The sequence below is a fragment of the Amblyomma mixtum genome, chromosome 2, assembly GCF_055824585.1.
Source record: "Amblyomma mixtum isolate Tamu chromosome 2, ASM5582458v1, whole genome shotgun sequence".
In the NCBI taxonomy this organism is placed as follows: Eukaryota; Metazoa; Arthropoda; class Arachnida; order Ixodida; family Ixodidae; genus Amblyomma; species Amblyomma mixtum.
This window is the reverse complement of record NC_143013.1, coordinates 45,394,223-45,466,016: the sequence shown is the minus strand read 5'-3', so window position 1 is coordinate 45,466,016 and position 71,794 is coordinate 45,394,223. Positions and strand designations below refer to the sequence as shown.

Here is a 71,794-nt window from a genome sequence, read left to right as displayed (position 1 = left end):
CGGCGCGCCGTTGTGAACGACGTCGTAACAACCGATCGCAGCTCGTCGCCTGCGTCCAACCTGCTGGATGTCTACGACAAGCCGCGTGCAGAAAACGCAACGACGGGAAGCGGGAGCCAATACGAGTGCGGAGAGCGGCAGCGTCATGATGCCGTACAGCGCGCTGCTCAGGGCGCTCGGGGCCGAGCCACGCCGGACCGGCCTGCCAGCCTTGATGCCGGCCACCGGCGACTGAAAAACGCGCTAGTATTGTTTGTTCTCGTCCATAGCAAGCCCTTGGATAGATGCATGTCAAAAATGCATAATTTCTGACGATCGTTGGCCAATACCGAGTTGCTGGTAAAAGTGATGACTGCGATACAAGCAAATTTCATCCAACAGCCGATTTGGTGCTGCTGCTACTTGGTGCGGTTCGCCTACCGTCTGCTAGCTCCGTTGCTGAAGGCATCGTGGAAATCGAACATATCTTTTATTAGGGCCATTTCTTTAACCTACACCAGCTACACCAGTGTAGCAAACGTCCAATACCTCCAATGAAGCTTTGCTACACTGGTGTAGCTGGTGTAGGTTAAAGAAATGACCCTAGTATGGGACGAGTTCGCAGTAAAGCGATGTGAATAGTAGGCCTTTTATTATAGCGCAGGCAACTTCCGAAGCGCCGTCAGCTGCGGTTTCAATGCGAAACCAGATAGGCCTAGCGACGACTAGGGCAGCCTGGGACCAGCGCGCAGTTCGTCGCGCGGCGTTGCCGCAGGCGGTGTCGTTGCCGAAAGATCCACTTTTGCACAGACATATTTTCGTTGCTCGAATCTAGGAAGCATCCTCGCTGGTATCATGGCTGTTTTGCATTTTCTTGTGCGAACGTGATGTACGCCGAGCATGCCGGCCGGCCGGCCAGCCTGGATCCCGTCTGCCGGCGACATAAAAACGAGCTAAAGTGTGTTCTTGACGTAAATAATAAACCCTGGGATAAGAAATGTGAAAAATGTGTCATTTTTGAGGATCGCTGACCAATACTGAGCTGCTGGTAAAGGTAACGACTGTGATACGAGCAAATTTCTTGCCACAACCGTCTCGCAGCTGCCGCTGACCCGACGTGGGGTCCGGCTCGCCTGGCGCCCGCTCGCTTCGCTGCAGAAGGAGTCGCGGAAAGTGACCATACTATTATTTTATTGTGAGATGATGCTGTTGACTGCAAAGCGATGTGTAGAGTAAGCCTTGTATTATAGCTCAGGCGACTTCCGAAGCGCCGGCCGCTGCAGCTTCGATGCCAAAGAGGCAATAGGCCTAGCGACGACCACGGCAGCCAGGCAGCAGCAGAGCTCGTCGCCCTGAGCGCCCGCGAGCGGTGCCGTTGCCGAAAGCTCGCAACATAAGCAGGCGTGCTTTGTGGCTGCTCGAGAAGTATTTCTGATAACAAGGCGATCTTGCCTTGTGATATTTGTACACCATCCCAAGCAGCGCTCAGGCATTGCTGCACGGCGGCGAAGTGCGACACCGGTTGTGAGCGGAGCTTGGGTAGGCCGGCGCAGCGATGCTCACCGCTCCGTGTCTCCCTGCTTGTAGTGGGGCGGCAGTTCGCAAGCGACGATCGGTGCAGCGCGTCGGCCAAGCTTTTAAGGACACGCCGTTCAGAAATCGAGCGCTGAATCCTGACGACGACGACGGCTCGCTCACTTCCATCTTTCGGCAGACAGTGCCGAAGGGCAACATCTTGCCGAACCCTGGCTTTGCAACCAACGACACAGCACGGCCGGTCCAATTTGATTGCGCATGCGACGGAGGTCGCGACAGAAATCAGTAGTGCGGTGACTCCAAATCGCACCTCGATTCTCGATTCGGTTCGACGGCGGCGCCGGCGGAGTGACACAAGCGGCACGAGCAGACGAAAACATTGTAAACCGGAAGTGCAGTACTAATTTCTGACACCGAACACACAATAACTGCGTAAACATGCATATAAACGACAACTCTGCTTGCTGAAATGCGAAATGTTTCCGAAAAGAGTAAGAGTGTGAAGTATCTAGAGCTTCTAGTTTGTTAAATGCGTGATTTCACGTTGGCACCGCGAACCAATCATAGCCCAGCACTTGTGACGTAAAGAGTACAAACTGACGTAATGAGTACGGATTCGGGCGGAAGTTCACCGCCGCTGGTCGCCGCGAGGCTCGGGAGAGGTAGTTTTTGAAAATGTATTGTAAATTATCTACTCGCCTTTGATGTATTGTACGCGGCATGAACGTTCAGTGGCCTACGCTCTACATAATGCAAGTATTTGTTTGCCAACCTCAGACACCCCTTTCAGGGACCCTTTAAAAGGGAAACGCATCGCGCCGAACGGGTGGTGACGTTCCGTGGAGCGCTACAACACGCTGTCGCGTTCCACTCCCGCGCTTCTAAATTTAAATAGGTCGACGCCAAGGGGCAGCACAATTAAGAATTACTTCGAAGTAAATTTAAGCAAGAAACTAGCTTCAGTCATTAATAAAAAAAGAGAAATTTTCATAAAATGTATGCATAATTTTTTATCATTTACTGCTTTTTTTTTTTTTGCGCGCGAGTCCAGGCTCAGAGTTGATGAAAGCAACCTTTTTGACAGGGAGGGTTTCGCTTGTGCCGAAGCAGCCGCAAAAGTGGCAGTGGCATGGCCAATGTTCATTATCTCCAGCGTCCAGTACGATACAAACAACCCATAAAACCTTGATAGCTCACTCACAGCAGCGGGTGCTCGAAACAGAGCATTAAGTGATCGCAATAACCGAGTTGGTTATGAGGATGTGAAACATGAAGAGCTGAGGTGCAGTGGACGAAAAAATTTCGGAAAGGCCCTTTCGGTATGCGTCATTTTAACGGGAGCATGACTGTTCGTTCAGCAGCGGCCAGCTTGCTCACTTGGTTCTCTAGACGTGAAAAAAAAAAAAAAATATTTAAAGCCTCGGCACTAACTTCACCTCGTGCCATCGATGTACATACAACGGCCTTTCTCATACCAAGCGCTGTAGCAATAGACGCACGTCCTCAAACAATATGCTTCATGTAGTTGAGCTTTATGGCTCCACCGTAAATATCAACAGAGATTCCAAATGCGTAAGGAACATATGTAACAGGCGTTTCACACGTCTCCTCCGCGTGACGAAGCTGCTTCACCACGTCAACGCCTCAGAGCATATATCACGCGCCGGATCTTTTTTTTTTTTTTTTTAGTTTAACGACTGTATCCTTTCTTGAACAGCTTGAAAAACTGAACAAGCGTGCAAATAATCCGTTTTGTTCGCCGCGTGTCGCTTCCTGGAAAGAGGAGTGACTCCATATCAAGAGTGCCATTCCTGAGCTCCGGTAAGCCGTTACGCGGAGATGGAGAAACGAGTTTACTGCGAACCCAGCAGCTTGCCGCCGGGAAATGTGGGGGAGCGGCGCACATCCCGTGGTTGACACATCCAGCCGGCCGCTCATGAATTCGCACAGCGAGCGGTGGATATATCGCCGCCTGCGCACGCATACGAATATCGCGGTCAACGAAACCTGCGGACATAAGGCGCGTGAAAACTAAAACCAGCACCAGCCACCGAAAATAACGTAGATATCTCACATGCCATCGCTTTTTCTCCTATCTTTGATCTTCTTTGTCGCAGTGTATTTTTGTTCCTTCGTTACCATTGCGTTTTGTTTTGGCCGTATGTCCGGCATTCATGCTACTAATAAGTACCTTGTATCCTATGTATAATTCCGCCTTTAAGTTTTGCTTTGTACATTAGTTTCTTTTTACTTAATCTTTTGTATCTCATGTTGTATTTAATTAGGTTCTTTTGCACATTTGTCGTTCTTTGCCCCCCTTACTCAATGCCCTTCTGGGCCCTCTAAGGTATTGTGAATAAATAAATAAATAAATAAAGTACCAGAAGTGCCGCACTACAAAGACTTTCGAAGATGCCCAAGAATGAAAAAAGAGCAAAAAGCTCCATGGGCCAAAGCGCCGAACAAACTTACGACTAGGCCAACTAGGCTTCGGTCTTCATTGCACAGAGTGGTTAATATCACGGTGGTCAAAATGCCATAGAGTTAATTTACCGACTCCAGAATGATTTGGTGGCTCCAGGAGACTTGACCACTTGACGATGATGACGTACGTTAAGCTTTCCAGTAGCGCGCAATTTAAAATAATGTTATTGCTAACGGGTGAAAAGCACAGCATAAATCCATTTATAAAGCAGAGTACACGTGGCTTTCTTTCCACTGATATTATCTGGAAAGTCGTGCGGTGTTTGCTGTATACGATCACATGCGCTGATTACTGTACTTTGTTCAGCAGTAACGGGGAGCTCCTACCACCAGCACGTTTCTCCCAACGCGGGAGGTGATAAAAGTTTACTAAATGTTCTTGCCTCCTGAAAAGACATTTTTTTATTAAGTGGTAGAACTGAAGCGAGTTCAGTTCAAACAAAAATTAGAAAAGTCTTCCCAAGAGTGCGTCAATAATCGATATCCCACTTCCGCCCCCAAAGCGGCGAGAGCATCCGCCTCGCATTCGGAAGGTGCTGGTCTCAATCTCCAGAGCCGCCGGCAACCCACCGGCTTTTCTAATAGGTAGAGGCGTCCCCTGGTTTGGCACTCAGCCTTCAAAGGGGTCACGTCTTGGAAGGGGGCCTATATTGGCTCTGAACACCGTTGCCAAAGAGGATATACTGGGCGTCCCTTCCCGACCACGGACAGCATCGTTGTGGAGCGTCCGCAGAGGCCATGGGAGGCGCCTGTCATTGGTGTCGCCGGGTGCCTACCGGCAAAATAGGTACGAGCGAACCCTGCCTTGCGCCCGTCCCGTCGTGTTGGGCTGAAACACTCGGAACCTCCTCAAGCCAATACCACAGGAGACCCGCAAGTCTCGATCGGAGCATCCGGCCTGGTCTGTCGGAGTGCCCGAAGTGCCACCGGTGGAAACCCACCAGCATAAATAAACACAGATGTCCTCCGGCCAGGTGCTTGGCCACTTAAAGGGACTATGCAACGAATTAAAATTCGTTTGTAAATGTTTTCAGAGCTTAGAAATGATGCTAAGAAGCATTCACACCAAGTATGAGTCTTCGGAGCTGAGCTGGCAATTTATTATGAATTTTTAGAAACCATGTTTCTTAAAATTCACGGGCCGATTGGTGTATTCGTAGTGGCCGATTTTGAAACTAAAATCGTGAAAATGGACGTCATTAGTCCCATGACGTCGGCAAGCCACCACACGCTGTCATTCGATGGAGCCACGGCAGCCACGACGTCACGGGCACACTTCCGGTGGCCGTGAAAATCGTCTGCTCGTGTCGCCGCGCGGCCCCCTCGGGCAGGCGCGATCCAGGGCATTGCCTTCACGCATATGGTTTCAGTTTACCTCTGTCGCCTCTTTCTGTCGCGAGTTCGGGAGCTACTCGCAGTGCCTTTGTCGCAGCGACAAGCAAAGATATCCGACGCGCGCCGCAATTCAGGAAGGCGGAGAGACTGGAGTGACGCCGCCAACGCTGCTGCTAGGAACTATACTGCTATGGTAATACTGCTGCTGGGGTGCTGGGTGCAACAACCGGAAGTCTCAAGCTGAACGTCAGCGAATGCGTATTCATGGGCGGGGCCCAGTCCCAGAGCTGTTTTCGTTATCTGGTGCCCCGCGTGTACGAGTTGAGTGGGGAGAAGAGGAGCGTAATTTTTAATCGTCTATAACTTCGTTGTTATTGAAGCTAGCTCAAAAATTCTTGCGCTGGGGTGACCAGTGATGGAATGCCTACCTCCCGTCTGCTTTACGTAATCTCAATTAATTTATTGCATAGTCCCTTTAAGGGGCGCCATCTGCTAGAGGTGTCTATGGTGCTCCCTTCTACGGGGATTATCGGGTCTCCCTGTCCAATCACGGTTGGCCTTGTGGCTAAGCATTCAAGTCTGTGTCGCACTTCAGTGTCGCCGGGTGCCTACCGACAAAACGAGGACGCTCCCGCCTGCTCGGCCATCATTATTAGACCTCAGCTCATCATAATATGACCCAGCTCTTCTGGAAAATTCCTCTGTTGGTAGGGGCGGCCATGTTTAAAAAGAAATTAGGCTGCAATTCGACTTGGCCGAACCGAGTTAACTGTAGTGAAAGGTGCGGTGCGAATTCGCTCTCGGTTATATACAACTCTCGACGCTGACGTTACACTCCATAACGCCACAGTCACGTGACTTCTTCCACACCACGTACCCACTGTAAAGTGAAAGGTCAAGGGTAGTGGACCACACATGGCAACGCATATAAGCACATAGTAACACCAGTCATATTATATAGGCTCGAACCAGTAAGCGCATAGCAACACCAGCCATATAGCTCAACCAAGGTCCGTCAAGGTCGGCGGATAGGCACGCGAAGTGTGAATGCGGCGGTTAGTGTACCTTTCGCTACAAAAACGAAGCGATGGCCTTGCGGTAGAGCACCCGCCTCGCATTCGGGAGGTGCTGGGTTATATCCCCAGTGCCACCGGGTATACACCCACAAGATTTCTCCCGCCCCGGTGCTCGGCTTTTCTGCGGTGAAGTGCATGGGAAAAGGGTGTTCGATCAAACTGTTCCGTTGACTGGTCAGTGATTTGTTCCGCCGCCAAACAACTTAAATCCGCCTCGTGCGATAAAGCCCACTTGTGGCTCTTTTCAGGCTTAAGCCTTACTGCCCCATTAAGCGTCTGTGTGTGTGCAAGAGAGAGGGGGGCGGGGGGGTAACACTTGATGGTACCCATAAAAGATGGCCTCCACATGCAACCTAGCAGGTAGCGGTTAAATTATTGGTCCGGAAGAGCAGCCTGGATCGCACAAATTCCACCGGTGACAGCACCTGCCATCCCAAGGCAGTGGATTTATGAATGTTAAAACATGGGCATCAACTTATTCGGTATCGATCGCGACATACTCTTAAAGGGACACTGAGGAGAGCTCTATTAATATTTTTTTTATAGCAAAATCCGATAGTTCGGCGTTTCATGGCTTTGTTGCCACTTGGCCGGCAGCGAAAGATGCATTTATTTCTAAGAAATTTGGATTCGAAGTTGAAATAGTTTTTAACGCCGCTCTGATTCAAACTTGGGATTCTGCTATGACGACACAGAACTAAGTGACGTGAAACATGACATTCACATGACGTAACGCAGACTCCGTGATTTCTGGCGGCCAGTAGTGCGGCCCAGCAGCAGCCGAAAAGAAAGCTACCGCCGGCCGCACGTTGAAGGCATCTATCGGCTATTGCGGCCGTCGCTTCGTTTACATTTGCACCGGCGTTTTGCCAGCGTTACAATGGATCCCGTTCTCGAAGTCGTCAACGAAGTTCTCGCAAATAGACACCTTTAGCATACCGCCTACCTTGTTACCGTTAGCGGAATACCGGGAGCCCCCATACCGCTGAGAGCAAGCGCTGATTGGTCCCGGCGCTGCCGGAGCGCGCGTAGCTATCGGGTACGTGGCGCCATCTGGCGACGTCAAGGAGATTTGCGCATGCATTTGCTGCGCCTCAGTGATTCGTAGCTTCTCGTGTCCTAGTGTTGCTAGAACTATTGGTTCTAGCAACACTGTTTTCTCCTATGACGCCATGAAGCTTGTACTTGCGAGTTTGGCCTGTGGCGGCGATACCTGTATTTTGGTTCTTGCTCTTTTCTATGTTACAGGAGCTTTGTTGTCGGTATGAATGACGTTTTTGTAATCAGGAGCTGGTATTCTTTCGATGCAAGTCAACTTCAATTTCTCCTCAGTGTCCCTTTAACAGGATACGGCGGCGTGCCTTCACGAAGTTAGCGCGCAGATCAAAAGGGGTGCGGCGGCGGATACGTAGAGCCATGCAGACGTAGAATCGCCAGCTGCGTAGCGTCGGGTCTGTGGTTGGGTTATGTTTTTGAAGGCTCCTGTCCCAAGCCATCCAACCCAGTGAAGTCGAGCACCAGGCCGGGGGGATGGATTGTGCCCATTTGAGGAAACCGGCAGGCGCCCGGTAAAACGACCACACCCGACCAGGCCGTGCTGTACGGCCGGGTTGCGCACACCTGCGGGACGCTGGCCGGCAACGCGCATACGTGCCCCAAGCGCATGAGCCTCGGGGGATCCGGTTTTGTTTTGCAAAGGTTGTGGAGCGCGCGAACGTCGTGCCTTTTCCGGCCTGCCGCGGCAACCTCCGCGGACACGTCGGATATTGTGCGGCGCCGCTGACGAAACCGCCACTCCAATGCCACTGCCGCACACGCGACGGCGAACGTCGAGCTCTGCTAGGCCTGGGCAGAAAACAGCCGCAGCCTTGCTGTTGTCGCCGTACGTTCGTAAATGACACTTTAAATTTACCTCGGGTAAGCGGGGATATAAATTGTGCCAAAAAGAAACGTACACAGTCATATACGTCGATTAAAAAAAAAAAAACGGTGTTACGCAAACTGCTCAATCAAACGAACAAATTTGCGATTCTGGCACAGTTGTACTTTTTATGAGCACTGTAATTAATCATGACCAGTGAAAAGACTTGCTTCTCTGCCATAGATTGGCAGGACAAAAAAAATAGCCCCAGACTTTTTTTTCCCTTTCCGAGAGTAGTAGTGGCAGTGATGACTTGTGAACGCACAAGGCCCAGTTGACCTTCTGACAATGGATGGCCGATTCCCAAGACTGCAGACTCCTCCATGGCTCAAGCTCCCCTGAGTGACCAACTTGGTGGACACGAGAGTTTTTGCTTACAACATTGTCTACACTGGAGGTAGTCCCTCATAGAGTTATTTTTATCTAAGTAACATGCACTGAATGTAAAAGGAAATTACTAATTTGTACTGTTCACAATAAAAGGCAGGTGAAAGTGCAAGCATGTGGCACACATAAAATATTGAACATAGGTCGAGATCCACTATTCCAATGCAAAGAAATACTTTTTCCAAATGAAATAATAGTGCAGAAAGACACACTCACGAAAAGGCCAAGAAAGACAAATACAAGCGCTATGAGCAACGAGAATAAACACTCGTTAGCATTTCTGTACTTGCCCACAGGAGGAAACCATATGTTTTATGTTTTGACACACAGTACCACGCTTAGTGAATGAGAAGCAATTGGGTAACCCATCCACATAGTGCTAGACTTTAGCAAAGACACATGAGAGGTGGTGCCCTTTAATTTTTCCCGTCATGTTGCATGTATGGTGAGAGTGCATGGCTAGGAAGATGGTGTAAAATGATCTGGGAATGTAAGCCTTCGTTTATGAAAACATGTCCAGTGGACCATCATGTGGTCCACATTATTCACTGCCACAAATACAATGCGTGTTGTACATACGAGAATAAAGGTCCTCAGTTCAAACGAGCCGAGGCGCTATTCTAGTCAGACAAAATTCAAGAATGAAGCAGCAAATGCCCCTCGAAAGAGGCAGCCCCAGTGCCGTAAACCTTTTGTCTTAACATCGCGTTCAACTACATTGCATTTGCTAGGGTGCAAGCATCCATTCAGGTGCAAGGCAGTTGATCATCACGCCCTGACAATAGGTCAGTGCCACTGCTTGCATAGCCTGTGGGGACGCCTTCGTCCCCTGCGTTCGCTTTCCCGCATTGCACACCCCACTGTTGTTAGCTCCCCCCGAAAAGCACTCCTCTCGTTTCGGTTACTTTTAACTAACAGGGGAGGGCGCTCGCGTCGCAGCGACACCAGCGCCACGGATGGCGTATTGCTGCGCACGCGCGAGGGATAGCTGGCTCTCTTCTCCTTGGGGCCGGGATCGCAAGCGGACGTTTCCGCGCGCAGCTCCGCTCTTCGTCGACGGGCGCCTCTTGGTCGGAACTTGCTCCCGCCGAGCCCGTCCCGCTCGGCCTCGGAGTTTATCCCTTTGCCCTACCGTGGGCGAACGTTTGCTCGTAACCTTGCTGGTGAGTCGGACATCCTCGATTCCTCAGTGTATTTTGTTGCTAGCTGGCGTTATTGTTGTTACAGCAATAAATGCCTTGTTTGTGTCAGCCAGTGTGTCATTCCTTTGTTCCCGCAGAGCAAGGCCCGCCGTGGTCGGCGTGCGCTCGGTAGCGCTCGCGACTACGGGGTGGGGTCCGCGCGGTTTTGAACTGTGTCAGCCGCGCTTAAACGGGGAGAACGTATTTATCTCCCCGATGTAAACCCCACAAGCCATGGAACACTTGCTACTTTGTTCTTGTATCTGACTATAAACCTTTGCGTCAGGGGAGGGTGTTGTCAAAATTCTTCCTCTTTGGGCTGTTGGAGACCGGTTCCACTGCCACCTCCACGATGCTAGCACGATGTGTATTTTGACAGTCCAGTGAGCAATACAACAGCGCTAGGGAACACTTAGTGCAAAGGTCTAAGTTAGCCCTTGAACATGATGGCATACACTTTTTTTAGTTGGTTATAGTTGGTCAGTACAGAAGCATCTGCAAGTAGGGTAAGACCATAAACCCATATATTTTCAGTAGCTTGATATGCTGTTGGGCTGAAAAGTACACAAGGTAATAAAAAATATACAATGCAATCACTATTTGCACATGCTAATATCACAGTTGTACAAGTCGCCTATAACCAACATCATATTAATTACCCTAGCTGTGTAGCCAGGTGTGTGCTTAGATACTTCACATTAAATCATCTTAAACATCAGGAAACCTTAACTCAATACAAATTCATATCTAAACAAAAATGCAGATCAAGTCAAGGTTGCCTCTTACACCATGAAAAGTCGCTATGTGGCCCAGTTCAATGAGTATGTACAAAGCACCGCATGCTAGAAATAAATAACAAGATTACAAAGTTTATCACGTACGTGACGTGAAGTCCCTCAACAACCAGTGCCACTTGTTGTGATAAATGGGCAAACAATAATTATCGTTGACTAGAAAGCTTGCATTAAAGCGTGTTTACCCAAGCCACATCAGCAAAGTCGATGACTCAAAACCATTCAAGTTCGCTAAAGCCAATATACTAAATTTTTGGATAATAAAATTTGCAGACATCTCATGCCAGGCATTCAGAATTCCCTGTCCGTTACACAAACATAATGTTGGTCACACTTCAAACCTGTTTAAAGATTATTTTGGGACACTACATTATGAAAAAAAAAAAGTGGTGTTCAGCATTTTCAATGGCATCATGATATTAAAGCATGAGGCTTCAGTTATGCTGTGATAGGTAGCAGCATAACTATATTACATTTTATGAAGGTTAGTGAAATAACAATCCACTTATCTGAATACTTAAAAGTTTTGAGTTTGGCAGCACAGCAGTTCGCAAAACTTCATGTCTAAGTAATGCGATTAAATTCTCAATGCGACACTATATGAATGATGTTAAAAGTGATGAAGCTGGGCACTCAACACCGTTTGCTCTGCCTATGCGGCATGGGTATGGGAAAGGCACTACCCGTACAGTGCCCTTGCCTTTGGTCCACAGCAAGGAGGGACTCTGCAAGAAGCAGAGAGCAGATGCCATGCAGATGCAAAGCCATGATATCAGGTAGCAGCAAGTCATTCCAAGCAATGCCCAGTGCACCACATGAATCTTTTGCTAAACACAACAACTGCAAGAAAAATTTGTGCACGCAACCTAAAACAACCCAACCAGTATCGCCACTGCTGCTGGTTGACTAACAACCGGTATAGCTTGATGTGGCTCACCACAAAGGCCTTCTTCCTTTGTGTGACTTATGGTGCCAGTTCACGTGAGCTGGCAACTACATTAAAAAATCACAATGAGCAGAGCAACCGAAAAACCATAATACGGTATCCAAATTCATAATAAAATAGCACAAAAGACGACGGACCATCGTCTTTTGCACTGTTTTATTATGAATCCATACCAACTAGCCCAACTCAATGTTTTGCTGAACGGTATACAAAGGTTCACCAAGGTGGACTATTAAAGCTATACAGCTTCCATGCTGCAAGAATGACAAAAGATAGGGGATTTCAATTATACGCCCTTATGCTTCCTTCCCGTAACCAAGCACCCATGCAGGTCCATTAATGGTGCAAGTGTACCATTTTCTCTAAGGAATTAAAATGGTACAAATATATATGAAAGTATAAAAAACTAAACCCACCATTACAACCTATACATTTCTAAAAACACCAGATTGTATGTGAAGGCTGCTTTAAAGTCCCTTGCCAAAAAGCAAACAATAAAAAATGGCCTACTCAACAAGACACTAAAAGGCAAAAGAAAGACCTTAAGTTGCAAACAATGTCACTTTGTATATTCCTGGCATTTTGATGCTCAGAAACTTGTAGAACAACTCTCTGTACAAATTACCTATCAAATGTGCCTTTTGTAAGTTGGTAAACACAGACTGCAACTACCTGACATGAGAATAATTACTGACTTCTGCAGCATCCTCCTGTGACTGAATGACCACCAAACTATACTCTTTTTCAAATGGGACAGGAGCAGGAACACAACACACCTGCAAAAGAGCTGTCGTGACATGCCTTTTGAAAAAGTGATATTAAGCATGAAATGCTTTTAGCTCCCGTTGTCGGCAGTGTGGTGACGTCACGCCGAGACCGAGAGCCATCATCCGGGCTCTGAAACGAGAACATCCGGGCACCGCACGAGACTTAACGAGATTTAACGAGACTCTCTAAGCCCTCCTACGCGACCGGCATGCAAGCGCCGGTTGGTCTCCAAACGAGTCACAAAAAATAACTGCTGCCAGTGCCTTCTCAATGTTTATCAAGATATCAGTCGAGCTGTGCGTTCCTAATGCACGGAATTATAATTTCCTATTTCTAATAACGCATGCAAAAAGCACATAAATGCCACGATACACTTCATTGTCATACGTGATCTCTTAAAGCAAAGCCGCGCAGGCGCACAGGGGCCCGGGGGAGAAGCGCTGCGTTCAAAGGGCAAGGTTCAAAGGGCAAGGCATCGCGCTTAACGGGTGGTGGCGTTCCTTCCACCGAGATGGCAGAGAATTACTGCGCCATTTCCTTTCCTCAGTTCAAATGGCAAGGCATCGTTCCTCCTTTCCTGTAGGTGTGGTTCGGGTGTCCACCGAGATGACATTAGGCCCGTAAACATTTCATGCTTACTCTACTCTCGGTTACGGGAGAGACAGAGATTTTTTTTCGCAAGAATACCACCCCCGTGTTCCATTGCTTTCCCTTTTTGTCTTCCTCTCATACATGTAAGTTAAAAAGATAATGCCTGAAGCAGCTGCTGCACAGCCGCAACAACCACACACAAACTTAACATCTGTGTTAGTAGAGACATACTACATGCAGAACCAACAAACCACACAGCTAACAAAGGAAGCTCCCCTTCTGAATAAATTTCCTTTTTCTGTCCCTGCACTAGGTGCACAGCCAGATACCACTTGACAACTGGTCTGCACAAAACCTTTGGTAATGCGAACATGCACACAGTTGGATTTCCCATCTTCAGCAGCTACTGTCCCTCTCCAGGAATGCCCTCATGGCACATACAACTGTCTTTAAATGTCACACCTAGAAACCAGAAGCAGCTGCCAGCAGGTCCATAGCTGACAGTTCGGCTTTGCCGCCCATGTCAGCCACGTCCGCTCTTCCAGGCACAGTGGACTGGTGCTGCTGCTGCTGTAGGGGCAGGGTCTCCCCCGACCCCTGTAGGACCCGCTTCTCACTTCCCGCTCTTGCACTGGATGAAGAGGCTGCTGAAGTGGGCGGAAGGGGGGCCTCGCTCTGCAAACATGGAAACGGCATGCTCAGCAGTGCTCGATACAGTGACAGCACAGCTGACAGCAGCCCCTGTGTTATTAACAGCACAGAGAGAGTATGTGCAGAGAAAAGAAAGAAAGGACACAAAACTAAGCAAGAAGCATGCAGTGGTTACGCAGTTGGTTGCTGACATCAGAATGGCCCCTGGAGACAGATGAGACAGAAGCAAGGCAAGAAGGTGGTTGACAGGAAACATTTCTTGAAAAGGCACACACACAGGACAGTGACCAAACAAACAATGACTGCCACTTGTGATCCCCATGACACTATGCAGCACCACAAAGACTTTAAACAACAGAAAGCTAGAGCCTCGAAAAAGCTCAGTTGTGACAGGCAACTGCAACAACTTCAGTTTTAAAAGTGGTGGGTATGGCACTGAGTAGAGCAGAACATTGGGCCAGTTGGTTTAGCGACATATATTCAGGAAACTTATCAGCACAGCAGTGCAAGGCCCATTCAGTTCACCCCCAGAGCCAGCTAACACATTTAACAATGCCATACCGTTTTGACAGAGTTCTGAGCACCTCCAACATTCTCTTCACTCTCATTCTTGGAATGAAGCTTGATATGCTGCATGATAAAAAAGAAGAAGAAGAAAAGGTGTTTTCACTTTTACCAAACACAAGCTAGAGCAATCAAGAATAAAACATTAAACAGCGAGAAAGATTAGGGCAAAGAAGAGGCAACAACAGAAACGACAGGCAAAGCGCTTGTCCTGTCGTTTCAGCTGTTGCCTCATCGTCGCTCTCATTTTTTACGCTGTTTAATGTTTCATACACTAGCCCAGACCAAGATATTAATCAAGAACGCTCCATTTTAAAGAACCTAGTGACCAAGCTCGTTTGTTCCACAGAATACATGATTAAAGAGACAGTGAAGAGAAATATCAACATAAAAAAAGAAGCTACATTAGGCCAACGGATTACCCTTGGGGACACTGCTGGCTTTTTTTTTTCCCGAAGAGATTATTATGCTCTAAGAAAATCCTAAAGCAAATGAAATCCCCAATTTCATCTCCTGTTTGCACCCCCATGAAACACAGATAACATTACATCATTTTTATAATGTGTCTCTTTCCAGGGTCTTTGTTGGATCAGAGAAAACAACCAAATGCAAAACTGCTTGACCAACTAATCAAAAAACCTGCCACCATAATACTTACCAACAGATGGCCACCCTTCATGCTAGGAAGCAGACTTCCCAAGTCATCACCGCCTCACCATTTTGAAAAAGTGAATGATCCTGAGGCTTGCACTTTTTAAGTTGGTGTGTACAACGGCTTCACGCGGGCTGAACAGGTAGCAATTAAAGTGGGTGACACTTCACGTTCTTATATCCCAGCAGCACTAGCTACGCTGCTTTCTTGTTTCGGCAGCACCACCTGTGCCGACAGTGTAGCATGTGAAAGCAATGCACCAGTCATGGCTGGTGAAGAATTCAAATGAACAGACAAACTTGTCAGAATTCTTGAGGGGTATTTCTACAGTCTCACTTTTACACAGTTGTCCAGCCTACCCAAACTTTTTGGCTTCAGTAAGAGTCACATTTTCAACACTGAGGCACCAACTTCTCAGTGCAGTTGGAACAAACCGATCCTTCTCTTTAGGCCTACAAGCGGTAGAATTGTCGCTCTAAATAAAAAATAAAGCAAAATTATCGCTCATACGTTTTATTATAAGTGAGATGAGACAAAGTGAAAGCTTGGTGACCCATGCATGGCCACAGAGCGAACTGAAAACAGCAGTAACGACGACAAATCCAGTCCAAAGCAAGGGATCTTGCTTCGAAGGGCGCCACCATTTTGTAAATGATATTTTAGAGTATGAAAGAGCCACACATGCTAAATTCTGAAAATAGCGTTTGACATGAGCAAACTAAGAAGCACGTCAAATTTATCCTGGCACTACATTCTGCAAGGTCAGAACATCGCCTCTGCACCCATCACAGCTTTGGTACTGCTCCAAGGAACTACTGAGATGGAGCATAAGCATATGCAGTGTAGACTAGAAAGAACCCGCTCAATTCACAGACCAAAATGAAAACCAAACACACAATCAGTTTGTAAGCTGCATACAAGATGCTCCATGCTCTTTTGTGATGCAACGCTGACTACACCATCTGTGAACTCTTATCTCTCCAGTACAATCAGCAGTTGAATGTTTGGTTTAGTTTAGTTTATGGGGGTTTAATGTCCCAAAGTGAGTAAAGCAGAAATTTGGGCAAGTTGGTACGTATTCATTTTTGAAACAGCGCAACAAAGACGGGACGTGGAAACTGAGGGGTAAAGACAAACAGGCGCTGACTAACAACTGGGTTTATTGAAAAAAACACGCAAATATATAGACAGAGTTAGGAAAGATTAATCGCCACCATAGTCAACTCATGCCACATGTGACGCCAGATACCCAATCTCCCCTTCGGAAAGGGCGACCCATGGACTTCTCGGGTCATCTTATCACTATGGCGGAACACGATGTTGGTGTTCCGCCATAGTGATAAGATGACCCCATAGTGATAAGATGACCCCATAGTGATAAGATGACCCCATAGTGATAAGATGACCCCATAGTGATAAGATGACCCCATAGTGATAAGATGACCCCATAGTGATAAGATGACCGGAGAAGTTATTGAAGCTTTTCTTATACGTGAGAAGGGCGCAACGTGCATTAGTTGCCCATCGGTCACCCTTTCTGAAGGGGAGATTGGGTATCTGGCGTCACATGTGGCATGAGTTGACTATGGTGGCGATTAATCTTTCCTAACTCTGTCTATATATTTGCGTGTTTTTTTCAATAAACCCAGTTGTTAGTCAGCGCCTGTTTGTCTTTACCGCTCAGTTTCCACGTCCCATCTTTGTTGCGCTGTTTCAAAAATGAATCCCAAAGTGACTCAGGCTATGAGGAGTGTCGTAGTGAAGGGCTCCAGAAATTTAGATCATCTGGGATTCTTTAACGTGCACTGACGTCACACAGTACACGGGCCTCTAGAATTTCGCCTCCATTGAAATTCTACCACCGCAGCCAGGATCGAACCTGCGTCTCTCGGGTCAGCAGCTGAGCACCACAACCACTGAGTCACCATTGTGGCCGCCAGTTGGATTGAATGGTGAGAAGACATGCATGCACAGCATCTGTCCCATGTGTACATTTTTTAAAGGCTCACATCTACATTTTTGCCTTCAGGATGGTCAACAGCAACAATTTTCAAATTAGACATTTCCAGGTTCGCCGAATGCGAAGAAATCACCTCTCTATGATGTCCCTATAGCAAGACTGTCATGCAAAAACAAGAGTGCCTTTGCATGGCCTCAGCTGTTAAAGTGCAAGAAATATAAGTAGAGAGTACCTCATTTTCGTTAAATGATATGAAGAAGTGAATATGTTCACCACACAATGCGCAATATTAAATGGCATTCAATTTCAAAATTTTTGCTCCCAGAGGTCTTTCAGGTTCTTAACATAACAGCTCAGATTTTGTAACATGCTGAAAGAAGGGCTAGTTAATCTTGACACATTTTAAAAGTTAGAAAAAATAAATAAAATTTTTCTTCTTACAATGTAGGTAAAAAATAGATTACACCGGCACTGATATCATCCACATTTTCATGGCTGGTGCTACACGCCTGATGCAACACCCTCACTGCGAGCCAACAAGATTATCAGAGATAAGTTTATTACATGAATGAATTAAAGAGAGAAAAAGCCACTGTGACCAAGGAAAGCATACAGAACTGCACTGTCCTGACTGAAAGCAGACATTTCCTTTTTTCATTTCTATCAGCAAAAGTGGACCAATACCAAAAAGGCAGCACACAACTGCAGAGGACAAAATCCATGATTTCCTGAACACACTCTGACTGCCTTTCATTTTCCTCCTTCAAGGCTACATGTTATGGATAGCTGGTTTGTCATCTCATTGCATGAAACAGTGCATGTGCAACACAAAGAAGAAAAGGATAATGGAAGCACCCCTGTTGCCCTCTCCACTCTTTTTCAGCACATGTGCCATTTCAAATTTGTGTATGATATGCTAATTAGGTACAGTAGCAAGGTAGGATGCCACTTTTAGAGGCGTCTACTGTTTGACTGAGTAAACGTTTCTTTGGCCTTCAGCGTGTGGCCTTGCTCTTAGTATGCGTGAGCCTCATCTGACGCCAAACTCTGAGCCACCATGCATGTCTGTTCATACATGCACAGATTCACATGCATAGACATACATATGTGCACGTGGAAACGCACACGCACAATTGTTACCCCATCAGTGTGCATGTATGTCATGAGTAATAACCAGAACCAACCTTGTAGCATGCCGACATCTCGGCAAACGTCTTGTCGCAGTATTTGCACTCAAAAGGCTTGATGCCGTAGTGCCGGTTGGTGTGCTCGTTGAGAGACTGCTGCCGGGTGAACTTCTTGCCACACAGGGTGCAGCCATAGGGGCGCTCGCCCGTGTGTGTTCGTTCATGACGCAGCATGTCGGCTGAAAGTGCAAGAGGAACGCCACAAGCCTCTTAGGTTTGAAACGACAGTGCCCACTGAACAAGGAACGGTTGAGATGCTCAACTTAAAACTTTACTCTTGGTGCCACTGATTATTGCTTAAAGGTGCACTGAAGAGGATTCTGAACTTGTCTTTTTGCCGCGGGAACTCGATCTACACGTTCCTAGCATTCTTAGAAACTGCAACTTATTGCCCTGTATGGCCGATTTCTCTAATTAAATCGAATTAACGTCCGGCTCCCGCCCTTTTTTTTTAATTCTGCCTCGTACGATGGGCGGAGTCGACCAACGCGTGAAGTTCCTTTCAGCCAGCTCCGTGGAGGCTTTGCTCTCGCTTTATTTTGTTTTTCAGGTTTCCATGAATAAATAGTTTCATTCACAGATAATATAGCCGCAAAATAAGCCCGCAGAAATAAAAATATGCGCGGACTATTTGCTACTACAGACTACTACGTATTACTCCACCGATGGCAGAGCGGCAAGCCGCCACGGGACTGGGTGAAAGGCACTCCACGCGTTGGTCGACTCCGCCCACCGTACGAGGCAGAATTAAAAAAAAAAAAAGGGCGGGAGCCGGCCGTTAATTCGATTTAATTTGGGAAATCAGCCATACAGGGAAATAAGTCGCAGTTTCTAAGAATGCTCGGAACGTGTAGATCGAGTTCCCGCGGCAAAAAGACAAGTTCAGATTCCTCTTCAGTGCACCTTTAACTCTTTAAGGCGCTTTGTAGTACACAATTGGGTACACAGCAAACACAGCTTTTTTCTGAGAGCAGGCTGCATATAGCAGTGACTTTATCGCTTCAGTCAAACCTAGCATCCTTCTTGTCACAAATAGATGATTTTTAGTTCCATATCGTGAATGCAATATATGCTATACTATCCTTATACTATCTTATCGTATACCAGAGTTCCTAAACAAACATCCTTTTATCAGACAAATCCTAGAAGAGAGTACTGCAACCATTGCTTTTAAGAACACTCTTCTTGATTATTTACTGTCACTGCAAACTTAGATTGATAGCGTTTTTTGAATGATTTAAATTCTGTTGTGCATATTTGCTTGTCTTTTAAGTTCTTAGACTTGTGCTTTATGCCGTTTTAAGAAACATGTTAAAGAAGTTTGCCTTTTTTCAGAATGCCTTTTTACTTGTATAATGTGCTCTTTTAAGTAAGATGTTAAAGTTGTCTTTGAAGCTTTCGCTGTGTGCTGTGCCAGTGCTCTTACTGCATTGTCTGAACAAATGTCAACTTCTGGGAGTTGTAGGGCGCTTTTTCAGGCATATCACTGCCTTTTCGCCATTCTCCCACACATTTGTACCCGTCTAAATAAGTTTCATATCTTAATGTTTCACAAAACAGTGAGCTGGTTAGCATCTCGTCTGCCATCGTTATGCAGAAAGATTTTGCCGCAAATGAAAGCATAGACTCTTTTTGCTAGTTTTGGTCATAATGTGCATCTTCGAAACGGTAAGTGGGTCTACTTTCCTTTGGATGCTTACTTGACAAATCTGGACATTTTGATGTTCCTGTTTTTAGCCAGTCTGACACACTGTACTGAATTTTGTACATCCTTGTAAAAACTTACCTGCCAGTCTTTCATGCTGGAAAAGTAACACATTCCATTTCTTCAGGCCTGAATATGCTATCTAGCGGAAAAATAATTGTTTTCGATCAAAACAAAAAATGGCGCCTGAAAGGGTTAAATTACCAAGTAAAGCACAATCCAAGACAAAATTATTAGTTCAATCCTGGCCCTGGGATCATGAAAAGAAGGTAAATAAGGGGGCCTGCAACCTAACAAGGGGTTAATTTTCCGGGCTTGATGGTAGCGGATCAAAGATGGTCACTCAGCATGCTGTCGCAAAACGCCTGCGCACACTCTCGACTTCTTCCTTGTCATTGTCAACTAGTCCCACAAGGCTGGTGCTGATTTTCATCGCCACATTACATGCAAAAGAGGGCTTGCCATCGCAGAAATCATTTTTATTGTTGGGGGCAAGTTTTTCTTTCTGATGAAAAATGACAGCATTTCTTCTCTCCTCTCTGAGTTGCAGCAATCAGGCTGAGCAGCAAGGGAGTGCAGCCTCAATTCTAAGGAATTCACTGCATGGATAGATGAAGGCACACAAGAAGGGACACACACCTAATGAGAATTTCTTTTTACAGAGGCAGGAGAAGTGCCAGTATTGGTATCTGCCTCTGTGTGCATGTGCTACACTGCCCGCTACATCAGTAGGCCAAGAAGCATCACTAGGTGAATTAGATTAGTGGAAAAAATATTGCATTGCATTGCGTTCTCTTTTTCCTTGAGGGGAAATCGCCAGCAGAACTGTCGCAGCAGTGCTTTTAAAGAAGGTGCCTACCCTTGGTGAGGAACCGAGAGGGGCAGAGGGTGCAGGAGTACCGTCGCAGCCCCTGGTGTCGCTGCATGTGTAGGCGTAGCTGGGAGCGCTGGCGAAAGGCCTTGCCACAGTGCTCACACAGGTGTGCCTTGTGGCCCAGGTGCACCGCCATGTGCGTCTGCAGCACCCCCGACTGAGCAAAGCGCCGCTGGCATACCTGGCACCTGGTTCAGCGGGCAGACAGTATACTACCAGCCACAAAGCCACTGTACACTGAGGTAGGTTACCTCACCTCAAAGTATTCAACAGTCAGTGAAAGAAAATCAGAGCAACCTCTTTCAGCACTCACTGGTAGGGCTTCTCGCCCGTGTGCCTTCGCATGTGGGCCACCAGCGTCTTCTTCTCCGTGAAACACTGCTCGCAGTGGCTACACTTCCAGGGCTTGACACCCGTGTGGGTCTTCACATGCCGCTTGAGGTTGCCCCTCGTTGAGAAGCTGGCACTACACTCGCCACAGGCATATGGCTTTTCCCCAGAGTGAGATCGCTGGTGGACTGCGTCACCAAACACATTTCATGTCAACTCTGAGCAACCTCACACACACTCCTGCAGTCTCCGAGCAATGATCATCCACTCCAATATCATCGGAACACCAGTGGGTAAATGTGTGCGATCCATGACTTACAATCTCTTCCAAATAACCTCTCACTGAAAAGCCACAGCTCATGCCACTGCACGCCATAGGACATCTTTCACGATTTGTGCTTCGTGCTCACTAGCAGACTGCATTTGCTGATGCCCGCACTGTAATGGCAAAGAGGCAAATTGTACCTAACATAACCAATGACTGCAACTGTCCCAGTAACCAATACTACACTGGCACACTGCTTCAGCAATCTCTGTGGGCCAAAAAGGAAGGCTAAATCTGAATGAAGCTTACTCAAAAGATGAAGTCTAGTTCTCATGAGCACATGTATGAACTGGCTTTGACAATAAAGGTAATTTCTTTGTTGAAAATGAATCTCATAGTGCATTCCGTACTTCCACACTCATAACAGCCACAGCCATGAATCGCTTTGGCCAGGTAATTGTGCTCCCTGTCCAGCCCGGCTGCCACTCTAAACACTTCCAGTTTGTAAACACGCTTCGGGTAATAAAGCTGCCACTGAGGCCGCAGTGCCCTCCTGCTGAGTAAAAAAGCGACTTCAAAGCTCACGTGTGCCAGCCCCACCTAGATGACACTCTTGCGTGAGACATACAATGGCAACATCAACTAACCCCAAAGAAGTTCTCCCATGCACCATGAAATACAATCTTGGTGCTGCCCACTGTTAGGGAAGCGAATAAAGCAAGCTAAATATACTAGGCATACCTCACTTTATCTACGTGCACTAACATACCGTATTATGCGTTTTTGTCGTAAAGACTTTCAAAATTTTTCTTACCTCAACCGCTGACTCATTTGGGGTGAAACTGCACACAGAGCTTGCGTATTATGGTAAATTTTGTATCGTAGCAAGTTTTACAACGGTACTTACTTAGTTGAGCCTTGCATGATGCAAAAGCGTAATCCTCTGCGTCGAGATCGGAGTACTGAAAACCAAAACACTGAGTTTTTGCTGAAGGGCGGCAGTAGCGCCATCTGTCTTCTGCAGTGGAAAGCGTCAAAAGGCGCCAAGGCAAGCGTTGCAAGGAGCGCAGGCCCTTTGAATACGCCATTCCGGCCTTTTCGTCTGCTTCAACTGAGGCGCTTCGAACATTTTCGGCCAACTGAGCGGAAAAAATGCCAGAATCAACTATTTTAACGAGGCTTTCCCATTAAAAGAATATTATTTGACGTCTTTTTTTCGTCCAATGATTTTATTCAATTCAGCTTATATCGTCTGCTTTCGTGGCTCTCCTAAAGCGTTGGAGGACGACGTCGCGAAGTCCTGAGCTGTGTTTTTCTTGTTTAATTTCGTTGTGGAAGACAGATGGCGCCACTGCCGCCCTTCAGCAAAAACTCGGTGTTTTGGTTTTCGGTACTCTGATTTTGACGCAGAGGATTGCACTTTTGCATCATGCACGGCTCAACTAAGTAAGTACCGTTGTAAAACTTGCTACGATACAAAAGTTACCATAATACGCAAGCTCTGTGTGCAGTTTCACCGCAAACGAGCCAGCGGTTGAGGTAAAAAAAAATTTGAAAGTCTTTACGATAAAAATGCACAATACGGTATGTTAACTGGACACCTCACAGTAAAAGCTAGCACCATAAAAAATTGGGGCAAGACACAGGAAGCGTGCAGATCTTTGCAGCCAGCAGATGTCCCCACCACTGACTGATGCTGAGCCATTCAATGAGTTAGCAACACTGTTTTTGCAAAAAACAGAGTTTTAGTTCATCTGTGAGACCTCAATTCAATTCAGTGAGATGAGACTGAATGGGAAGCACTTACCAATTAGGTTGTTTTTTGTAGAAAAACAAGCACTGCACTCTGTACATGCAAATGGCTTTTCATGAGTCCACATGTGGGCTGCAAAGAAAAGAGGAAAAGAGGAAACTACAGTCTCAACTACCACCTTTCAGCACAAGGAACAAAAATGATGGCTAGCACTTATCCTCATTCGCAGTTGCCAGGTTTACAATAAGCAGGCTGCATGCAAATGAGGACCTTCAGTCTTAACTTCAGGGTTGCTTCACAGGAGCACAAGGGCCTGTACCACTGCTTCGGCTCATGGCTTAAATTTCTCTTTTGTGCCGGTGAGCGCAGCAGACAGGCACAGCCATGTACTTTCTGTACTTCCATTCTCAGAGGCACAAATTGCATGAAAACCAGACACAACATCCACTACGGTTTTTTTTATAGACAAAGATAACAGCCTTCTTTGTGCAAGGTAGACTGTGACCCATGCAACTTACTGCCAGTGCTTCCTGCAGCCTTATGCCACTCATAGTATGGCCATAACGTGTGAAAGATTTCACTGCACATCACGTTTTTTTTAGAAGTGTTACCTGAGGGAAGCAAACAAAAAACACTTGCTTGTCAATGAAGAATTGTTTGGCAGCTCTTTCAGGCAGATTTTGCACTGCTTGTCTTTCCCTTCCCTGGCTTTCTTAGGTCGCTTCCTGGTCTGAATCACTATCACTTCAGTTGTCTCAACATTCTGGAACCCAACCACCAGGCTATCATTACTGGGAGAAGCACAAGCAACAGGGGCAAAGCAAAGGGAGGAAAGAAATTTTCACCAATTGCAAGGACAGAAAACAAAAAATACTGCTAGCTGACATCATAATCACTAGTGACGAATGTATTTTCATTTAGTAGAAGAGTCAGCTATCATGAAGAGAAGTCCCTCCGAAAGACTCAGACACAAAAATGCATAAGCATAGAAAACATAAACCATTACCACGAAACGCTATGGCATGCCACTTAAATTTCATATTGAGCCAGCATTGCGCTGAATTTTAAACATCAGGGTCAATTTGCAGCCTTCCAGGGCATACATGCTATGCACAACTAAAAGACTAGTCAGAATAGGGTATCAGCTAAAGGGAGAACACAGAACTTCTACAATTTCATCTTACATTAGCTGTTTGTAGTTAATAGCTTATCAGCTCTGCAAGCACCTCACCTGAGCACCTTGCAAGCGGCCATCTGGTGTTGAAAGATCAGTATGGCCTGGCTCACTGAAAACTGCTGCTCCTACAACCCTCTTGCTGCCTAGAGTAGCATTTCTTTTGATGTAGCCTTTCGCGGCAGCCTTCTTTGCAGAAGCACGTCTTTTCCTTTGAGGCTTTGCTTTGGGCGTATATTCCAGGCAAGACTGCCACTCTTCAGACTCATCCTTATGCTCTTGAAAGCTTGCTGTCTTTCCACCTATCTGGGAGTACAATAAGAAAGCAGCAAAACATGCAAAAAAGCTGATCACATGTAGGTTTCCCATAAAGCCATTACTAGTGGTCACACTTTTGTAAATGAGCCTCCATATATGAATTCTAGGCAGCTGAACTACTGCACTGTCCTATTTGCAGTTTCTCCTAAAGGTGCCAAGAGTGGCCAACCAATGACGAAACATGAAAACAAAAAAAAAGAAAATTGAAGGAAATGCGCTCGTGGACACTTGAGGAGGAGCACTGGGTCCATAGGGTCCATACGGTACAACGTTGTCTGCTACACTGTGGTGTGTGTAAGCGCTGGATAAGGAGGGCACGAGCATTGGGGAGCAAGTACAGTGTGCCACTGCCTATGATCACGAACACTAAGGACACCTGCTGGAGTAAAGGGTAGGTGCGTGAGCCTGTCGTAGCAACGGAGATAGAGCTGTGGAAGACCAACGCAGTGGCCATGCCAGCTCTCAGACTGTACACTACACTCAGGAAAGAGATTGTACAGGAGCGCTTCTTCGACAACTTCCTCGGCAGTGCCCTACTCTTCAAGGCTTGGGCAGGGGTGCTACGTACGAAGAAGTGGCAAGCATGAATTCCCAGCCAGGACAATGCGGACATCACGTGTGGGATGTACAGGCGGGAAGAGGAAATGATTGAACATGTTGTTCTGCATGTCGATCACTCCATCCCTGCCAATGGGGTGGCTGTGCCCTGTTGCAAGCACTGTGTTCCGAATTTGCACAACTGACAGAAGGCAGTGGGGCTGGCAGTGAGGTGAGCGAACAAGAAGCCATTTCCAAGGCCACGGCAGTCTGGTACATTCCAGGGCCGGAATGTACCTGAGAGATTCTGAGTTTCCTCTAGATATGTTCATCCCCGCTGGTTGTAAGGTTTTAAATTTGTGGATTGGGAACGCCTCTCTACATTTTCTATCCCTTGCAGGTTTAAAGCCTGACCAAAGAATGAACAGTTTAAGTTCATCTAAGTTGTGTCCACATTGGTTAAAAAGTTCGGGGCATTGTTCCGCATCCAGTGTCCACGTGCTGTGGGCTCTAAGAGCAATAGAATTAAGGATGGCCGCATCAGTTTGGTGAACATGTGTTGAAGATGTGTTAGAGGCTGCAGGTAAATTAGGAATCAAGTCTTTCATATTTTCAGTGAAGTATTATTTAATACGTATCATTCAAGACACTAGCCATCATCCAAGACACTATAAGCAAGATATATTTGTAGGACAGGCAACGCATCTGAGAAGAATATGTACTGACGATGATGACTATTTGAAACATCTTCACTCACTAAAAATCACCCTAACTGACAGGAACCATCATCAGAACTCCCTTAATAATGCTCTCCAACGAGCAACCACTCTAAAACGAGGTGAGGCACTTAACATACAGCACAAATAAAAAGCAGCCTCTTGCATTAACGAAATACTCAAATGTGCCTTCCGAACATAAACAATATTCTGTAGAAATGCCACCCTATTTTAAATGGCAACGATCATCTCAAGAAAATATTTCTCGACGCATCAAGGTTAACATACAGACGCAACACAAACCTGAGAGATATTCTAACACTAGGCTCGATAAAAACCCCTGCCGACAGTAAGCTCATGCTCTTGACCTAAATGCAACACTACTGCTAGAAACACGGCAATTGACTTCATCTTTGATATAAAGACTAGCTTTAATTGCACATCGTCTGATGTTATCTACATGCTTCAATGCTCCTCTTGACAGAAACAAATATCACAGAAACCAGGCAATCAAGGAGCGCCAGACTAAATGGTCATTGAGCTGACACAGCAAGGAAAGTACAGAAGCAGTGTCGGAACATTTTAATCAACAAGGTCACTGTTCATTCTTCAGTCAGGCTTTATCCGCAAGAGATAGAAAGTACAGAGGGAATTCTTAACCCACAAATTTAAAACCTTGCAACCAGCAGGGATCAACATGTCCAATGGAAACTTAGAATCTCTTGGGTACATACCGGCAGTAGCGTAATTCTTTAAAAAGGTCCTGCACAAGCCAGAGCATTTCCCAGTACTTCATAACGCTGCTTTATTGTTTCTTTCACACTATCCCTCCACCCCGACCTGTCCTTTCCCTCCCTTTTTCCCCCATCTCTTCATTCAATTTATCCTTCTACTTTTACCTTATGCCCTGCACCTCCTGCTATCATTTCTCAGGAACCCTTGGCTTCCACATTCCTTACCCCACACTTCTCCCTTTCGTGCTTTCTCTGAACTCGCCCCCATTTTCTCGTTTTCCTGCAATTTCCTTCTTTTTTTTTTGCCCTCAATATTTCGCTCCACCATGCTTTTTAATTTCTTTATCCGACTTTTTCTGGTCAACGAAGCCAGTCATACCAAGCCACCTGTTGTAGCTGGACACATTCAAGCTCACGTTCGCTATCTCTCCACGCTCCACTTGGCCGGATTCCTTTCTGCAGAGCTGGCCTTTTTCTTTCAGAGTTTTGCAGGTCAACCCTTTAGCAGCCATTGATGCCTGGACAAGACCCACCCTCCCCATCCTAACACCCTTCCCACTTCATGCCCTCCTCCCCCTCCCGGGCCTTCCTCCTCGGAGTGAAGACCCTCTTTAAATCCCGCCAGTGACGAACGCTTTATCCAGAAGAAGACAAGTCCTCTTGCCAAAACACTGGCAAGTGCACGCCCTGAAGTTTTCCCTCTCTTGTTCACTTTGTGATTGTCAAGAATCATCTGTCTACCCTCTCTCTACCATGAATGACAAATGAAGGTCAGCCATAGGTATGATTCAACAGAGCCTGGGAGTGGGCAGCAGGTGCACAGCTGTCATTGCTTCACCCCAGGAGGGGCAAAGAAGGGTCTGGGGGCTGCTTCAACTCTTTCGTTACCATGCCACAATGTATTGATCACCGGTGATCGATGGATTCAAAGCGCGATTACAATGCGATCGAGGCCACTGAGGAGTTGTTGTCCCATCCAGTGGGCTGTTTAGATACCTTACATTAGTTTCCTGATAGTTTGTACGTTTGTATTTTTCCTGCAAGACGCCAATTTTTGAAACGCCCTTGAAGTTCAGGTTTCGCCAAAGAGCGTTCCCAGAATGACGTCATCTGCAGGAATGGTGCAAACTCGGAAAAATCTCGCTTCACATGATTCTGCTGCATCTGCGGCAGATTTTTTCAATGTATCAAGTAGCAGTCACTTTGACGATGATATTGCATCATCGGATTTTGATCCCGATGAAAAAATTGTGCTGCCTCAGCATGAAGCACGGGCACCTGTCTGTCCGTAGGGTTCATTTTCCACTCCTTGACTTCTTGACTGCTTGTTCGTTCCTGGAACCGGTTTACATACCACAGTGACGTCATCAAAGATATTTCTGGTTCCTGCAGTGTCTCATCATCATATGAGCAAGGTTTACTACGGTCTGCCCAAAACAGAATCAACTTCCGACCCAGCATAAATCAGGGCACTGACCCAAAATTGATGCTCCGTCAGCACAAAGTTGTTAGCGAAAGCTGTGGATGTGTTCCAACTGGTCCTAAATCATCCGAAACACCTTCCGAAATAGTTTCTTGTGAAATCAAAGCACTGTAGAGCCTACTCAAGCAGTCTGCAGCCAAACCACATTATAACGAACACAGATGTTGCGAATTATTGGCTGTATCGAACTCCCCTAAATATTTTCCACAAGCACATGCATCTCGTATTTTATATATAGAACGCGGGTTGCCATAAAATGGATATATCGAACAGCCGAGCGCAAAGCTGTGCCCACTCGGATAGCTGACTACACGGATGACTAGTGGTGGCGCAGCAAGCATTCATGCCACTGTTCACACTTTATGTCACATTTGTCAACAGCACCACAGAAGAGACAGTGGCAAGAACAGCTGGTACCCAGGAGGTCAGCACCCATTTGCACCTCTTGCACCCATTGATAGTGCCTCAGAACCAGCGACATGGTTGGTTGTTGTAGCTTTCCAGCAGACCTCCTCCACTCCTGTCAATTGTTGTGGAGCAAAGGGGGTGAAAACGGCGGTAGCTTTCTGTCTGGTGTTCGTCTTTTTTAACGACATCTCTGTAATGCGAGAAAGCCACCCTAGCTGGCATTTGAGCTTGCACCGCTGCATGCTTCTGTACTTACTGTGGAAACCAACGAAATGATGTTTGCCACTTGATTTCTGTGGCCTCCGCAATCGCCACAAGCGGTTTCGAAATGTGCTAAAGCTAAGGAAAAGGTCTGTCACATTTGCCGTTCCTTCGCTGATTAAACTTTACATCGCCAGCATCAGCTTCTGCCGAAATTTTAATACAAATTTCAGCTGTAGTGAACTATTTTAAGACTTTTTAACTATTCGCTATGATGAGGTTTCACTGAATTACCTTTTTTAATTTCATGTGAGTACATCATCACTTTTGCTATAGCAGATATACTTTTTGTATTACTCCATTTTTTTGGCTCTTTCTAAGCTCGAACTGATAATTTTGAGAAATATATTTAGCAAGCTATATTTTGATATATTAGATTTCAGTTTTAAAACTTTTGGCGTGGAGTGAAAAATTTACATCAAGGACAGTCCGAAAAAGGCCTTTTTTTTTTATGTGGTGTGAGAAAAAAATTTTCATTGCAAAGGTTTTTTGGTTATAATTTAAAACTTTTAGTAGCAAGTTTATAAACAAATCTAAAACATTTTGTAAGTTCCAGAATGTTTTTAATATTTTTTCTGCACAAGATATTGTCTTGTCAATTCAATTTCTTGATAGATTTCATATCTTTTTGTGTTCGTCGATTTTTCTGTAATGTTCACATAAAGCACTGAATAAATGTCATCAGAAAGCACATTACACTGCTATCACTTTCATGTATATAGCTTTTTTTTACACCTCACATATTTTGCAGGAAAAAATCATGTCTGAAACCTATCAAGAACAGTCATTTTGCCCGTGGTAACGAAAGTGTTAAAGGTGCACTGAAGAGGAATCTGAACTCGTCTTTTTGCCGCGGGAACTCAATCTACACGTTCCGAGCATTCTTAGAAACTTCGATTTATTGCCTGTGTGGCCGATTTCCCTAATTAAATCGGATTAACATCCGGCTCCCGCCCTTTTTTTTTAATTCTCCCTCGTACGATGGGCGGAGTCGACCAACGCGGGGAGTGCCTTTCACCCAGTCCCATGGCGGCTTGCCGCTCTGCCATCGGCGGAGTAATACATAGTAGTCCGTAGAAGCAAATAGTCCGCGCGTATTTTTATTTCTGCGGGCTTATTTTGCGGTTATATTATCTGCAAATGAAACTATTTATTCACGGAAACCTAAAAAACAAAATGAAGCGAAAGCAAAGCCTCCACAGAGCTGGCTGAAGGGCACTCCACGCGTCGGTCGACTCCACCCACCGTACGAGGGAGAATTAAAAAAGAAAGGCGGGAGCCGGACGTTAATTCGATTTAATTAGGGAAATCGGCCACACAGGGCAATAAGTCGCAGTTTCTAAGAATGCTCGGAACGTGTAGATCGAGTTCCCGTGGCAAAAAGACGAGTTCAGATTCCTCTTCAGTGCACCTTTAAGCTGCTGCCTCCACACATCAAACCAATGAAAGGACAACTACACTTTGTTAAATCAGTTATGGCTCATGAGAACAGCCATTGTCTTGCACCACTGCTCTGCTGATATGGTTAATGACAAAGTCAGCTTGCCAAAACAGTTCGACCCTCAGAGCAGCTTGACACAATAAGAACTCCAGGGATACTGCCAGCTGTTAACAGAAAGAGCAATAACAGGGATCCTTTTTACTTTTTTCTGTGGTTTGCTCAGCCAGGACCTGACAAGCCTACATTACAATTCAAAAATTAATTTTTTCTTTCCTTGCAGTCACACCAAAAGCATGTGTGTAGCTTGTCAGTCATGTCACATGAAATAGGGAAAACAAATAATCAAGTAACACATCATGTGACGAAGACAAAGGTAGGTTTATGGTTTATGAGGGTTTAATGCCCCAAAGCGACTCAGGCTATGAGGGACGCCGCAGTGAAGGGCTACGGAAATTTTAACCCCCTGGGCTTCTTTAACGTGCATTGACATCGCACAGCACACGGGCCTCTAGAATTTCACCATCATTGAAATTCGATCGCCGTAGCCGGGATCGAACCCACATCTTTTGGGTCAGCAGCAGAGAGCCATAACCACTGAGCTACCGTAGCAGCTGACAAAGGTAGGGAAATGAAGTGCTCGTAATGACATAGATATTAAGGAAGCCAAGTCATCGAAACCAAGGAAAGCATAGGGATTTTTTTTTTAAATCTGTGACGTTGATTACTGGTAGATTAGTAGTGTACGCACTTAATGGCTGAAAATTCATAGCAGCGGACATAGAGTATTCTGAACAGTGAGTGTCACATGGAACGTGGTCGAACAGTGAGCGCGGCAGCTGAGTAAGAACCCTCTTATTCATACTGTCGGCAGAGGCCAAGGCAGGAGTTGCAGTTTTGCAAACACACAAACTTTCAGACCTATATATCTGCATGTGACATACAACAAAAACAGACAAATTACAAACTCTTTGAACATTAGCAATTCTTGCATGTAAGTGACAGCACATGATATGACAAAATGCTGGGATAAACAAATGTAAACACACAAACAAATATTTGAAATGTGCACAAATCATCAGCAGGTCCCACTCACAAACTTTAAAGAAAAAGAAACAGAGAAGAAACACACACAGAATACTTAGAGCATGAGATGTATTAAGGCTGGTATGCAAAATATTTTTATGCAGAGCTAAAGTACTAAAATTAACATTATGAATAAACCCTATACTTAAGCTCTTCAGAGTTTTTGAATCTGGCAGCACACTCTTTTAATACTACCCGTAGCAATGCACAAAACATCACTAACTCAAGCAGCATTGGCCTTGAGACTACAGCCAAAATTGGCTGCATAGTTGTGCCCAACAAACATGAAATTTGATGCTCAATGGTGAAATCAATGCTTAAAGACACTGCATGAAACAGAGGTACAGCCAGGGGCAGATGCAGGGGGTGAGAGCACCCAAAGAGAAATTTTACGTTAGAAAACAATGCTAAAGCCAAACTTTTGGACAAAAGAGTAGATTCAAATGGGACAATACCCCACCAAGCCGCCCCCCCACCCCGCCAAGAGCGACCCATAAATCTGCCCCAGGGTACAGCTCCCTAATTGTTTATTTTACGATATCACATTAGCATCGACCAGATGGTTGTTCAGCATCCCATGAAGGACCCCTGTGGTGAAACACAATGAACACGGCAGACCAGCTGAGCAGACAATGCTGAACCTGGCTAGCATTCTCTGTGCATACTCGTAATTCCCATATGCTGAACCACTGCAGTCCTTCATGGGAGGCTGACCTCTGCTCATGATATTACTGAGAAACTGGAGAGGTGTACAATACAAAAAGAGAAGACAATTGGAAAATGCACCATCAGAGATTCACAACATGCAAATACCTGAAGGACACTCTCGTAGTCTTGTTGTGGCAGAACCCCCGAGACATGGCTCTGCTGGGGTGCAGCATTAAAAGAAGCTGGGTCATCAGCTGCCTGGGTAGAAGTGAGGAGAACAGCCGAGTCCTTAGGCAGTGACTCTGGGGTCACGCCGAGGCTTTCATGCTCCAGCGGAACAGCTCCGAAATTTGCTTGTGTAGGTGGCTGGGTGGGCCCCACTTGCTCCAGCTCAGCAGACAATGCCAACAGTTCTTCTTGGTGTCCTTCTGAAGCATCAGCTACATCAAATCCTTCGATAGCTTCTGAAAGCACCAAAACATTCACAGGATGCCATGACTCCAATGACACGGCCAACAGAAACGAGATTCCTGTAAATGACAAAGCTTAGGTCAAACCATTTTACGGCAGCAAACTGCCCTAGCTTATCCTCTGAATGTGATGACCTAGCTTCCAGCAGTAACAAGAGAGTCATTAACTGCTGTCTACAAACATAACAATGATAAGAAAAGTATGCAAAAAAATGCGTTTTCCAAGGGTATTCAAATTCATACTGCACCCTAGGAAATCTGAAGTGTTCTCAGGAGACCAGCAAACGGTTAAAAATATAAAAATTAACAGAACAGAGATTTGCTGTCTGTGTTCTTCAAAAAGCAGATGCATAACAGGTTACAGCAGTTTGTGCATGGAGTTCAATGACATCCTCATGCCTTGGCTTGCTCACTCACACATCCGCATCGTACCACATGCCTCGTGTTTTCCTTCTGTTGACTTTATGCATTGTATTCTTTTAAGCGCCAGATATGAATGCGATATCAAATTTTTCAGTTATTCAAATAAGGCGTGCAATCTTATGAGCCTCAGGGAACCGCTATGTCTTACAAAAGGTTCTAAGGGACCCCACATGCACTGGCTTCAATATCTTTCTGCCTGATATGCAGGCACAAAAGCGTATACATTAATGGCCCTGAGTGCCCAAATCCAATCAATAATGACTGGTTGTGCAGTGAAACAGTCTGCTATGAGCAATCACAATATTATCAGACTAAAAATAAGGTGGGTAATGGAAGTTGGGGGTTAAGGCATGCATGGGTTTAGGTGCTTGGGGAAACCAGAAAGCACTCCAAAGAACCCAAGGGTTCCAAGAACCAAGTCTGAAAACACCTGATTTAGATGCCTGTAGCACATCCAATCAGCCAAACCCACCATGTGTAGACTGTGCCAAGTTATATGAAGGCACAGATAAGCAACAGTTGGGCTATTGGCTATTAAGTTCATCACTTGCAACTGTGCACCTCTGCCATACCACCATTCACTGCTTTACAGCCGCAAGCTATCCCAATCAAGCGCTTCTAATATCACAGACCAGCCTTTCTGTAAATGTCAAAGCCTACATATGATGTCAAAAGCATTTAGAAGTATGCTGAAGATGTACTACAACCTGGACAGTTAAATGTAAGTAGAAGCCTGCAAGCCTCAAACGTGGGAACAATACATAACAACCTTCAACAGCATGAAATGGATATTACCTTGGTACTAACCCCACACAAGTACATGCTGTAAATTAGGGACAATTTCACTTCTAAAAACTGTACAAACTCTGGGCAGCTGCATTTGCTAATAGCCATTTGCCCAACTCTAAAGTACATATTATAATGCCTGAAATCCACAGGATGTAGTAAGTATTCCTCACCTGTGTACAAGTTTTCAGATCTATATGCATGAGTTTCCATGTATGGTTGCGACATCTTTGCTTGCGATTCTTGGTCATCTAGAGTGGCCTTCAAGCACAATGGATGAAGTGTTAAGCTAGCAAAACAAACAAAGTGGAACAGCAGCATTCCAAGCTAAGCCTGGCACTATGGGCATTTACTAGCATCACAAAGAAAGCATGGAAAAAAACATATTCTGAATATCATGAAAAAGAGGTCAGAATTGGGCATTATTTGTAGTGCTGTGTAACTATTTCAGATAATACACTTGCCCACATGAGCAATAAAAAATTGGAGGCAACACTTAAGCTCTGCTGTAAGGGTATGACGTTAAGGGTACGACGTTAATAGCGTTAATCGGTCAGTGCCCATATATGCATAATTAAACATTCTCTGCCTAACATTCATAGATCCCTGGGAGTATCATACCACTTCTGGCACAGTGGTTAAGCGATACGCCAATGCCCTGCCACGGCACGTGCTGCCAAAGGGGGGCTTGCGCGACCCAGGCTGCTCTTCCCGAGCAACCTCTCGCAACCAGTCATTAATTTAACTGCCACCAGCCACAGCATACAGTTTTCGATGATGCCACAAGGTTATGTTACCTAGGTGGCACACCTGCCTCCTAAGTTGCTTCTCTGGGTATTTTTTGTAGATTTTTTGCTCATCTTCGCCTAAATCTTGACCTACTCGAGCACTTCGTAGTGTTTCCTGGCCATGCTGTAGCAGCAAAATTCAATGCACAGCCTAGCAGTTGGGAAAAAACAGCCACCATATCCAAATTTAATGTATGATATTCCAGCAATGCCAGAGCACCAATTGAACAAGTCCTCACTGTGCAGATGATAAATTTGCCAAGCTATATTAATGCTGGCAGAGTTTAAACTGACCCGCAACGGTGGCTCAGTGGCTGTGCAATTCGTCTGCTGATCCCAAGGCAACAAATTTGATCCCGACCGCAGCAACTATATTTTGGTGGAGGTGAAATATAAACGTGTCCTTGTGCTGTGCAATGTCATGTTGAAGAACCCTAGATAGTCTAAATTAATCCGAAGCCCTTGACTACGACGTCCCTCATAGTCATTGTGTCACTTTGGCATGTTAAACATTACAATTAACAATTTACAGATTAAACTGACTGCTCCTAGCCAGGAACAGCACATGCGTATTAAAGATTTTTAGCTACGGCACACCGCACAGCCTAGATGATTACTTTGTCGCCTCTACTTGCAGATCAAGATTCCGAGAGCAGCTTCATACCACACTGATGTCTTCACTGTGCATGTTGAGAGCCAGTGCATTGATGTCAGCAGCACTATCATTCACGATCTGCTGTAATCTCTCTGAGACAACATTCCAAAACTGCACAGCTTTGAGCTTTTCTTCAGCCACCATGTCTGGAACCAAAGCTACGGATTCTTCAATCTGAAATAAAAGTTGGTGAGTAAGCACTCAGCGCTGCTGCCACAGGAGGATGAAACGTCTTCGGTAAGATTGCTAATTTACAAAAAAAAAAAAAAAAACGTAGCGGATGCTAAAGCCACTTCACTCTATAGAGGTCATGCAACACACTTAAAAATTTTGCCGGGGGAAAAGGATGGCTGGCGGTTTAGCATTGTTAAACACGAAATATTGTGTGAGCATAGTTTTATGCAGGTGCACCCCCACACACGTATACTTCAAAGCGCGATTGAGGTGTCCAATGACCCAGGGAGCCAGTCATGCGCCTTTCCTTCCTCAAAATCGACGGAGTCTACAACGTTGTCAACGCCGACGCCAATGAACCCATGTGAACGCAGAGCCGCGCTTCTGCAACAACGCATATGGAAATGTATTTTATTTATGCTGTGCTCTTGGCGCAAAACCCACAAACATCGCAACATCTTCTCGGGGTTTACCCATCGGAATAGTGCTTTCGCACCATAAACTGCGCTTAAAATGTGACGTGTTATTGTAGAATATCAGTAGTATTGAAACAGCGACAACCCATGGCAGGAGGTTCATGTTTCGGGAGTTCGACGGCAACGTTTGAAAACGCGGATTTTTAGCGCGCGTCAAAGACCCAACTAAAGAAACCCTGTCGCTGATGCGTCTGATGCGCTCATCGCACTCATCGCGCGGGGCGACCAGGAAACCAGGAGCAACTAGTCCATATCCTTCCCATTACAGGACACCGATGTGGACATAGTGCGTCATGCAGTTTCGCCGCTATTTAATGCAATTAGTAAGACGCGTTCAATGGCGTCAGCTAGAACATTACATAAACCAAATCTAAATAGGCAAGTCAGCGTTTTGTTCCCACGTTCGCATCACTTGCGCTGTTTACAGCTTATGGACGGTAGCGGCCATCTCACTGAACATTGCTACCGATCACCTTGGAAAGCATGCACACACCAATGGTCTCTCTCTCTCTCTCACCTTTGCTTTGAACGCAAGGAGCAAAGACGATGCTCGTTGTACTGCCATATCGAGCACGCCGAGCACGGCTTATGTGTTTTTCGGCAGTTTAGAAGTGTGATTTTTAGTGCCGTATTTCAGACCAGCGATGCCTCCGCCATTAGATAGAGTTAATCCCCCTAGCGGTTTGCCCTTGGATCGGCACTGAAAATGTCGCAGCTGCCAAGCATGTGTGGGATTCTGCAGTTTGTTTGCGTCGTGTGAGAGTTGGTTGTGAGCAGTTTTCGTTACGTTATCACCGGAACGCGGCACTTGAATTGTGCCTGGAGTTGTGTGGTTTGACTGTTTTCGTCCGCTTGAGACAGCCATGTCAACAATGGCGAAGTTCTGCCTCGCGGGCTCCGTCGCGGTGTCTGCAGGAATTGTTTTCTATGTCCACTACAGGCAAGAAGTCGAACGCAGTCAGCTTCACGAAGGTGTGATCAAGGACTTGGAGAGGCAAAGGATGCGACAGATAGAGAACATCACTATTCTGCAGAAGCAAAGAGACTTGGAAAAGCAACTGTCTCGAAACGACTAACCGTGCTACTTTTGCTCAACTAGTGAAATATAGTCCAGTGAGCACGAAATGGCATCGAGGACAGTTACGAGTGCATAACGAGTTTGTTTATTGTCAACAATCATCAATACAGCAAAACAGGATTTAGGCGTTTTTCAGTTTTCACAGCAGAAACGAAACGATTCACTCAACGGATGGTTTTAATTCTTGCTGCAGATACACCACAATTATCGTTCCCTTCAAATGCAGTGCATAACATGGCGATGCTGGCTAGCGCACTATTCTCGCATAGTTGCAAGCTCTGAACACAAATGCAAGTGGAACGCTCAAGCTCTTGCTAGTCGCAGCTTGCAGGTTGTGCCTAGGTGCTGTGGAGCACCTCACTTGCATGTGTGACCAAAGATAAGTCATTTACATCGTAATAAATATGAAACGTAACAAGTGCACATATATACGCTCGAATCATGGATATTCATTGAATGTATTTACAAAAAAACATGGCTGTGCTACCGAGATTTCTGGGCAGAGTACAGCACATCAATTACAGGTATGGGACCTGCTAGGTAGATCTTCATAAGGGAATTGATTTCTCTGACCTGTGGCCATCACCAGATGTCAAATTTTGCAGAGGCATGCTATTTTACGATGTGTTGTGTAAGTGCAAGTAGCACCAAAAAGAAATGGGACGCAGGCACTGGCTTTGTTGAGTACTAGGAAACACTCAATAGTGAAACCTGAACCCATATGAATCCAACATGTTGCTAAACAGACTCTTAAACGAAAGAGACCATGAAATGCTTTTTGTGTAAGATCATAGTCTTCTCTAGTTTAAATAGCCTGGCTATGATCAGTAACTATGATCAAATATGAAGTAGCTAATATGCTGGAGAAAAAAAGACAGCATCACAGCATAAAATATATTTTACATAACAAAATGCCAAAGTGTGCCTATTATATGCATAAAATTAGGTGTAGACAGGCTGGAAAACGTTTTTTTTGTGTTCCAAGTTGTCATCCCAATAGCTGATATACCAGGGAGTGCTGATAAGTATTGAGCCTTGCCAAGAAAAAACTGAGCTAGAAGGCTATAAATTGACGGGTGTACCTCCTATATGAACAAACCAATTAACCCTTGGCTCTCAGTTCTGAGCAGCTGCGAACTAACTAACCAAGGTGGCAGTCAGATCTGCGGCGTAGCAGAGGGTGCTAATAATCTCTGGCTCCTGACAGGCCGCCATTAGAAATTGAACCAGGCAATGTTTAACCTTATACAGCGAGGCTAGCCTAGCAGTGCTGTTCGAGGAACTAGAGGGCATTAAACATGATGTCATAGAGTGAGGTTAGGAGGTCAGATGAGGCGTATAGAGTACTAAAGGTTGGTTTGGTTTATGAGGTTTAACGTCTCAAACCGACTCGGGCTATGAGAGACTCCGTAGCGAAGGGTTCCGGAAATTTCGATCACCTGGCGTTCTTTAACGCGCACTGACATCGCACAGTACACGGGCCTCTAATTTCGCCTCCATCAAAGTTTGACTGCCGCAGCCGGGATCGAACTCTCGTCTTTCAGGTCAGCAAACAATCGCCATAAGCACTGAGCCACAGCGGCAGGCACTTACAGTGCTATCATGGATTAGCTGACCAACCAGAACTAGGGGTGGGATTCCTCATCAGTCAGGATATAGCTGGCAACATAGAGGAGTTATATAGCATTGAGAGGGCGGCAACTATTGTAATTAGGCTTAATAAGAGGTGCAAACTGAAGGTGGTGTGCCTACGTCAAGCCATGATGACCAGATCGTTGAAAATTTCTATGAAGACATGGAATCAGCAATGAGCAAAGTAAAAACACAGTACAATGTACTGATGGATGCCTTCAATGCGAAGGTAGGCAATAGGCAGGCTGGAGACCAGGTGATAGGCGACTATGGCAGAGGCTCTAGGAATAGCAGGGGGGCATTATTAGTGGAGTTCGCAGATAAGAGATAATTTATGGATCATGAATACCTTCTTCCACAAACGAGAGAACAGGAAGTGGACGTGGAAAAGCCCCAATGGTGAGACTAAAAATGAAACGGACTTCATACTGTGCGCTCACTCTGGCATCGTGCAGGATTTGGAGGTCCTCGGGAAGGTGCACTGTAGTGACCACAGGATGGTGAGATCTCAAATGAGCCTAGACTTGAAGAAACAACGGAAGAAACTAGTGAAACAAGAGCCCATGAATGAGTTAGCAGTAAGAGGGAAGATAGAGGAATTCAAGATATTGCTGCAGAACAGATATTCAGCTTTAACTGAGAATGATGACCTTAATATTCCAGCACTGAACGATAACCTCACAGCTATCATTACGGAGTGCAGAGTAGAAATAGACAGTAGAATGGTTCGACAGGATACCGGCAAGCCCTCTCGGGAGACAAAAGATCTGATTAAGAAATGCCAAAGCATGAAAGCATCTAACCCCCCACAGACAGAACAGAACTGGCAGAGCTATCAAAGTTAATAAGCGCAAGGCATCCGACATTAGAAAGTTCAATATGGGGTGAATTGAGCATGCTCTAAAAAATGGCCATAGCCTAAAAGTGGTAATGAGGAAGCTAGGTATAGGCAAAAATCAGATGTATGCGTTAAGAGACAAAGAGGGCAATGTCATTAGCAATGTGGACAAGATAGTTAAAGTAGCCGAAGAGTTGCACGCAAATCTGTACAGTAGTCAATGTAATCGGGACGCAAATGAGAGAGGCATTAACACACAGCAATGGGACATCCCGCCAGTAACGAAAGAGGAAGTACAGAAAGTCTTCGGAGCAATGCAAAGGGGGAAAGCAGCTGGTGAGGATCGGGTAACAGCAGATCTGTTGAAGGACAGAGGGGAGGTTGTGCTATAAAAACTAGCCACCCTGTATACGCAATGTCTTATGGCCTCAAGCGTACCAGAACCCTGAAAGAACGCTAACGTCATCTTAATTCATAAAGAGACTCCAAGGACTTAAAAAATTATCCAACCGGTCAGCTTACTGTCCGTTGCTTACAAGGTATTTACTAAGGTAATCACTAATAGCGTGTTCAGGCAGGCTTTCGTAAAGGATATTTGACAATAGACCACATTCACACTAACAATCAAGTGCCAAAAAAATGCTCAGAATATAATCAACCCCTGTACATAGCCTTCATTGATTATGAGAAAGCATTTGGCTCAGTGGAAACCTCAACAGTCATGCAGGCATTGCGGAATCAGGGTGTAGAAGAGTATTATGTAAAAATACTGAAACATGTCTATAACAACTGCACAGCTACCATAGTCCTCCATAAAGACAGCAATAAAATTCAGGGTGCCGGGCAGGCAGGCACAATCTCGTCAAAGCTGTTTACCACCTGCTTACAGGAGGTGTTCGGAGGCCTGTATTGGGAACAGTTGGGGATAAGAGTTAATGGAGAATACCTAAGTAATCTGCGATTCGCTGATGACACTGCTTTGCTGAGTTATTCAGGAGATGAACTGCAAAGCATGATCAATCAGTTAGACAGGCAGAGCAGAACGGTGGGTCTAAAAATTAACATGCAGAAAACCAAAGTAATGCTCAACAGTCTTGCAAGGAAACAGCAGTTCACAATTGGTAGCGAGGTGCTGGAAGTGGTAAGGCAATATTCATCTAATTAGGGCAGGTAGTGACTGCTGATCCAGATCGTGAGAAGGAAATAACTAGAAGAATAAGAATGGGGTGGAGGGCATATGGCAGGTTCTCTCGGATCATGAATGGCAATAACCCTCAAGAGAAAAGTATACAACAGTTGTATCTTATCGGTACTCACCCATGGGGCAGAAACCTGGAGGCTAATGAAAAGGGTTCAGCTTAAGGATACAAAGCGGATCTATGCGACAGCGGCCCTTTATATGCAACAGTTCAACGTTTGCTTGTAAATTGTAAAACTGGTCACTTCGATGTTGAAAGTGAGAAACCCAGTAAACAGCCTGTCCCGTCTCTTTGCCTGCAAATGTGAAAGCCATTCATGACACGATCAAGGAGGACCGCCAAATATCAGCCAAAAGTACTGCTTCATATCGGGAGATATCATGTGAAAGAGATGGTGCCGTTATCCGTAACGACTTTGGAATGACAGAACTTACAGCCAAAAAGAAACCCAGAACTTTTGATAACCGAACAGAAGAGGAGCTGTGTGGAGACATCAGTGGCCGTTTTGGAGCATTTGCAAGAAACGAGTCCGATTTCCTGGAGAAAGCGGCGAATGGTGATGAGACATAGATCTACAGTTATGATCTAGAGGCAAAAGAAAAGTTAATGAATGGAGGCACAGTGGTTCCTCGAGGACAAAGAAGTTCTGTACAGAAAGGTCAGCATAGAAGCAAATGGGAACTAAGTTTTGAGATAAAAAGGGAGATCTGCTCGTGGACTACCTCCCAAACGGTTCAGCCATCAATGCAACATATTACTGTTCGTTACTGACAAAGCTGAGGCAAAATATTAAAGAAAAAACGTTGAGGAAAGCTCTCCAAAGGTGTCAGCTTGTTGCATGACAATGCCCTGTCACACACTGCAGATGCCAGTACTGCAAAAATGGCCTCCTTAGGATTTCAACTGATGCCCCATCCACCCTATTCGCCCGACCTGGCTCCGTCAGACTGCCAGCTGTTTCTGAATTTCAGAAAACATCTCAAGGGACAACAGTTTGGGAAAGTTTTGGAGGCAACTAATGCTGCAAATGGGTGGTTTGACCAGCAGTTGGAAGTATTCTATTTGCAGGGACTTAAAAGGCTGCAGAAGAGATCTCGCAAGTGCACTGACATTCTGGGGGAATATGTAGAAAAGTGTGGCAGTTTAATCTTTCTAACTCATTTTTTTTTTGCTGGGCAAGGCTCAATAGTTATCAGCACTCCCTCGTACTTGAGAAACAGGGTCCAAACTACTTTACACAAATGCAGCACAAACTCACAAACAAGACAAGACACCAAAATACTGCACTACCATTGTTTTTTTGATGGTGTTGCAGGAGCACATAGTATCATCCTGCAGCAAGAAGTAGCGCAGAGCAAAGGAGACTTACTGCTACCGACTGCTCTGTCGATCAGAGAGGACACCAAGGGTTCATCCTTCAGCTAAATTGCTCTCTTGTTTGTGCTCCAATTTCACACAGAGGTGGCAATTGCTGATAAATTCAGTGCTATATTACGTCTGGGTGATGCACTCTTTGTTTTTTTTTTCTGGTTCAGTGTTTCTGCACATGGTGTATACTTCTGGCTACTTCTGGCTATACTTCTGGTATACTTCTGCACATGGTGTATAATTCTGGCTAAACAGGCAAGCACCCGACCTAAATAGTATAAATCAAAATTGACAAGCAAATGCACGTCTGTGAGAAATATGAGTGCAAGCAATCCAGCGGTTTAGATGTGAGCAGAATTCTAGGCATCTCTCTGAGCAAAGCAATGGCCAGTATGAGGACTGTGTGAATAAACCGCACTGAGACCGGCAAAATATTTTAACATGTCAGAGTGCCAGACATGGCTTTATACAGCACTAATGGATGTGGCATGTGGGCATTAAGCCTTCCATTGCAGGCAATGCAAGTACACAGCTCAGCTTGATGACATAAGCATTTTGCACATGCAGAAAAAATAAACAGTATGTGAAGAAGAAGATGGACCCCTTCGCTGGACGCCAACGAAGAAGCAGCAGTTGTGGAATTGCCATCGCGCAGATCGTATTGCTCTTGATCGCACCGCTTCCTCGCCAACCTCAATGCCATCCCCGACGTCCTTCTTCTAAATTTGGTAAAGTTGCGGCCTGATATCCTTGCCTCACACTGGAGCTTCGCACCCGAACGCTCCCGGTAACTCGTATGACTGAAGACGAACACCCACCGGCTGCCCTGATGACCCCGCCGGTTGTCTGTTCGGGCTCCTTACGCCAGCGAGACCCTGCACTCTTCAGCGGGACTGATGACACAGACTGTGATGACTGGCTTGCTTCATACGAGCGAGTGAGTCCATACAATAAATGGGACAACACCACGAAGTTAACAAACGTCATCTTTTAATTGCCCGGCGCTGCCAACTTGTGGTATCGTAACCACGAAGCCGATATCATGACATGGAACTCATTCAAGGCTAAACTTACAACCGTGTTTGGTCGTCCTGCTGTACGCAAGCTCCGCGCCGAACAACGCCTGCACAGTTGATCACAGCGGCTCGGCGAAACTTTTACAAGTTACATTGAAGATGTGGTCTATCTGTGCAGTCGTTTCAACGCACAGATGTCCAAGAAAGACAAGATAAAGCACATCCTGAAGGGCATCGAACATGACGCCTTTCAAATGTTAACATCCTGGGATTTGACTACTGTTGCCCAAGTAGTCAACCTTTGCCACAAAACAATATGCATCAGTTAAAACATGTTTGGTATTAAAGAATACGATATAAGTGCATTGACATTCCTTCTATTGCCTTGATGGAGAATAAAGGGTACCGCAAAGCAACATTGTATAAAGCCACACTCTTAACACCCGAGAACATGAAAATTTTTTGCTGGTCTTGCCATGATTTAAATTCACACACACCTGATATCTGCATGACTTAGTGGTGCTCTGGTTTCTTCCTGCAGCATGACACTCTACATCCACTGAACAAACATTTGACAGTGCAGTGCTTTGCTTCTTGTGCTGTGTGTTATAATGCTGCTAACGTCTAAAGCACGTCTTTTTAATTAATAATGTAACGCCAACTAGCCCAGCTTTCAGCCTTGACTGTTTACAGAAACAACCTCATGCTGCTGTTCTCAGGTATGCATGCACTAGCCACTCAGTGCATGCCTGTGATAACTACTGTGTATTGCTGTCTCCTGCAATCAATAAAAGTGAATGAAATGAGTTCAGTGCTTGGGCAGCATCCATGAGACATTTACATTCAAACCATACATATGCTTGCCACTTATGCTGAGTTTGCCCTGTCTACAGCATGCAGCATTTGCATCTGTTTGCAAGTCTGCATAGAATTGGTGCACTCGCATAGCTCTGCATGACCCCTCAGTTACAAAGGCAGAACTATGTCTTCAAGCACAGGTTTCACGACAGCATACGGAGGGCAATGCAAACACAAGAAATGACCCAGCCAAGCTTTGCTTGCTGTCACACATGGGAGATGTAACACACTTCGGTGCTTACATAAAACCAAAGAGCATGAAGTAACCTTGGTTCGTAACAAGTGAATTCCTCTCGCACTTGAGAGGAAGCATCAGATAGCAGTGCCAAGGTCTGTCCCCAGTGTGGGTCCCGGGCGAGCCAACTGTACTCTCCAAAACAAATTTCTTTTGCACTGTTTGGAAAAAGACCATAGGTTCTCCCTGCAAAACACATTCTGTACAGCCTAGGAGATGCTTCAGAGGAGCTAGCCAGGTCTAGCGAAGCCAACAGAACAAGAATGCACACTGAACGAACTTGAATGTTGCGTTCTGCACGCACGCACAAAAAAAGCAATGAAAGGGAGAGCAGCCAAACCCAGAAAGCAGTTGTGAGTGCCACTTTCCCTGGTAGCACTACCAACAGTGTGCTGTACAGTTCTGCGTTTGGCTGCTGACGAAGGTACTGGAGGCTTCCTAATTATACACAACAGTGAAGCACAAACCACACAAAAATAAGATTAGCTGTTGTTTCAACATGGTACACGAAGTACACCAATAATTACTCCTTCCTCACTGCTATTCTCATTACACATCAACAGAGTGAAAAGATTTCGACTAGAATGAGACACACCACAAACATGAGCTTCATACCATGTAACAAAGAAACACAGGGGTAGAAAGCTGCCTGCCCCCTCTCAGTCTTCATTTTTTTTTTATTGGCAGAAGCAATAAAATAACTATGGGCATTCATACAGCCCAGTAGGTCAGTTTATGTGATGTTCTTAGGCACCAAACTGAAAGCAGCAATGACAACAATTTCAACGACACCAAACTGGTGTCATACTCTTGTGTTTCAAAGAAAGAAAAATAGTGACAATTCCAATCAAAGGTTTCAAAACTTCCTTCACGGTACTGGAGGTAATATCAAGGTATTTCAGTAGCGTGCCAGCTATACTCAATGACACAAGAAAGTACACAATATTAGAGATCGGTACGCTATCTGTGAACAGTGCTGCAGCTTTGTGAAAGTAAAACATAGACGCATACACCTGGTATTGAGATCTAAAACATTTAAATGCACACAATACAGCAGAAGCTGCAGGCCCTGTACCGAGGTTGGAGAACAAAACTCGTCTGCTGTACATATATCACATGTTCCTACACAAAGGCGGGATGCACGTTAACCTGCCGTCTAAATTACACTCTCAAATAACATGACTAGCAGATTCTAAAGAGCTGTTTGCATTGCCATTTAAGGTTTCGCTACAGGCAATGCAATAAGTACCTCAGTTCGTGTGCACCTTGAAAAAATCCTCCACTTTTTTTTTTTTTCCTCCCCCAAACACTGTACATTAAACACACCTTCCAATCAGTCAGCATCACTGTACCGTGGCAAGCACTGCTCCTGAAAAATGTACCTCTGCACCAGATGAAATGCACTCAGAGAAGCTTGGTTCATCCTAGCACTGCAAATCAAAAAAACTTCACACATGAAGTTCTGTCCGAAGCCGCCCTAGAAGATGCTTTCCAGCTAAGCACCTGAATTGACGAATTTTGGTCCAAAAATGAATAAACCGCCAGAAAACAACTGCAGCATTCCTGCATCTAAAATCCATAAAAAAGTTATAATAAAAAATCCTCAACAGAACATGCATTAAAAGGAACGTTGACAACACAGATTGATCCGCTCTTCATGGAATAAAAGCAAGCCTTTTGCTCTGTAAATTGGATTGTGGATAGTAGGTTTTAACGCCCCAAAGCGACTCAGGCTATGAGGGGTGCCGTAATGGAGGGCCCAAGCTTATTTCATACTACCTGGGGTTCTTTAACATGCGCTGACATCACAAAGGACATGAACGTTTTCTGTAGTTCTATTGAAATTAGATAAATTAGATGAAATTAGATACACCTAATCATGATAATGAAGCAGGATAACAACAGGGCAGCAGGCTATGAAAGGAAAGGGAAAATGACAGAAGTAGCATTAGGCAACAGAAAGAGGGCAGCCTGCATTAGAGAATGTCTTCTGTGCTGAGAGTCGGCACAGACAATGGATCTAAACTGCATGTGCAGTTAGCTGATTAGAAAATCAATAGCCTTGAGGGAAGAGAATCACAGAAATGAGTGGCAGAACTGTTACATGGGAATATGGGAATGGGGAATTGACTTAATAAAGTATGGGCGCAGCTGGCACAGGAAAGGGCTGATTAGCGAGAGACGACTGCCCTGCAGTAAGCTTAGTCTCGCCAATGATGACAATGAAAAAAAAAGAAAAACCACAGTCGTGATTACCAAGACCACAGTCACAAAGTGATGCCACCGCACATCAAGGAATTTTGATGGCTACACTTTGTTCCACTACACCCATTCAATGAAATCACACCTGCTCCCAGTTCAGTAAATGGACAATGGTGAATAAATGTGCTCAGCCATTAGATCGCATGATAATCCACATTTAGCCAAATATACTAAGCACTATGAATATTAGCAGAGCTCCTACAGGCTTCCCCGGAAATTTTTTTTTTTTGTTTATTTCTCCTTCGGGCAACATACAGGTATTGCCCACGAGGCAAGACAAAAGGAGGTGCTAAACCTCCTGACTGGGTCTTGTCCTCGCCTGGGTACAGCTGGCACTGGTTTCCTGTGCCTGTTTAAAACCGTCATCGTTAAGGTGGACTGTCATGGATGACAGATGCTGATGGGAGCAGAGAAATGATGCCAAGCAAATACAGCGAGCTGCAGGCCTGAACCAGCAGTTACCTGCTCATGCACAGAAGAATATGGGAAGTGCAGTTACCGGACGGAGCATTGTGAGCGTCGCGCAATGCCAGCACAGCAGGAATGATGTGCCAAAAGGGCTCAGAGGCACCAGACGACAGCTTCTGACTGCAAGTAGCGGCACAAGCTGTGCCCCTTCACACTCAACATATTTTTGCAGTTTTTTTTATACCTTGGGACAGCAGTAATGTAGACAACAAAAGATAGCAATTGCAAACTGCACACGAATCCTGAAAAGCCTCGACTTCAGTTCTCCCATTGCAGTGCCATTTCACCTGCAGACAGCGCAAAGTTCTCAGAACTCTGGACACCATATCAGCAAGAATGCAGACAGATGAGATATCTCCTCAGTCCCAGCAGAAACACAGAGAAGCACATTCGTAACACACTCAATTCAATCCACTACTCCAACTATAACCTTAACAGACCATGTCAATAATTTAACCTCCAGAGGCATTAATGCTTCACGTGCTAAAGCTGCTCATAGTTAGGACTCACAGTTTGCACAAAGATGGCACTTCGTGTAAGATTTTGGCCAAAAGCAAGTTCATGGCGCCTGGTTAATCATTTTTCACACGATGGAACTGTAGCACACCACATGTTCCTAACAGCCAGAAACAGCCATCAGCAGCATGGAGGAATGAAATAATTATGGAGAGACCCTGACATCACCTTTTTCAAAGCCGGAAGTGAGGGCTTCATCGCGCCAGTTGACCACCAGCCTGACCAATCAGCAAGCCAAAAGTGACAAACAACTCCGTTGCTATAGCAACATCCAAGCATGCAGCCTAGCAGTTTGGAACAGCAGCTACCGCGAAAGACCTTCTCGGCCAAGCTTGCTGCAGGCACCGTTACTATGACTTTGGGCCAAAGAATCTTAGTGTTTCATGGGAAAAAAGCATGTTGCTTCCAGCATGCTTTCTGCAACACAATTCGGTTAGCCGAGGCTTCCCCTTTATTTTCCGTCCTCCATGCACCGGCAAGAAGAGGGAGCTTTCATTAGCTGCAGGAGGTTTATACATTTGGCCCAGCACTACCACAGAAAACATACCATTTCTAACAAAGTCACATCTATATCAGTAAAAGCAGGCCTAGCAACACGGTACAATGCAGCATAACACAAACCCACTGCCAGGTGCCACCTCTGAGCAAGAGCTGATTTAAATGGACACTAAAGGGAAACACAGCCAGCTAGATTGAGAGATTAGTTGTGAGAAAGCAATCATGTCGTTTTGAGAATACAGCTTGGATAAGTCAGGAAATTAGATGAAAGCAAAAAGCAAAAATGTTGCTACATCCCTAGCAAATTCCAGCAGCAGCACCCGCTCAGGTGATTCCTCTGCTAAGCACAACAGGTTCACTGCTTTCTCAAGCGACACTGTATCGTGACAGGCTGAAACAGGAGGAAAGCAGTGCAAAGGAGGTGCTGAGATGTGAGTACACAAAGTGTTACTAGCTTGACCAACACTGTTCCCACTTCGAGTTATTGATCAATTCAATCTCGCCCTACCATAAGCTTGCCGTCCTGGTTAGCTCAATTGGTAGAGCGACTGCTCCGGTGTAGCGGTGGTCCCGGGTTCGATCCCCGGACCAGGACGAATTTTTCTTTAACTACGAAGTTTCTGAGAAAGCTGTATAGCTTTCCTCTGTAGCCGTATGGCTGCGCTCGGGTGGATTCCAATGAGTAATTACTCCCTTATTACAAATCTACTCCACCTTGGGGGATTGCCCTAAACATTTGACCAACCGACTGACCACCCACTAGACCTGCGCAAAGCTGGCATGTGCAGTACCGTCAGAAGCACAAGCCAATCGCAATCTCCCAGTTATTTACGTGCTAGCCAAACACTGAAACCACCCTGTCTCAAAAGGATGGCTTCACAGCCATCCTGTCGATACATATGGCAACAGGAGCTCAAACGATTGGTGGGTCAAGTAGATTCATAAGAGTCATTGTTTTTATATCAGCCCACTGCTTGCATTGCGAAGGGGTGTAAGTAGAGGTAAAAGCTGTTGAGGGCTAATATAAGTCTAGAGCAATTTTTTGCTGCCTCATTTGTTTCCCTTTAGTGCCCTGTTAAATCCGGCTGCGACTTTGAACTGGAAAAGTGTTTATATCATCTCCACTGATGACACAACAGCCAGTACTTAAGGCTGCCATTTTTTTGTGGCTCAGACACAACTCAGCACGCACTTCAGAAGTTACCTCATCAGGGCGTCAAAGATGCGGCCAGCCTGAAAGCTGATGTCTTCATCTGCCCTCAGAACGAGCGTGCGGGTCTTGGCCTGTAGGTGCTCCTTGGAAGGGGCACCCCACAAAGCCGCATATAGTGTCTCAGGCGCGGCAGCCCTGTACTCAGAGGGCAAGTCCAGAAGGCTGAGCTTTTTCTTGACAGCACAGCTGACAATGTTCGCCAGGTAGGTCAGCACCCGGAGAGTCACCTCCCGATTTGAGTCCTCCAGCAGTGAGAACAAATTCTGCGGTGCCTGTTGAGCAAGAGACGTCACATACAGCTTTAAGGAAGCATGACATATCCCAATCATAATCACTTTGTAGAAGCTGAGTTATCTGCAGTTTAAATTTGAATGCCAGTGTCTTCGCACCTTTTTCTCTCCTCACATTATTTTTTGCATGCAGAAAGGTCAGCACTCCTCCACCGGCCTCACTACCGGAGGTGGAGCTCCCTGACTCACTGGAGCTATGCCACATAATGGCTGCGGCCATGGCAGCTGCCTGATGTCTGAAAGAATCTGACCAACAGCCATTTCTCAACTGGTATACGCAGGAGCGGTGTGAGGGAGGAGGGTGCGAGCATGAAAAAGTCACTGGAAAAGGCTCGCCAACTTCCGCGCATGATTGTGGGTTCTCTGCTGCATGTAGAAGTGTATTATTTGGCTCACTGTGTTCATGACAGCACAATGCAGTGATTGAGTGAATTTATGTGCTCTCATCGGAAGGTGTTCCAGAGCCCCATGAACAAAAGTAATATCTCAGCATGACATAACCAAAGATTGTCCTCATGCAAACACCATCATGTGAGAGACTGCTACGAAGCTAACTGCATTCATGATTGAGGCCAATGGAGGCAGCATATTTTAATGATGAATTAGAAAAGGGTACGCCCAGGACACTGAATACATGCTAGCGCATGAAGCTACGGCTAGAAACAAGGATGGCACTGCTTACGTGCAACCAAGTTGCTCTGTCAGCACACAAAGCAATGTCTTGCAACATATGCAGCTATTTGCAACAAAGTTACAGCCTTCCACTGCCAATATAGTACAATCTTGCCTCATTAATAGGGCCCCCATTAATAAGGACAACTTGAATTATGGATAACTTTTGGGCGACCAATATTTTTCAATGTATCTTCACCTATTTATTGTAGAACTTGCTGTGTAGGACAATGCACAGGGTGAAGATACATCAAATCCATAAGAGCCCAAGTATTTTAGCGCACTAGAACTTATACAAATTAATCCATGCCACTCGGTCACCGTTATTGCACCTGCAACGACCCTCTTATTCACCAACCAGATCGCACAATAACCTCAGCTACACACGCATTTATGGCAGTACTCACGCATTTAACATTTCTCCACTCCCACGTGCTATATGTCTGTGGAACGCTCTTCCAAACTGCATTGCATCGCAGTGCAACCATGGAACATTTCATAATCATCTGGTCAAACATTATATAGATAACACCTAGCACGTTTTCTTCTTTGCCCGAGTCATGTTTTTTTTTTTTTTTTTCACACCCTGTATATCAGCCCATTTGCCTTCCTGTGTATTTGCTCATGTTCTGTTTTTCCCGTTACTATTACATCTTAATTACATCCTAATTTTTTTTTATTCAATGTTTTTCTGCATGTATTTTGTACAGTCATGATAATTTGTAATCAGCTTTTAGAACATAACAGTGTTTGTTTCTATGCATTTTTGGTTTTTTCTAGCTACTGTTGTACATATTTATTGCTCCCCCCTTACACAATGCCTCCCTGAAGGCCTGTAAGATATCTGTAAATAAATAAATAAATAAAATAAATAAATAAATAGTGCCCGTTCCCCATATTTAGCCAAGAGGGAGAGAGAAAGGAATTTTAATGAGAGGAAAAGGTGGAGAGATACTATTTAGCCAATGTTTGTTTGTTTGTCTAAGGCCTACTTTGTGGCAGGCTGCACATCAAGTTGTGGGCAACCTGTTCACATTATGCGTGTGTGCATGTGTGTGTGTGCATGTGTGTGTGTGAACGCATACACACACACCTGCCAACCTGCCCATCAGATTGTGAGCAAAATGCCCACTGCGGCAGGTGTGGAAGTTCAGTTAATGACTGGTTGTGAGAGCTTGCTTGGGAAGAGCAAATCGAGTCTCACAAGCCCTACCGATGGTAGCACCTGCCATCACAGGGCAGTGGCATGTCGCTTAACCACTGCGCCAGGAGTGGTACGAGGACTCCCAGCAATCTATGAATGTAAAGTCGAGAATTATCAGTTCCACACATATGGGCCTTAACTCTTTGACGCTATCGGTCATAACCGTAAGGCGGAGAGCTTAAGTGTCCCCTCCAGTTTTTCTTCTGTTTTGTTTATTTTTCTTTCATCGCTCCTAGCTGGCATCAGTCAACGGATGGCTTTTGCAGCAACGGGCCCTCTAATGCACACGCATTAAAAATGTGCCAGTCATGAAATTCGCCCTCTGGCTGCAGGGAAGTGATGTCACTTCTGGTAAAGGCATCAACACCTTCTAATGTTATCCCGCTGCCAACACATAAGGTAATATAGGTGTCCTTGTGAATTTTTTGTTGCATTACAGTGGTAAGGTGCCTGGTTGATTAGCATTTCCATTATCCATACTGTAAGAGTGACTGTGAAGGAAGCTCCCTCAGCAGCTTTTGTGACACTGAAACATGTTTAGAAGCTGTCAGCCAACTGGGAACAGATAAGTACTGCCAATTTGTGAAATGTGAACGGATGAAGCCGGAGGCACAACAGCACGCCATGAGACACCATCATACATTTCTTAAAGGGACACTGAGGAGAAATTGAAGTTGGCTTGTATCGACAGAATACCAGCTCCTGATTACAAAAACGCCACTCATACTGACAACAAAGCTCTTGTAACGTAGAAAAGAGCAAGAACCAAAATACAGGTATCGCCGCCACAGGCCAAACTCGCAAGTACAAGCGTGATGAGATCATAGAACAAAACAGTGTTGCTAGAACGAATGGTTCTACCAACACCAGGAACCGAGAAACCATGCATCACTGAGGCGCAGCCAATGCATGCGCAAATCTCCTTGACGTCGCCAGATGGCGCCACGTGCCCGGCTGCTACGCGCGCTCCTGAAGCATCGGGACAAATCAGCGCCTGTTTTCCGGCGGTAGGCGGGCTCCCGGTATTCCGCTAGCGGTAACAAGGTACACGGTATGCTAAAGGTGTCTATTTGCGAGAACTTCGTTGACGACTTCGAGAACGAGATCCATCGTAACGCTGGCAAAACGCCAGTGCAAACGTAATCGAAGCGACTGTAGCGACGGCCGCAATAGCCGATAGATGCCTTCAACGTGCGGCCGGCGGTAGCTTTCTTTTCGGCTGCTGCTAGGCCGCACTGCTGGCAGCCAGAAATCACGGAGTCTGCGTTACGTTATGTGCACGTCATGTTTCACGTCTCTTAGTCCTCTGTCGTCATAGACGAATCCCAAGTTTGAATCAGAGCGGCGGGAAAAACTTTTTCAACTTCGAATCCAAATTTCTTAGAAATAAATGCATCTTTCGCTGCCGGCCAAGTGGCAACAAAGCCATGACATGCCGAACTATCGGATTTTACTATAAAAAAAATATTAATAGTGCTCTCCTCAGTGTCCCTTTAACTGCATGTAATTCTAACTGCACGGCATTTTTAAGATAATGGCGACCAAGCTATTGTGCTTGGAGCTCCAAAGACTGTGTTTTTTCTAAATAATCTTTTTTCCTCTTCTTGCTTTATGCACATTTTGTTAGAGAACAAAAGTGCCTAAATTAACAAGGCACAACCGTATTTTATTAGTGAAACTTTCATGCTGTGTATCGAGAAAACATGTCTTGTCACACTTTAGCCCACTTAATGAGGTGCTGCATTTGTTTGGCTGACAACAAAATCTTCAGAATCAAACCAAAACATTAATCCTATGTTCTAATGCTATGGTTTTCATTGTTATAAAGTATGCACATATGCAGACGTCAAACTATGCAAATATACTACTGACTATGAAATTTTTTCCACAGCACTTCTACAGAAAAATGGAGTGAAGAGAGACAAGGTAGCTTTTCTCCCCACCTTGGCTGCCAAAAGGTAGGGGACCATGCGGGAGTTGCAGGACAGATTCACGAGGAGCTTGAGTGTCTGCAGCCGCACGGCATCGTCTGCCGTCTCAACCAGAATGCAGAGGTGGTGCAGGCGGCCCCGAAAGGCCTCGTGCGTCTCATCACACAGGGCCAGGTTGGTCAGGCAGAGCAGCGACACCGTCTGCAGGTAGCAGCCACCGTCCCGGGACACTGCTGCGGACAGCAGCAGTGGAATGCAAGGCTGCAAGGGTGACCAGCCCCATGGTTAATTCACACCCTGAGCCACACCAAAATGATTTACACTTTGAGAAGCAAGAGCAAAATTTATCCACATCCAAACTGCCACGATGGCTCCAAAAAGAAGTGTCATCCACACACGTTGAATAGAACACAGTTTGTTTCAGTAAATGACTTGACATCCAGAAAAAAACTAATTATTGCGGGTATGCCGCAAGGAAGCATCCTCGGCCCATTACTTTTTAATATATATATATATAAATGATGTCACCCACATTAGCCCTGGTCTTAAACTAGATATATACGCGGATGATACGAGTATCTTTGTCTCATCACCTTGTGATGCTGACTTAATAGCGAAAGCAAAAATTGGCAATGGATTAGCTCTGGTTAAACCTGGATGATTGCGAAAGCATCGAGGAGAGAGAGAGAGGCGATGGAGAGCACGCAGCAGTAGCGGCGACCCCAGCACGCTAGCTATGCGCCGCTGTACCTCTGACTCATCCACGTAGCGATGGCGGCGGCGCGCCAGCTGTGCGCCGTGTGACGTCCCTGCTCCTCGCGCATGCACAGTATGACTCGGCGATTCGTGTAGTGTTGCTTTGGCAATAAAAGTGTGCTAGAAAAACTAGCACGAAAACTAGACTAGCGCTTGGACTAGCGCCAACCACCTAAAATAAACAATAAAAAAACAAAGGTGGTAATTTTTCATTCCAAGGGCAGACGCATTACGAATGACCATGCAATCATCTTAAAAAATTCAAAAATAGATATTGTTCCATTTATTAAAGTGCTCGATGTTTATTTTCACACAACCTGCAATGGGACGATCATGTGAATAACTTATTGCAGAAGTAAGCTCTCTGTCACTGGAATGCTTAATCACCAATGTTATTCACTTCCACAATCAGGCAAACTAATGATTTATAATGCTTATTTTTGTCCTCCCTACATTACTGCTACTTAGTCTGGGGTACCGCTACGGTGACAAATTTAAACAGGGTGTTAAATATCCAAAAGAGTTTTACGTGTCATTGCAAATGTAAAATACACAGAACCTTCTGTCCCTCTCTATAAACAATTTGACGTGACCAGATCACATGATTTATGCCACTACATATTGTCTCACCAGTACTATTTGAGTGCAAAACACTCGATCTCTCTTCTTTCAAACATAGCAGGCTTATCACAAAATAATATGGTGTATCCCACAAGAAGCACAGAACATTGGAAAGTTCCAAAATGTCATACTAACTATGGTAGACAAATGCTACAAAATGAGTTACCAACGCTACTAATGAGTACTATAGTTTAGACACTGATATTCTGAAATTAACCCTCTCTGAGCTTAAACAGCTATTCAAAACCTGATTGTACATTCCCGGATGATTTTCTTCTTTGTGTGCATATATGTGTGTTTAGAACCTTCTATGTTTTTTGTTATACTTGAGCATGTTTACGCGCTAATAATTTGATCTTCTTTGTTATAGTTGTGCATGCTTACGTGTTAATAATTTGATCTTTTTTGTTATCGCTAGGCTGAAATAATTTTTTTCACTATCTCTTTGTGTCTTCTGCTGCCACAGTAAAGCCGTCAAAGAATGGCTTTTTCCTTGGCCTCCTGTACACCCTGGTGCATGAATAAAAAGCGTGAATAAATGAACATAGAATAACAACAAAGGCTGGAAACACTCGATTCATCAGGTCGTAAACTACTGACTGCCTCCTTTTTCACAGACTTATACAAGACCTAAGCACAATCATCCCGTGAAATTGGCTGCCATTCATTGAGAATGCCAATGAAAAGAGCTGACTAAACTGCCAGAATTCTAGACATGCTGTGACAGAAAGTACAAAATCATAGCTACTGCTGTGGCATCCAAGCGATGCCCAATTAGCACTGCAACCGGTTGTACATGTTGCACATGTATCAAAATAACTCATACTGGAAATGTTTGCTGAGTTACCCATTCACCAAAACCATGACAGCAGTGCAGGTGAAAACAGTGCTTAGTTCTGCTACACATATCTGCTGCATTCTAGATATGGCAGCACTCTCTCTACCAACACGACTTAATTCTTTGCTGTCCTTAGCGCTCAAAAAATGTGAAAGACGAATACAAGGATAGACAATACAGGTGTTAACGTCGAATAAAAGGTTTACTCAAACATACAAAGAATATGTACCTGCTAGAATGATGGCTTCGTATGCTTGATGACTCTCTCTTGTTTCACCCAAGCACTTTTCAATAAAAGTCATGCATTATCTAATGTGCTCAACTTGCACCAATTCTTCCAGAATGTTCAACAAAATTTAGCCCACTAGCTTCACCACTTGATGTGCACAACAGACTCCTCCTCATTGGATATTCAAGTGGCTATGGCAGCTCGTATACTAGCATGGGCAGAGTAAAGCATGACTCTAATGACTGAATACTTGCCTATAACTTATGGATCTCGGTGAACTTTACAGGCTCCCTGTGAGTATGCCTTCGTGCTGCATCAAAAAAAATTGCTAAGCAAAAGAAGACGCACTTGCCTGCAACAGTGTCTGGTTCCTCTCGTTGACGGCCATGTTGGCGATGGCCTGTGTTGCTGCCACCTGCACTGCAAGGCAGTCGTGGTCCAGGAGGTCCTTCAGCAGTGGCAGGCACCCAACATCACACAGGTAGTCCTACACGAGGTGAAGGAGTAAACGCAAGGCCATATCAAGGTGGGCTAACACACGCTCCACAGTCTATTGTCTATTGTTCAAAATAGTCACTACAGGCAGCCAGAAAATGTAATGGAGTTTTATAACTGTCAAGGTACTCTACGCGTCCGATTTGTTCTGTCTTTCAGTTCCCACTTTACTTTGTAATTATGCTTCTGTCTTATTGTCATTGCACAAGTATGAGTTACTGCATAATGTTCTTGTTTTCTTTCTCCAGCTATGAACGCTGAGCAGTGTATCGGATGTACGGCTCCCATTAGGCAAAGTACATCTGCCTTTTGCTTGCCATCCAAGACATTGTAGTGTCAATAAAGCAATTTCAAAACTACCTTGTCTGCAGTACTGTGATGTCTAATGAAAAAAAATATCTCAAATGCCACACAAAACCAGACACAAAGTACATGAAAGCAGTCAGGCGTACAAAACATTCATGAAATACTGTAAGCTTTGTTTTTTTCAGGTTTAGCTTTTCACAACAATTCTACAATAATTCACACATACCAAAATTTCATGAAATGGCCAACAATTACCAGTGAACACAGCGCAGATCTGTTGTACAATACTGTGCATTTTTATCATGAAAATTTCAAAAATTTTCTCGCCTCAACCACTGGCTCGTTTGCAGCAAAACCGAGCACAAAGCTTGCGTATTGTGGTAACTTTTGTCTCGTAGCAAGTTTTACAACGATACTTACTTGATTCAGCTGCGAATGATGCAACTCTGTAACCATCTGCGCCAAGATCAACAAACTGAAAGCCGCCAACGCTGGATTACCGCGAAGCGCAGCAGTGGCGCCATCAAAGGACGTGCGCAGCTTTTAATGCTGACCTCAGCACCCTTCGCATCGTGGCGCTTTCCTATGCAAACAACAGATGGCGCCAATAACGCCCTTTGGTGAAAACCCAGAGTTGAAGGCTTTTGGTTCGTTGATTTCGAGGCAGACGACCACGAGTTTGCATCATGCGCGACTGAACCACAAAAGTACTGCCGACAAACTTATTACGAAACAAAAGTTACCCCAATACCCAAGTTCTGTGCACAGTTTCAGCATAAACAAGCCAGCGGTTGACGTGAGAAAAATTTTAAAAGTCTTCATGATAAAGATGCACAATACTGCATAATTAAAGGCCACAGCTAAATGTGAATTCTAATTTTTGTCATTATTTTAAGAATGCTAACCAAAGAAAAGATGCTGCAATAACAAAAAAACCTTCAAATGTGCTTTTAGAAGATTTCAGCTGATGTCAGAGGCACCCGGATATTCAAATTTCGTAAGTGTGGCAGCACAAACTATTTGTAAGACTGAATTTTTCAATACAATTGACAGGGAACTTCACTGCAGCGCTCATCCTGTGTTCTTTCTTTTATCCCAGTCTTTTGTGCTGCTACCCTCAAGCTGACTCTTTCCTGAACTGCAGACCATTCATAAAGTTATACAGTAGACTCGCATAATTCCTACTTTCAATTAATTCAAACAATTTCAATGTTTTGGTTGGCTGGCTATATCTTCAATACATTTTAATGCCACTTAATTTGTACCGCGATTTCTCTCAAGTTCGGTTCAAACTTTCAAATTTTCGTCTCGCTCCGGCAGTCCCGGCGTGCGAGAGAGAAGCGACCGAGGTCAGAGATGTAAGGTGTGTGGCGCTATGTGAACTGAAAATTCAGCATCCCCTAACCGGTTAACTCCAACGTGGTCCGAAGGGGAGCTGTGTCGATCAGAGTTACATTTTCTTTTTCTGGGCTTTGCTACCAGCCCACGACAATTGCGGCTGCCAGCCACGCATCTGTGAGCTAAACCCAGCTTCGCCCCAGTTCAGGCGCTAACTAGCGTGTCGCTGGCATTTTTTTGTTTCTTTTTACAAGGCTTCTCGCCATTCCGGTGCAAATGTGCATTCCCCTCGCGTCCGTCTGCATGGTCCTGTGCATCAATAATGCGCGCTCATCACGAGCTGCTTGCATTGTGGTGAAGCCTCCTTACATGGACACCATCACCTGTGAGGGGGCTTCACCACTACCGCATCACACCCGTGAAGGAGGCCGGGGAAGATCTTATTATTATAAAGCAGTTCTGCTTTGATATTCCCGACAGGGGACATGCAGTACACCATGACGAAATTTCTAAAAGTTACCACTGCTACACAGTTTTCATTTAAAAGTAGACAACCATTGCCTATTTCTTCATCAATTAAATTTGCTGCAGTGCGAAACTGTTTCTAGTTTTTTTTGTGGCCATGCAACCTTTTTTCCATTCTCTTGAGGTATTAATTAATGTGGTTTTGCTCTGTTGTGAAACCAGTGCATGGATTGATTGTTTATAACTTTTTTTCAACCATACTCGAAATAACATGTCACTGCCTCTCACCCATATTTATGTTCTGCTACACCTTTTAGCTACATCTGCATAAAAAAAATAGATCCAATGTACTATTTTTATTGCTAGATAACCATAAAGCAAATCACATTTAGTTTTGGATCATATTAAAAGGCACACTCCTGATAATTCAAACAAATCTCTCCGGGCCATTAAGGTTTGAATTAATGAGAGACAGCCTACAGTACTTGCAGTAATCCAGACACTCTCTACAGCATTCATAAGGCTTCAATTTAGTATACCCGTTTGGGAGTAAGGCAAATAACTGAGGCGCACTGCTAAGCCGGCTATTCTAACAGTCCACCCTTGCATTATTTTTTGTGGCTTTGTATGACAGGGAATACCAGCAATACGCATGTCTAGTGTTGGCCCAAAGAACTTAAGTCTGAATGGCCTCTTCCAAGTGCCATTTCAACAATTAGCAATGGTCAACACTGCAGGAAACCTCACGGTATTATATCTGCCTACAGAGGCAAGTGGCCCATCTACCATCCCATACGCATGCTCTTCTTTCTAAAGCCTATAATTTCTGTAGCCGTGCTTAAAGATGTTGCTTCTGAAATCATCTGCACTAAAAAGGGTTAAATGTTGGGCTAGTTGGTGTTCAGACTTCACAGGCATATTTTAGCGCAAAAGACGGGACGACATATTTTAGCGCAAAGGACGGTTCGTCCTGTCTTTCTGTCGTCCCGTCTTTTGCGCTAAAATTATGCCTGTGAAGTCTGCACTAAACCCCTCACCATAAGTGCAGTTACGAAGTGAAGCAATGTCTTTCACTGAGGCAATCATAACATGCTGCGACTAGGGAGCAAAGAAGGTACAAAAAGGAAATCTTGCTCTCTGGCATGGCCCGACAGCACCAAAAATGGTTCTAAACGAACAGCATACTTGCAGCATCTACAACCATCCCTGTGCACCTGATTCTTCTTTGGTGGGGCTGATTTCACTGCAAAATATTTCAAGAACATTTTTACTAATCTACAGATGCCACAACATGCCCAATGGCCTATTCTGTTATCACACCCACAGTGAAGTGTAGAGCAAGGGAAAGCTTTGATCCACGCAACTACCCTCTACTACTGCACATGCTCCGCACACTGGTGGCTCCTTTCTAAGCAGCCCTATCTGGTAGGTAGTCCGCTTTCCCTGACAATCAGTGCTCCCTCTCCTGCACATTCCTCCTCTAGAGTTGGGCACCCACATTTCACAAAGCTCCAAGTGCTGTTTTAATGCGATAGCGTTTAAGGGTCCCATGTTGCAGAGAAGCCAACGCCATTGTCAACGTTATTAGTCATGAGCGAAAAATCCTGATGGAAGCAAAGAATTATTTTAACTTCAGGAACAGGTCCAGGAATGTTCAGATTGATGCCAAATTTCTCAGGGAGGTTTCTGTAACCAAAGGAAAGTAATCAAGCTGAAAAGAAAAATGAGTCAACTTGGGTCTGAGTGGGAATCGAACCCAGACCCTTTGGACTGCGGGACAGGGACGCTAGACAAAGGCAATGAAGGCTCGTTAGTTCAAGCTGAATAAAGGTAGACCTAGTCAATGTGTTATGGACTTTGATGTAGTGAAGTGTCTTAAAGAGATTCACTGATGTGTACATGAGTAATTATGAGTATGCTAATTAGGAATTAGGAATTAGGCTGCTGTGTGAGTCTTGAGTAGGCATTGCAAATGGGGCCCGGTAACGCTATCACATTCTACTCTTAAGGGGGGATGTGAGGATCAGATCGCAAAAATCGCGAAAAAAGTCGATTTTTGAAAAGTACACTTTTTGGCATCTCCAACACTGTTTCTATGTTGTACTGAAATATTTCACCCAAAAATAAACTTTAAGCACTCTAAATAAATATATTTCTCGGCATCTACACATGGACAGTGTGTGCTAGCTTAGAACTTTCGGACTTGTTTTCTCGAAAGTTTGTTTTGAGCTTAATACCTTGCTCGTGGAAAGCGTAGCACAGCAATGGGTGCATGGATTTTTACCCCATTTGTTCTGTTGTGATCACTGAAATGTGTTCTGTGTTGAGACAGTCTCAGATTTAACATTTAGGCTCACATGTTTTTAGTACACGGTAATTAGAGCGTGATACTGACATAAAAGAAGGTCCATATTGTGTCCTTTAAAAAAAAGAGCAGAGAAATTTTTAAAAAAGTTAAGAGACTTTTGATTTACACCACACTTCTTAGTAAATATTAAAAGCATTTACAGACCTGCAGCCTGTTTTTTTGTCATGCTAGACTTTCCACAAGCAAGCAACATGGGGACAACATACAGGGTGTTTCACGTAACTTGAACCAAGGATTTAAAAAAAGCGGTAAACCGCAGCTCACAGAAACCAAGGACACATTGTTTGCCACCATGTGGCGCTCCTCAGAATATTTTTTTATTGCGTTTAATTAGTTAATTAACTAAGACGAATTATACAAATTTTCAAATATTCATTTTAGCGTCAAGGCTGTTACGTTAGGTTGTAGAGCAGGTTTATAAACCACCGATCCAGTTTATTGTATCATCGTATCTCCTACGAGGTCCTTTTTTCCGGCACTTAAAGAAAGCCCGCGAAATATGAAAAAATGCCACGTGACTACGCTCGTGCGCTACCAAATTGCAGTGCTCTCAGCAGCGTTTCGAGCAAATGGAGCGTGCCCGCCGACGGTGGCGAAGTGAGCGGCCGCCGCTCTTAGCAGCAGCTTGACAGTGCACTAGCACTTTTCGCAGCGGCGCTGCGGCCGTTCACTTCATCACGGTCAGCGGGCACGCTCCATTAGATGCTATGCATCTCACCTTAGCACAGAACCCCTATTCCGGCTCTGGGGCCCGGTTTTAAAGCCCTAAAGGCCCGGCCCACAATTGGTGGCTTCCAATCATGTTACAATGTTCACATGATTGGTTTATCGAGAGCCTGGCCAGCCCTCCAGCTCCCGTAAGGTGAAGCACCCTCTCCACCACAAAATACAAGTAAAACAAACACAAACGCACAGTCGTGCCAGCACTTGCGGAGTAGAACATTCTCTCCACCACAAAATAAAATTAGAAACAAACACAAATACATATTCGTGCCAGCACGTGCGCGAATCGGCACCGAGGGGCGGGGGACACCCGTACTTCCCGGCACATTCGCGAGCGGCCGCGTTCCGAGGAAAGGAGAGGCTTCGCTTTGAGCGCCCTGGCCGCGTTCAGATGACCCCGCGTACACTACCGATCCCTTACACATAGCTAGTTCTCAGAGAAAATTACTATCATGCAGCTAGGTCAGCATATACTCTTTAGCCGTCTCAGACGCTCAAAGCGGTTATTCTGAACAGCGTGACTGCTTTATAAAGCAATGCCTTGCAGCAGTGCCGGGCATGAATTAATTTATGAGGTGCATAACACACAGTAGGTTTCGACTGAGTCTCTTGCTACACATCAACTAGCTTACGTTTCATGTCAGCCACATAGTATATCGAAAATGCTTTGCATCGTAGAAGTCTATCGTAAACCGTAAAACAAACACAGCAGGAAAAGTTAAGCCATGATGAGTAGACCAAACTCGGACACGTGTCACATGCTAATTCGTACAGCATTTTATTTCAAACAGCTCTCAGCAACCTTTTGAAGCTGCTACCTTCTCAACAGAGCAATATTGGTGAACAATGTAAAAAACTATTCAAATCGCAAAATTTTATTGCTTACAAGGCTACCGGAAGCGCATAACTGCGTGCGACATGTATAAAAAGCAGCACACGTATTGTGGCTTACTTCACAGATCTTAGTGTTGTCATTTGCCTTCCAGTTTTCGTGCTTCACTTTCGCCTCCCACACTTTTCTCTGCGTCTGATCCCGTGGAAGACGAAAATACCGGGCGCCTGATTTTGCGGAGTTGGCACACAATTGACCCCAACAGCCTGGCATCCTAGTTTTCGCAATATCAAAATTAAATCACCCAGCATCCAGCGCACAACACAACAGCTTCGCACATTCTGCAGCAATGGCGCGAAAAGCGACCTGCCCCAAAATGGCGACGGCGTGGTGCATTCCAAAGGGCGTCATCACCCTGCACAGCAGCGCTGACATCAAGGCACCCTACAGCTGCCGCAGACGGAGCATGGTTACCATGGTGGTTGCCATGGCAACCACCCTCCTGCTCAGTGCAGGAGGGTGACCCAAGGAACGGTGCGTCACAGCTACACTGTGTGAAAAACAACATGCTACAGGTGGAAACGGAACCCATGCCTTCCACATCCCATGCGGTTTTCAACCAAACGAACTATGGCAGCAACTGTCTTGCCTTCTACTCTCGTGGTGCTTTATATTCAGGTTATATTTTCTTAGGAATTTTGGGGCTACAAATCGGGTATTGTTCTTTGAGCTGAAAATCGGGCACAAGTTGTGCTTTTTGAGAAACCATTCCACCATTCCATAATTAGTTATTTTGAGTTAGTTTTACAAAGTAAAATAATTAACTGTGTGCACTTAATTTCATTCAGCATGCAAAGTACAGTTTTTTATCACCGTAATAAGCCCTCAATAAAGAGCAAGTTGCATTAAGAAAATGTTTCCCAAACAGCCTTCTTCTGCAAATAAACTATGAAAACATTCTTTTGACATCACAGCTACCATCTGACATGGACATACAGTAAAATATTGATACATGCATTCGAAGAAGAGACAGAAGTAGTGCATGCGCTAGAAGAGGAAGAAGTTAGTTGGCTCTCTCGCGCGCGCTCGAACCACTGGGTGACCGCCGCAGGTTTTTCGTCTCTGCGCGGGTGTTCTTTTTGGCGTTGCACGCTACAGTTTGGTGGAGGTGCGGGGTACGCTTCCCGACCTGCAAACTCCGTACAGCGTCACTACGGACCTCACACCGGTTCACCAGCGACCCAGCCGCCGTCTCCGCGGAGAGTCGCCTGAATTTGGGCCCCTTCCCCCGCCAACAAGGACGACGCAGCCTCGACCGCCGAGTCCAACTGACATGGCCACTGACACCAGGACCCAGCCGCCGATCCAGCCTCTACCGTCGAGTCCAACTGCCATGGCCGCTGACACCAGGCCCCTGGCGCCGATCCTTTGCCACCCACCGCGAACACCGCCATCTTTTCACGGTGACGTGTTCGAAGACGCTGAGGACTGGCTGGAGACGTTCGAACGGGTTGCACGCTACAACGGCTGGTGCGACGAGCGCAAGCTGAATAACGTCTACTTTGCCCTGGAAGAGTCTGCTCGGACGTGGTTTGAAAACCACGAGGCTACACTTCCCACCTGGGAGACGTTTTGCCGGAGTCTCCTGGCTACGTTCCCCAACGCTGACCGCCGGGAGAAGGCTGAAGCTGCGCTGCACTCCCGAAATCAGCGCACGAACGAAAGCGTGCGCATGTACACCGAAGACATGGCCCGTCTTTTCAAGCGCGCCGACCCCAACATGACAGAGGAGAAGAAGCTGCGCCATCTCATGCGTGGGGTTAAGCAGGAGCTGTTCGCGGGCCTCGTGCGCAGCCCACCCCGCACGGTGGCGGAATTTCTAACCGAGGCGACCACGATGGAGACGACGCTGCAACAACGGGCCCGCCAGTACAACCGGGACATCAACTGCATGGTGCCCGAAGGCTTTTCGTCGTGTCTCGGCGGCAGTGCAGACACCTTGCGTGAACTAATTCGCTCCGTTGTCCGGGAGGAACTGCAACGGATCCATCTGCCTCAGGTTGCACCTGCGCCGCTGGCAGCGCTGTCCGAAGTTGTCAGGGACAAGGTGCAACAGGCTGCGCAGGCACCTCCTGTCCCCGAAGCGCCATCCCGGTTCGATGACCGACCCACGTACGCATCTGTTGTACGTCGCACGACAGGCTACGGTCCCATTGCCCCAACGCCTGGCGTGAGCAACATCGGCACATGTCACGCAAGCGTGCCTGGCTACGGTGTGACCCCGTCGACCTCCGTGAGTAACATCGCCACGTATTCTGCAACCGCATCTGCTACAGCTGGGCCACGCCCTCGCAAGTCGGATTTGTGGCGTACACCGGACCGCAGGCCTCTCTGCTACCACTGTGGGGAGCCTGGTCACCTCTACCGCGCCTGTCCGTACCGCCAAGTGGGCCTTCGCGGTTTCCATCCCGACGCACCCTGCCCTCAGAACGGCAAACGACCGCATGAGATTGCACAGCATCTCTGGGCACGCCAGAACCCTGCCTACTCTGGAAGGCGCGAGTCCCGTTCCCCTTCGCCTCTCCGTTATCGCTCTTCCAGCCCTGGCCGCCAGAGTAGCTCTGCTGGCCGTCGCTCGCTGAGTCCGCGTCGGGAAAACTAACACCAGCGACCTCTGGAGGCAAGGCCGCTGACGTCGGGACGTGTCAAGATCCTCCATCGCGGAACCCTCGAGCCGATGATACCCAGTCAGAGAGAGGCAGCGACAGTATCAGATACGCTGCATCCGATTTGCGTGTGACAATTGATGGCACTGACATTACCGCGCTGCTCGATACCGGTGCTGATTACTCTGTTATGAGCCGTGCCTTCGCTGGAGAACTTAAGAAGGTTCTGACACCGTGGACGGGGACCCCCATTCGCACCGCTGGTGGCCACCTAATTTCCCCTGTGGGCAAGTGCACGGCTCGAGTTGGGATTAGTGGTTTTACGTACGTTGGTGAATTTGTCGTACTCCCCGAGTGTTCCAGAGACTTGATTCTGGGGATCGACTTCCTGCAGTCGAACGGCGCTGTGATTGACTTTCAGGAGGCACGTGTCACGTTCTCGACCAAACAGGCCGTGGCGCGCTTTGACTCCCGCGATCCCTGCAGCAACGCTCTGCGCATTGTCGAGAACGACGTCACGGTGCCGCCGCGGTGCAGTGTTCTGGTGCTCGTGCGGAACGACCTCTTTCATGACTACGAGGGCCTAGCGGACAGCTATAGTCCACTGCTGCTTAAGCGGGGACTTGCCGTTGCAAGAGGTCTCGTCCAACTACGTGACGGCCGCACCCACGTCCTCCTGACTAACTTTGCCAACGAATATCAGCACCTGGCCAAAGGCATGGCTATTGCCTTCCTCCACGACGTTGCTGAGGTTCCAGGTTTGTGCACCGTGGGAGGACCCTCTCCGGAGTATGCTGGCCCACATCACGTTCTTCAGTCAGTCAGAATAAATCCTGCCTTGCCGTCGGTTCAGAGGGATCTTCTGTCGGCCCTCTTGGCAGAATTTGCGGACTGTTTCGCTACGTGCTCGAAGGTCGGCCGAACTCCACTCGCCAAGCATCGTATCATCACTGACGAGACTACGCGACCCGTCTGCCAGCGCCCATATCGTGTTTCCCCGGTGGAGAGAGAAGCCATTCAGAATCAGGTTGCCGAGATGCTTGCAGACGATGTCATTCAGCCGTCCACCAGTCCGTGGGCATCGCCTGTGGTTCTTGTCAAAAAGAAGGACAATACTCTGCGTTTCTGCGTGGACTACAGGAAACTTAACAGCGTGACCAAAAAGGACGTTTACCCGCTGCCCAGGATAGATGACGCGCTCGACCGATTGCGGAACGCCAGATACTTCTCGTCATTGGATCTTAAAAGCGGGTACTGGCAAATCGAAGTGGACGAGAGAGACCGGGAGAAGATGGCTTTCGTGACGCCTGACGGCCTCTATGAGTTTAAAGTGCTCCCATTTGGTCTGTGCTCAGCACCGGCCACTTTCCAACGCATGATCGACACTGTCCTCTCCGGCTTGAAATGGCAGTCCTGCCTGGTGTACCTGGACGATGTCGTTATATTTTCGCCCACCTTTGACCAACACTTGGAGCGGTTGCGCATTGTGCTACAAGCGCTCAAATCCGCGCAACTCACCATCAAAGCCGAGAAATGCCATTTTGGCTTTGAGGAACTTCGCTTTCTTGGTCACGTTGTCAGCGCACAAGGTGTTCGCCCGGACCCTGACAAGACTGCTGCCGTCTCAGGTTTTCCACGCCCAACTGACAAGAAGGCCGTTCGCCGGTTTTTAGGCCTGTGCTCCTATTATAGGCGCTTTATTCAAGATTTCTCGAAAATCGCGGAACCGCTGAACGCACTGACCCGTGACGACACGCCCTTCCTGTGGGGGACCGACGAAGAGGCTGCATTTGTCGAGCTTCGCAGCCGTCTGCAAAGCACTCCGATACTCGGCCATTTCGACGAGCATGCTGCCACGGACATCCACACTGACGCCAGCAATGTTGGCCTTGGTGCAGTACTGATCCAGTGGCAAGACGGTGCAGAACGGGTCATCAGTTATGCTAGTCGGACACTTACGCGCTCCGAGACCAATTATTCTACGACGGAGAAAGAATGTCTTGCAGTGATATGGGCCATCTGCAAGTTCCGACCGTACCTCTACGGACGACCCTTCCGTGTGGTAAGCGACCACCACTCCTTATGCTGGCTGGCGAGCCTCAAAGACCCCTCAGGACGCTTGGCTAGATGGAGCTTACGCTTGCAAGAATACGACTTGACAGTAGTTTACAAGTCTGGCCGCAAGCATCAGGATGCGGATTGTCTGTCGCGCGCGCCTATCCCAATCAATACCGAAGAAACCACCGATGATTTTCCTTTCCTGGGCTCTGTTAGTACCACCCAAATGGCGCAGCTTCAGAGGGCGGACACGGAGTTGGCGCCGCTCATCGATTACCTCGAAGGCAGTGAAGCTCCCATTCCGCGTGTTTTTCTTCGAGGGCTTCACACCTTCACTTTACGGTCTGGTGTTCTCTACAAGCGCAACTTTGCCAACAGCGAAGAAGTGTTCCTACTTGTCGTACCATCACAGCTGCGGTCTGAGATCTTGAGTGCCTGTCATGATGCACCATCCGCCGGCCACCTTGGAGTCAGCCGTACACTCGCGCGGATTAGACAAAAGTATTATTGGCCCAGGTTACTCCCATCGGTGCGGGCCTACGTCAAAACATGCCGTGAATGCCAACGTCGGAAGACTCCTCCATTGAAACCGGCCGGATTTCTTCACCCCGTCGATCCACCGAAGACCCCTTTCCATCAAGTGGGCATGGACCTCCTTGGCCCATTTCCGAAGTCTTCCGTCTGGAAAGCGTTGGATAGTCGTTGCGACTGACTACCTCACACGGTACGCTGAGACCACGTCTCTTGCCAAAGGCACTGCTGCTGAAGTGGCGCAGTTCTTCGTCCACAACATTGTCTTGCGTCATGGAGCACCCGCCGTTGTTGTTACTGACCGGGGAACTGCTTTCACGGCCCGCTTAACCCAGTCCGTGATGACTCTGACGCACACGAGCCACCGACGTGCTACGGCGTATCACCCGCAGACAAACGGGTTGGTAGAGCGACTCAACCGCACACTAGCCGACATGCTATCAATGTACGTTGACGTCGAGCATCGAACTTGGGACGCCATTCTGCCGTACGTAACGTTTGCGTACAACACTGCCCTGCAGGAAACAACCCGACTGACCCCCTTTCAGCTTGTCTTCGGTCGCCAGGTGACCACTCCGTTGGATGCTATGTTGCCCGTCGACCCTTACTGCGACTCTGACGCTGACATCGACGTAGATACCTTCGTTCAGCGTGCTGAGGAAGCGCGTCAACTGGCCCGCCTGCGCATCCACCGTCAACAGGAGGCTGCCGCCACTAAGTACAACTGTGGACGCTGTTTCGTCAGTTATGCTCCCGGCGACCTTGTGTGGATTTGGATACCTGTTCGTCGCCGCGGGCTCTCTGAAAAGCTGCTGCGCCGATACTTCGGCCCTTACGAAGTAGTGCGCCGCATCAGTGATGTGACTTATGCAGTTGCTCCCGCCCCGACAGCTTGTTCATCGCGCCGGTCGCACCGAACTGAAGTCGTACACGTTGTTCGCATGAAGCCTTACCACGACCGGCTACCTGACTGAACTGCGGTCCACTGCAGCTGTGTTCTACCCTTTCGCTGACTTTTCTCTCCTAGCCGCATCGTGTCGATGCTGCAGAAGAGGGGGGCAGTGATACATGCATTCGAAGAAGAGACAGAAGTAGTGCATGCGCTAGAAGAGGAAGAAGTTAGTTGGCTCTCTCGCGCGCGCTCGAACCACTGGGTGACCGCCGCAGGTTTTTCGTCTCTGCGCGGGTGTTCTTTTTGGCGTTGCACGCTACAATATTATGCTATACTCATATTCTCGGTCTTGTTTTAACAAGTACCTTTCAAATTTATCCTGTGGTATTCATTATCCTGTAGTGAAGGCACACTACGGACAACAAACGTTAGAGGACATTTACATCAGAAACCCTGAAAGGGGTTTAATTGTCTGCCAGTTTGCCTTATAGCACTATCTGCTTTTTTGCATCACAAAGAAATAAGGTGAGAACACTGAAATCAGTTACTATGTGGAGTTCAAACACTGCCCGCTACAATGTTAATAAACGAAAATTTTGCCATTGGTTATGCTTAATCTTGAACAAAGGCACAGCTGCTACACACCTGATTAATTGTGAATGCTGCACAATTGGACATCGTTGTGAGGGTCTTGACGAGAATGTCTTCATTCCCTGATGTGAGTAACGTCATGAGACACTTGGCCTCATACAGGGTCATCACTCGTGCCTTGTTGTACAGTCCATGAAGCACTTCTTGCAGGAGCTCATCAGTTTCCTTCACAACTGCACAGTAGAGAGACTTCTCTGTGATGTGGTTTGCACTCAGGTCATTGCACTGCCAGTGCTGAGAAGCACGGGATGATGACCGGCTCGAGTTCTTTCTCTTCAGTGGTGAAGTTGGGCTTGTGTGCACATTTTCAGCCGAGCGGCTGAGGTAGCTGTTATTGCAGCTTCCATCGGCAACTGGGCTCAAAGCCTTGGGTGAACCCCATGGGGAATTTTGCAAGCTCCGTGGCTTGAAGATGCGGGCAAAGTACTGATCGTCAAACATGCGAGCTTTGAGATTCAGTTCCCGCACTTTGTTACGGACAGACTTCGGAATGAAGTGCAGCTCTGCTGGAGAGTTTGTAATGTAATCTTCAGGAGGCACGCTCAGGTCTGTCTGACTGGAGCGGTGGCTGATGTCATGCTCTGAAATACAAGATGAGTGAAAGACTTCAAGGACCACTATGACACATATGTGCGTCATTTGTACATGAACGGCATGCTGCAATAATTATAGAATACAAATCATTTTGCTTGGGCAAAAAAAAAAAAAAGCGCACATGATTTTTGTAGCAAAAGCTACACACTAGGCTAGCAGAAGCGCATTTCACGGTGCCTGCCAAAGGCCACTACTGCGCATGCACCGTTACCAAGGCAACCAGTACCATGGCAACTACGACGCCGCAGCCGCTGCGCTGCGCAGGGCGCAGCTCGAGAAGAAACTGCTTTCGCTACGTATATCCTGGCCTAGCTGAGCTAAGACACTGCCATTTTTTTTTTTTTTACCCTGTTAACAAACGTTCATAACAGCAAGCAAGGACTAAAACCATGCTCCTTCATGTAAGCTTCTTCATGTGCTCTGTAACATGGTTCCACATGCTGAGGACGCTCCCTGTACCTTTATTAATGTGAAATAACATACCAAATAAATAAACAAAAATGACACAACACAAAGGGAAAAAATTATGTGCTATGCAGCGAATGTTTATGCTGCTCGTATTCGAAAGACATACGTGACAGGCTACAGATTGGACACCGTCCAGACTTGAGCTAATATTTACAGCTAAATAATTAAACGCAACTCACAATAAACATACCTGCCTGTTCTCCTTTGTGTTTTTTCTTCTTTTTCAACTTCGCCAGTTTACGCGATCCTAGAACCAGGACAAAAAACAGCCTTATCCAACTGCTCGTACAGCACATGCATGCATTCTCGCAAAATGTCAAGAGAATCGGCATGGCATGCGAAATGCGAGACCATTATGCAAGTGGTACGCAGAGACGCGCAATCGTCGTATTAATTACACTACAAAACACAAATCACTGGAGCTTTCGTGATTTCAAGCATGTGTCGCGTAGAAGATGCAGCGAAGAATTAGAATGAACGTAACAATTCTACAACACGAAACTGACGTCCAGCGCGCAGTTATCGATTATCTCCACGCAAGGTCACTCGTTTTCTAGGGCATTAGTCCGCTGAGAACAAGTTTTCGGCAGAGGTGCTTTCCTTTATATAATCGCAGAAATAAATATCTGCACCGCCGATATTGCTAGAAATAAGCAACGGCACACAATTGCTCATTAATACTAGGCGACAGATCGCAGTTCTAAAACACAAGCCTGAAGATCTAATGTACTGCGAAAGTGTCGAATGACAATCTTCTCAATGTAAACATATGCACAACACAAACCTCAACACCCGGACAGATTAATTATCAAGCAGCAGTTTAACACAGATTGCGCGAGAAATGTGCGAGCACGCAGCAACTCCAAAACAATCTCGCATGTTACGGCATCCACTCACCCTTGTCGTCTCGACCGTTGCCCTTAAAACAAAATGCTGACTTTAAAATCGAGTAACCGACGTAAGCAAAGCCAGCAAACACAGCTGAACACAGGGCTACGCGCTTTACCGCGACATCGTCGCTAGCCATTTTCGCAGTGCGCGAAAGCAAACCAAACTAATGCAAGTCGACGTTCGGAACTCTCTCCCTTGCTCTCTCTGCTAGCAGAAGACGAGTCGACGCTGGCGCCCCCAGTATTTCTAGAAGTTTCGATTTCGGGTTCAACCGCGTGGATGGCACAGAACACAGCAACCAAGCTCGTGCCCAGCTCTCTCTCTGCAGGTGGCCCAGGATCAATGCAAAAATTCATATGAACCACAAATAGCATCTTCTTCGACAGTGGCGTGAAAAGAATGATTCCGCGCTGGCGTGAGTGGCTGAACGGCGGGAAAGCCCGATTTGTGAACAGACCTTCCTAGTCCCAACCGCAGCTCGGCCCCGTCTTCATGCCATCGCGGGAAAGAACCGAAACGTAGCATGGACTATACCTCTTTCTCTCTTTCTTCTTTCACTCCTACCTTCCTCTCTTCCCTTACGGCGCGGTTCAGGTGTCCGCCGAGATATGCGAGACAGATATTGCGCCATTTCCTTTCCTCAAGCAGGGAAGAAACAGTTGTCAGGACGAGTGAAAGTACAAATGGCCAGGCTTAATTCCTGAATTAGGAAGTCCCTGTTGCCCTACACTTCACGGTATCCAATTCATGTCGCCGTCGCGGTGGTCGAGGTACCCCAGATAAAAAAAAAAGGGGGGGGGGGGGGGGGACGTTTGATTTGGAATTCCAGTTGGATCCAAATGGATCGCACTGGGTCCAAGTGGGATCCAAATATAATACCCTGGATCCAAATGGACCGATTTGGACTGCCAAATGTACTCAACAGGACATAGCAGTCCAGTTGTTTGGTACAGCTGGTTTATCGAACTGGTTCCAGATTCCAACTGGAGTAATCTCTCCCGGTTGTACTAATTGGGAGGGACATGACACCAATTGGAATCTATAATTGGGAATTAACCAGTTGGAATTAGAACCAGTTGATAAATCTGATCAGTGCGGGCCCTATAGTCAAGTCACTCTCCTCCAAAGTGATTTTTACCTGCAGTCTCCTCCATAACTGATGGAAATAAAGTAGTTATTATTATTATATTCCAGGTGGTGTCCCATAAATTGGATGCCAGTTACAACTGTGTATTTTCAAGCAATTGGATTGAAGCTTCAACTGGAATGTCTAAGCATGG

General features: G+C 46.1%; 3 protein-coding genes across 5 annotated transcripts; 1 reads left to right on the top strand and 2 right to left on the bottom strand.

Moving 5' to 3' along the window:
- Nucleotides 1–10,251: 10,251 nt before the first annotated feature.
- On the bottom strand, nt 10,252–36,323 carry LOC149359203 (uncharacterized). 3 transcript variants are annotated; one of them, XM_089571471.1, is made up of 13 exons: nt 36,032–36,323; nt 34,874–35,038; nt 33,595–33,682; nt 31,908–32,206; nt 24,171–24,419; nt 23,579–23,702; nt 22,994–23,071; nt 20,905–21,109; nt 20,577–20,779; nt 18,010–18,191; nt 14,211–14,279; nt 13,461–13,673; nt 10,252–11,418 (listed from the first exon to the last, which is right to left on the bottom strand). In XM_089571471.1, exons 1-12 carry the CDS (start codon nt 36,077–36,079, stop codon nt 13,461–13,463), a joined length of 1,923 nt encoding a protein of 640 aa, XP_089427597.1. In that variant the 5' UTR covers nt 36,080–36,323; the 3' UTR covers nt 10,252–11,418. The 3 variants fall into 3 exon arrangements, with proteins under 3 accessions (XP_089427597.1, XP_089427596.1, XP_089427598.1); XM_089571470.1 differs by having other exon boundaries at nt 10,252–13,673; nt 36,032–36,322; XM_089571472.1 differs by lacking the exon at nt 14,211–14,279 and having other exon boundaries at nt 10,252–13,673.
- On the top strand, nt 35,997–37,019 carry LOC149359202 (uncharacterized). The gene has a single exon (XM_089571475.1). The coding sequence runs from the start codon at nt 36,378–36,380 to the stop codon at nt 36,588–36,590; it is 213 nt and encodes a 70-aa protein (XP_089427601.1). The 5' UTR covers nt 35,997–36,377; the 3' UTR covers nt 36,591–37,019.
- Nucleotides 37,020–42,602: 5,583 nt separating this feature from the next.
- On the bottom strand, nt 42,603–70,695 carry LOC149359201 (armadillo repeat-containing protein 10-like). The gene is made up of 6 exons (XM_089571474.1): nt 70,521–70,695; nt 69,814–69,870; nt 68,556–69,142; nt 55,589–55,723; nt 52,805–53,053; nt 42,603–48,967 (listed from the first exon to the last, which is right to left on the bottom strand). Exons 1-6 carry the CDS (start codon nt 70,648–70,650, stop codon nt 48,683–48,685), a joined length of 1,443 nt encoding a protein of 480 aa, XP_089427600.1. The 5' UTR covers nt 70,651–70,695; the 3' UTR covers nt 42,603–48,682.
- Between the last annotated feature and the right edge of the window lie 1,099 nt (nt 70,696–71,794).

Excerpts from the sequence above, each read along its gene's own strand:
- LOC149359202 (XM_089571475.1), top strand. The coding sequence starts at position 36,378 with ATGTCAACAATGGCGAAGTTCTGCCTCGCGGGCTCCGTCGCGGTGTCT.
- LOC149359201 (XM_089571474.1), bottom strand. The coding sequence starts at position 70,650 with ATGGCTAGCGACGATGTCGCGGTAAAGCGCGTAGCCCTGTGTTCAGCT. Across the intron at positions 53,054-55,588 it reads GGAACCAGACACTGTTGCAG|CCTTGCATTCCACTGCTGCT; the intron begins GCAAGTGCGTCT and ends TCACCCTTGCAG. Across the intron at positions 48,968-52,804 it reads CCTACCTTTTGGCAGCCAAG|GCACCGCAGAATTTGTTCTC; the intron begins GTGGGGAGAAAA and ends CTTGCTCAACAG.
- LOC149359203 (XM_089571471.1), bottom strand. The coding sequence starts at position 36,079 with ATGGCAGTACAACGAGCATCGTCTTTGCTCCTTGCGTTCAAAGCAAAG. Across the intron at positions 35,039-36,031 it reads TCCTTGCGTTCAAAGCAAAG|ATTGAAGAATCCGTAGCTTT; the intron begins GTGAGAGAGAGA and ends CTTTTATTTCAG. Across the intron at positions 18,192-20,576 it reads CTCTCGGTTCCTCACCAAGG|CCGACATGCTGCGTCATGAA; the intron begins GTAGGCACCTTC and ends TTGCACTTTCAG.